The sequence below is a fragment of the Magnolia sinica genome, chromosome 2, assembly GCF_029962835.1.
Source record: "Magnolia sinica isolate HGM2019 chromosome 2, MsV1, whole genome shotgun sequence".
Lineage (NCBI taxonomy): Eukaryota > Viridiplantae > Streptophyta > Magnoliopsida > Magnoliales > Magnoliaceae > Magnolia > Magnolia sinica.
The window spans coordinates 5,656,336-5,728,424 of NC_080574.1; the positions used below are offsets into that span (position 1 = coordinate 5,656,336).

General features: G+C 38.8%; 4 protein-coding genes across 6 annotated transcripts in view; 2 read left to right on the forward strand and 2 right to left on the reverse strand.

Moving 5' to 3' along the window:
• Nucleotides 1-10,709: 10,709 nt before the first annotated feature.
• On the forward strand, nucleotides 10,710-60,098 carry LOC131232728 (ribonucleases P/MRP protein subunit POP1-like). Of its 3 annotated transcripts, XM_058229178.1 has the most exons (8): nucleotides 10,710-10,860; nucleotides 10,960-11,041; nucleotides 11,601-11,662; nucleotides 12,416-12,508; nucleotides 12,745-12,806; nucleotides 58,249-58,290; nucleotides 58,422-58,613; nucleotides 59,710-60,098. In XM_058229178.1, exons 2-8 carry the CDS (start codon nucleotides 10,966-10,968, stop codon nucleotides 59,750-59,752), a joined length of 570 nt encoding a protein of 189 aa, XP_058085161.1. In that variant the 5' UTR covers nucleotides 10,710-10,860; nucleotides 10,960-10,965; the 3' UTR covers nucleotides 59,753-60,098. The 3 variants fall into 3 exon arrangements, with proteins under 3 accessions (XP_058085161.1, XP_058085170.1, XP_058085178.1); XM_058229187.1 differs by lacking the exon at nucleotides 12,745-12,806 and having other exon boundaries at nucleotides 58,187-58,290; XM_058229195.1 differs by lacking the exon at nucleotides 12,416-12,508 and having other exon boundaries at nucleotides 10,728-10,860.
• On the forward strand, nucleotides 12,854-14,523 carry LOC131232741 (ribonucleases P/MRP protein subunit POP1-like). The gene is made up of 2 exons (XM_058229208.1): nucleotides 12,854-13,170; nucleotides 14,215-14,523. Exons 1-2 carry the CDS (start codon nucleotides 12,905-12,907, stop codon nucleotides 14,291-14,293), a joined length of 345 nt encoding a protein of 114 aa, XP_058085191.1. The 5' UTR covers nucleotides 12,854-12,904; the 3' UTR covers nucleotides 14,294-14,523.
• Nucleotides 35,127-39,890, reverse strand: LOC131232715 (L-ascorbate oxidase-like). The gene is made up of 5 exons (XM_058229153.1): nucleotides 39,509-39,890; nucleotides 39,312-39,404; nucleotides 36,975-37,187; nucleotides 36,400-36,591; nucleotides 35,127-36,208 (listed from the first exon to the last, which is right to left on the reverse strand). Exons 1-5 carry the CDS (start codon nucleotides 39,782-39,784, stop codon nucleotides 35,252-35,254), a joined length of 1,731 nt encoding a protein of 576 aa, XP_058085136.1. The 5' UTR covers nucleotides 39,785-39,890; the 3' UTR covers nucleotides 35,127-35,251.
• An 8,379-nt stretch (nucleotides 60,099-68,477) lies between the features above and the next one.
• LOC131232754 (L-ascorbate oxidase-like) overlaps nucleotides 68,478-72,089 on the reverse strand; it is a 4,803-nt gene continuing 1,191 nt past the window's right edge. The window contains exons 3-5 of the mRNA XM_058229231.1: nucleotides 70,327-70,539; nucleotides 69,752-69,943; nucleotides 68,478-69,560 (exon numbers count right to left, since the gene is read on the reverse strand). Of these exons, the coding sequence (XP_058085214.1) occupies nucleotides 68,604-69,560; nucleotides 69,752-69,943; nucleotides 70,327-70,539 (1,362 nt within the window). The 3' untranslated portion in view covers nucleotides 68,478-68,603. The remainder of the gene's footprint in view (nucleotides 69,561-69,751; nucleotides 69,944-70,326; nucleotides 70,540-72,089) is intronic.

Genomic DNA, 72,089 nt, shown 5'->3' on the forward strand with positions numbered 1-72,089 from the left:
ATTTTGGGGCTGAACCTCATTCATGGGCATGTGAATTTCATCCCGTGGAGATCATGAGGGTAGGAATTCACCGTTGTAAGTACCGTCTTTTTGTTTTTCTGTTTTTTCTGATCACGATAGGCTTGCCTTGGTCTTTTTTTCGGGCATGCCCGAATGTAACCCGGTTTCTTTTGTGAATGAATAGAATCATCCTTTTTGTGTAAAATAAAATTTAAAAAAAAAAAAAGAAGAAAAAAAAGGGGGCATGTGAATTTCGTCCCCTGGAGGGGCTATGCTAATAGATATAATTTATATCATTGACTGACGGGACGGGTTGGCTGCAGGTGCAGCTGTGCTCGCACGAACATGTGTGTATAAGTACTCGTATGACTTTATTTGTACAAGAGTATATTGGCGCTTGCGCCTTTTTATTTTAAACGAGAGAGATGTGACCGGTTGGTTGGTCGCACTTGTTGGGTTTAAATCCAACAGACCTTACCCTTTCGAAAGGATGCTAAATGCACCACTTCAAAGTTTATATAAGGACTTCCATTCTGTTTTCAAGACAATGAAATTTTTTTTTTTGCTATTTCTGTTCATTTTATGTTTTACGAGTATGAGTTTTAGTTGTTGAATTTATCGCTAAGTTAACTCAACACTTTCAGGTTAAATTGTAAGTGGCTCGAGCCCGCATACAATGAGTGCACCACTGGGACTGGGTTGTAGTCGTTGTATCATGAAGGTCGATTTATCTGAAAACCAATTGCACTTGGGATGCTCTCTAAATGGAGCAAATTTGATTTCAAGCCAAGTGAATCACGTCACACCTTGACTCAACTCTACAAGTCTTTTATCTCAATTTTATTTTATTTTTTTGTTTTTGAGTTTAAGTAGCCTATCTTATTCGACCAAATATTCCAACACTCATTCCCTAAAATATTATGGAAAATGAATGGTTGGCATTGATAAAACACATACATTATAGTAGAGCTCTTCTTTTATTATTATTATTTTGTTACACATGCGTACACAACCCCACGCACTCACACCGTAGTGGAATTTCACCACCTATGGGTACTTGAACACTTGACCAGGTGTTGAAACTCTTGAGAGTCTACCACCGTAGGGTCACTACTAAATCCAAATCCTAATAGAAGTTTCTGACAACCTCTCTTATGAGTGTACTCCATATGCATGACCCAAAGCTTTTTGAGGCCCACCACAATGGCCCTGTGTATACTCCCCTTCACCTTGCTAGCTCATATTAGGTTAAAACCTAAAAATGAGACAGATATGATCCAATACTCAAGTGGGTCACACTACAAGAAGCAATGAGATTAAATGCCTGTCATTGATACTTTTTTTGTTCGTCAAATGTTTATATTTAGGTTGGTATTTTGCTTTCCTTTCATGCTTAAAAATCAAGGTGAGTTCAAGAAAGGTTTAATGGTTGGCCTTCCTATCCCATTGTTTTATATGAGGTGACTTGTTTGAGTTTTGATTCTACCTTAATTTTTATTCTAATCTTAACGTGAGTTGGCAAAAATAATAAACATAATAGATTTCACACAAACATAATAGTGGGCCTTACAGAGCTTTTGGGAGTAGGAATTCCATCCAACATGTATTATAAGAACACATGGATTGGGACCGCAAACCATCGTAAGATGATAAAGCTGCTGTTGTAAAATATTGTCTATATTGTCTCTCTCTCTCTATATATATATATATATAAAGTTGTTTTTAGCAAAAACTTACTTTTTAAGTATTTTGTGAATAATCCCACACAGAAACCGTTGCATATGACTAGCCCAACAGCTAGAAATGGTTGGCCAATAAGTATAAATGGTCAGAAACTATTGCATGTAGCAGCTGTTACACCACATACACAATAGTAAGAAACTGTCAATAACTGCTAGTTTCTCACCAACAGCTAGAAACGGTCACGTAGATTAAAGGCCCTAGACCAAAACTGTTAGCCATCATAGCCTATATAAACAGTGTCTGGATGGGTTTACAATCCATCACAAACACACTCCAAGCATACTCATATGAATCAAAATAATTCTTACAAATAGTGTACTCCAGCAAGACAACAAGGTTCATCCGAACCATTGCTTGAAAAACAGGCCAGCGTTATGGTCTAAAACAGCTCATCCGAACCATTAGCTGAAGAACAAACTAGTAGAGTGGTTTAACACATCTTTCTTCTTCTCTAATTTTGGGCTTTTTCTTTTAATTATTTCTGCCAGAAATTTGTGTACAAGAGTTCCATTGGTGGATGCTCGTATTTTCTGAATGCATATCCACACCAGACTCGTCGTTTCATAGAAGCAAATTGCTTGAAATGTTTCAGCATACTCAATCTATTTTAATAGGGGCAAATAATACTTTAAGGACAACATTCTCATACGTGCTTTAGCTTGTCCTGATTTTTTATTATTTTCGATTTACCTATTTTAGAGAAAACATTTTTTCTGTATTATTTTTGCATTATTTTGAAATTTTTTCTATATTATTTTTGTTACAAAACATGTGGCATGAGTGATACGGTGGATTGGGACCGTAAATTAAACAATCGTAATAAAACTATCCTAGCTATCACTATCATCCCCTTCACAGCAAATTTCAATCATTAAATTTTTATTTTTTTCACGGTCCATTCGAAGGCGACCAATCAGATGCTTATATCATCTGTTTCTAGTCCATAGTCAGGCCTAGCACGTGTACGGAAGAAGGATGACTCTTACATATTACATGCGAGAGACAGCTCTATCAAACCATCCCCCACCCCCTCAAAAAATAAAACAAAATAAAAATTGAAGAAGAAACTATTGTTTTATGTTGTGGACGTTTAAATCTGTATACTACAAAAATAAGGGGTATTTTATTTGTTGTCGTGGTTGTTCTTTCCCCCAGTCAATTCTCTTCAGTAAGCTTGAATCCTAAGCGTCCCTCTGTCATCTCATTGCTTCCCTGAAATTACGTTGCAAGTGGGACTTTGCAAAGCCATAATAACGTCTTATGCGTAAAATGACATCTGACCGCGCTTGACTTTTGGAGTCATGCCGTTCACAATCCAAGGCAACGTGTAAGTAATTATGGCTGGATTGGGCTAGGCCCGAAGCGTGAGCCAGGCATGGTCCTAGCACAGCAAGCTCCAGCGTGAAAAAAATGCTTGGGCCGGGCCTTACTTGTCTCAGTTCAGCCCAAAAATTAACAAGATACCTATCTCGCACTTGAATATTTCCAATCTATCCATTGATCAAGTGAGCCATACATGCACAAAGAAATAGACATTTATAGAAGTGAAACCAACGGTCTACATTCAAGATGGATGGATTGCCCAACGGATGATTGGAATGACGATATAAAGTTATTTGTGGTGGGCCGTAAGGATAAAATGACCGAGTCCAAGCTGGACCAAACATCGACTGAGCCATGCATTAGAGACCCAAACCCATCCGATGGGCCAACCGAAGTAGGTCCAAGCCCAGCCCAAAGCCCGGTCAGGCCATTGCAGTAGAAATTTCTGCTTTTTTGGGATGGCTTGATAGGCTGCAAATCTAGATTAGATTTTTAATTTTTTTTTAATTGAAAGCGACTGGAGAAAATATTAGTTGATTCAGTTCAATTCGGGCCTGGGCATATCTGGTAGAGAGGGGATGAATGTTGTTGAATTAATTGAAAGCATGGAAAGACGCATTTCTCATGCTTTTTCTCTTTTATTTCAAAGGAAATTCGGTGGTGGCAGGTGCTTTGGCTAGTTTTGAACGTGGTTGAGTCAGAAGCATGTCCTGACGTCATTATCATCTTCTTTGGAAAGTTCGGATGGTATTGTTTTTTAATGGGTGAGAAAAATAATAACAATAATCGTTTTTGTTAATTTGGAAACAAAGGCCTACTTTCTCTTTATATTTATTTAATTATTATTCAAACATTGTTCTGAATTTGTAAGGGGTATTTTCAAGAAATGCCAACTCTTATTTTTTGTTCTTTTTTTCACTATTTTGTTAGAATCACCCAAAAAATATATTTATCTTTAAATGTAACCACACACATTTTGAGGGGTCTTAAGCAACGTCATTAGAAATGTGTATGAGAAGGAATAGAGAAGGAATAACATTGTACACATTTGAACTGGAAGCGGATTGCGTGGTGTGCCACCTCGAGTGGTGTGTTGACATAACCGAGGTATGTAGATCCTACCATGACGTATGTATTATATCCACACCGTTCTTCCACTTTACAAGATCATTTTATCGTAAAGGCCCAGAAAGGAAGCTGATTCAAAGCTCAATTGGACCACAGCAAGGAAATTGGTGGAGATTGAATGTTTACCATTCAAAACTTCTTGGAGGCCATAGAAGTTTTGGATCAAGCTGATATTTGTGTTTTTCCTTCATCCAAGTCTGCGTGACCTTATAAACAGGTTGGATGGAAAATAAACATCATGGTGGGCCCTAGAAAGTTTCAACATGGTACATCAATCTCAAAACCACTTTATGTGGTGTGGTCCGCTTGAGCTTTAGATCTGGTTCTTTTTTGGGATTATCCCTTAAAATGATCTTGTAAAATGTATCGACAATGTAGATACAAGTTTATAACACATACATCACGGTGGGTACACGTGACTTGGTGACATCAACACACCGCTCAGGTCCGTGGTGTGCCACCGCTTCCATTTGGGAGAGGATTAGGTGAAGTGGGTGGGACCCCGACTGTAGGGCTTACTGTGATGTATGTGACTATATCTATGCCATCCATCCATATTGAAATATCATTTGAGGGGATGATGGAGCAGGGAATAGGAAATAGGGGTGCTTGACTATTAAAAACTTCTTGGGGCTGACAAAAGCTTTGGATCAATATGATATTTGTGTAGTCTCTTCATCTAAGTGTTTGTAACCTTATCAACAGGTTGGATGACAAATTATGATGGAATCATGAAGTTTTTAATGGTGGGGATTCAATCATGATTGTTTCCACAAAATGATTGGATGGTTTGGATGTAAGGCACATACATAAATGTGATCCCCACAGTCAGGGTCCCACCCACCTGGGTGGAACCAGGGTCTCACCTACACCTAATCAGCTCCCCTTCAATTTTTATTTTTAATTTTATAAACATGCACACAATCTCCTACAGATTTCACCACCAGTACCTACACCAAAATAGCGAATCTGCAACAGGGTTTTGCGATCGCTTGCTTAACGAAGGATTTAATCCGTCGCCAATGGAAAAGTCCGTCGCTAAGACCATCTTTCTCGAAAATCTGGTCCAAAGGTCGCGGAATTTCGCGACGGAGCAAAATCCGTCGCTAAAATCTGATTTACGACGTATTTACGACGGCTTTTGGTCTGTCGTACGTTAGTGACGGACTAAATTCGTCGCAAATTTTGATTTTGTGACGGATTTCGGCCAGTTGCAAATTCCCGCCCAAAATAACAAATGGTGACGCTTTTCAGTTGCTTTTACGACGGATCATAGTCCGTCATAAAAGGACTTTTGCCTCTAAAAACATTAAATTTTTTTTTTTTTTTCATTTTTTAAGTATATGGTAGAAATTTTAGTTTTTTTGTAGTCTAATAATTGTTTTTTAATAGAATTTCAATAGTTTAATTGTACATATCTATCTAAGATTATTTTTTAATAATTGATTGAATGCAAAAAGAAATTTTATTTTATTTTTATATTAAATGAGCGGAATTTTTATTTTTATTTTTAAATTTAAAACTAATATTTAAATGATTTGTAACATCACATGAAAAAGAATATTAAGAAGTTTAAAAAATTCAACAATGTTTGAGAAAAAATTAGATTTTGAAAAAATAAAAATCTTGATTTAATAAAAATCTATTTTTTGGTAACAAAAAAGAATGTTGAATAAAGTTGATAATTTTGGAAAAAAAAAAAATTGATTTCGAGAAAAAAAATATCCTTAAAAAGAAAATTAAAAAGATTTCTAAAAATGTGAAAATTTTCCCAATGTTTAAAAAATGAAAATATTTTGAAAAAGAAAATGAGAGTTTGTATTTTGAAAATTAAAATAAAATTGACAAGTTCAAGAAAAATTGACTAGTTCAAAATAAATGCTTTCAAAAAAATTGGAGAAGTTAGAAAAAATTGAAAATTTTAAAATAAAACGATATTGAAAAATCTATACTTTAACAAAAAACAAACATTTTGAAACGAAAAATAAAGAACTTGAAAAAAATTGAGATTTTAAAAAATAATTGAAAGTATTCAAAATTTGAAATTAAAAGAAAAAAGTTATTTATAAAAACATAGAGATTTTGAAAAAAAAATATATCATTTTAAAAAAGAAAATTGAAAAGTTGAAAACAAAATGATGCTTTTGAAGAAAAAAAAATCGGCATTTTGGAATTTTTGGGAAAAAAATTTAAAATTTGAGATAATTTTTGAAAATTTAAAAATAAAATTCAGAATTTATATTTTATTTTTATTTTTTTGAAATATTTTATAATAAAAATGATATTTTGTTAAAAGTTTTCAAAGAAAAATTAAGAGTAAAAATATATATATTTTGAAAAAAAAAATGTTATTTTTAAATGGAAATTGAAATTTATCTGTGAAAAATAATAATAATAATAAATTATTAGGCACATCCACTAATTGAACTTTTAACCGTTTTTGGACAATCTAATTAGTCCCAATTAAAAAGTAAATAACTTCAGATGTTTAAATCAAATTTCACTCAAATTATTGATCAATCTTGTATGCCCAATATCTTTCTCATATGTAGCTTGATCGAGGTGAGTAATTAGTCAAATTGAGGATATTGATCAGTAAAATAGAGTGAATGGACCATACATAAAACGGGCCAAATATTCTAATCGAAATTGTGACCCAACTTATTGACCTCGTGAGAACTTAAGAATTTATGTTAGTAAGTTATGTGGGCCCCATCATGATGTGTGTTGAACATCAACACCGTGCATTTGATGTGTCCCCTTTAGGTTATGAGATATCTCAAAAATCATTCGTATATGAAGCTCAGGTAGGCCATATCATATAAAACCATAAAAAGACATCCTAAAAAATATAAAAGCACTTGGTGGGGCCCACATTAGTTTTGGATGCGGCTGAAACTTGGTTTGACCCCTCATCCAAGTGGGACACACATAATGAGTAGGTTGGATGTGTGAATCACATTTAGGCAGGCCCAATATATGATTATGAATATTTTAAGGAAATCCCTCTCCACTACATTTAGGTGAGTTACTCAGTATCCTTAGCATACTAGCATACTGAGTAAACTTTGTGGGGTTCACAATTATTTATTTAATTTATCCACTCATTTCATCCATGTTAACATATGATTTTAAGTCTAGAGAACAAAAAGGAAGCATATCCAAAGCTCAAGTGGACCACACCACAGGAAATAGTGTGATTGAACCTCCACCATTGAAAAATTCTTAGAGGCCAAAGAAGTTTTGGATCAAGTTGATGTTTGTATTTTCTTTTCATCCATATATTTTCATATTATGAACAGCTTGGATGGCAAAAAAACATTACTGTGAGCCCAAGGAAGGTATTAATGATGGAAATCATTATTCCACACTGTTTGGTGTGGCATGGTCCACTTGGGCTTTGGATTTATCGAAAATTTGGGATCAACCCACACCATTCATCCATTTTTCAAGATCATTTAAGAAAATTATCCAAAAAAATGAATCATATCCAAAGATTAAATGGACCACACCACAAATACCAACAAGGGCAATGATCTTCACTGTTAGAAAATTTGTACAGCCCACCATAACGTTTATTTTCCATTATTTTCCATCCAATCTGTTCATAAGGTCGCAAAGACCTGGACGAAAAGGAAAAAGAAAAATTTCTCATTGATCCAAAACTTCTGTGACCCCAAAAGGGTTTCAATGGTAGAAGTTCAATCCCCCACTGCTTTTGATTGTGTGGTCCACTTGATAGGTAGATTTGTCTTATTTTTCATCTCAAGCCTTATGACAAGCTCGCCATGTGGATGGACAGTTTGGATATAACACATACCTCATGATGGGACCCAAAGAACTTGCTGACGTCACCCAGCCCAATCCCATCCACGATATGAACGGACGCGGAGTAGCTACTCACAGGAGACTTGCTACTGAAGTGTCGTCACTAAGTTCTGTGGGCCTAACCATGATGTATGTCTTGTATCCACACCGTCCATCCACTTGGAGAGATCATATTACCGGATTATCCAAAGAATGAGTCAGATCAAAATCTCGAGTGTACCCCACCGAAGAAAACAGTGGAGAGAGTGACGCCCACCATTAAAAAGTTCTAAGGTCCACAAAAGCTTCAGATCAAGCTGATATTAGTGTTTTCCCTTGTTCCATGTCTTTTCTAACACATGAACAGGTTGGATCTCAAAAAAACCTCATGATGGACCTTTGTAAGGTTTCAACGGTATAAATCACTCTCCCCACTGTTTTCTGTGGTGGGGTCCACTCCAGCCTTGGACCTGTATCATTCTTTGGTCCATACTCTAAAATGATCTCTAAAAATGTATGAACGGTGTGGATACAAAACATACATCATGGTGGGGCCCACGTAACTTGGTGACGTCACTTCCGTAGCGAGTCGCGCTACTCAACCTGTCAGTAGCTAATCCGCGTCTGATATCAAACGACTGGTTAGGGCGCCTTTTTAATCCTTAGGGCGTGTTTGGGCACTGGGATTAGAAGAGATTAGGTGGGATGGAATTGCATCTGGTCCCGTGCCAATTCCACTCCATGTTCGGGGAGGATGGAAAAGCTGTCGATGGAATTGCATTGGGTCCCGTGCCAATTTTACTCCATGTTGGCAAGTTGTGTAGGTTAGATCCACACCGTCCACCCATATTTTGAGATTATTTTAGAGCATGGGCCAAAAAATCAGGTTAATCTAAAGCTCAAGGGGACCCCACCATAGAAAGCAACGGGGATTGAATACTTACCATTGAAAACTTCAATGGGGCTATATAAGTTTTGGATCTACCTCATTTTTAGGCCCATGCCATAAAATGAGGTCACAAAACAAATGAATGGTCTAGATATAACACGTGTGTTATTCTCAATAACTTCGAATGATGGTTGGTATATCCATTCAATGTACCACCGGATTACCAACAAAGCATGGAATTATTCTTATCCCATGGCAACAGGGTAATTACGTTTTTTGAATCCCATCCCACCGAATCCCTTCCAATCCCAACGCCCAAACACGCCCTTAAAGTAACATTGTGCAATGATTTGTGTATTGGAAAATTTTGAGTTTCGAATCCCTAATTAGGGATTTGTAGTGTCGATTCCCTAATTGTGGATTATAGATTAAAAAACTGAAAATCCCTAATTAGGGATTCAAAATTCAAAGTGTTTGATGAAAATCTGCAATGGTCTCTTACCATGTTAGCTGAGCATGAGTATTGTGGGTTTCCACTTTGTTGGAAATGATCTCCTTCCAAGTGTTCGATGAAAGTCCTTAATGGTTTAATACCATGTTGATTGAGCATGCAATGTAGCATTTGTGTCTCGCTAGAAACTTGGCTGTTTATGGAAATTGATTGTTGAACCTAATGTGGTTGTTTATGCAAAGAAGTCTATTAATTTCTGTTAAAAACTTCTATTTGGACCATGAACTAACATGCAGAATCCCTATTGACTGGTTGATGCAAGCTGTAAGCATTCAATCAGCTACCTTCTTTGTTAAAACCATCAGTTTCGTAAGAAATGAATTATATGGTTAGGACCTTCTAGTCAAAATGATTATCTAAGAAGGACAAGGGCAATCTTAGGTGTGGCCCACTGAGTTGATTGCTGTTCTAATTGATGATTGGACCCTTTTGTTGAAAATGTTTGATACCGTCCATTTTATGGGCACTTTTGGTTTTGTTAGGATAGACTAATCGATGACATTTTGGCACAATGGCCCCAGAGTATGCTAAACTCCATGGAATAGATCGATGTTCAAGTCCAGCTCAGTGGGGCTGAACCATGTGGTCTTTTCCATGGCTAGTGAACAAATAATGGAAAGAAAAGAAAGTTCATCATCTAGTCAAAATGATTCTCTAAAGACATGGGCAATCTTAAGGTGGGACCCAAAGAGTGTACCGTTTTGATTGATGGTTGCCCCCCCTTTTGGTTTAAAAGAAATCGATACCATCCTTTTTACAGGCACTTTTAGCTTTGAACTTGCATGCATTTGCACATAAATGTCTGTGGATGAGTGAGTATTCTGATGCTCATTTTGCTGGTATGAAATTTAATCTGGCAGTGAAGCGGGTGCATCTGACAAGGAATTCGGAGGAGGGGGGCCGAAGCTGTTTGTGTTGGATACAATGATCTCACCTGAAGTGCAACCATCAGCAGTACTTTCTGATACGGCCTGTTTGTATCGGAATGTAGTACTTGCATGCAAACAATACCTTTCGAAATGTAGCATATCGCGATATGGTAGCTTGTATTCTATATATTTCATTCAAGTGCAAGCATCTCACTTTTGCTATCAACTTTTCTAATTTGGCATCTATCTTAACTGTTGAGTAACTCCTATAAGGAAGAGGAAATACGATAATGACTTTGATCCGAGAGGTTTCCCTAATGTGTGGTATAAATCTGGAAAAATGCTAGAAATATCCTACTTTTTATTATGTGCTATCGAATGTCTTGGAAATATCTGGGGTCTTATTTTTTATTTTTATTTTTTGTGTTCACTACTTCTGACCAATAAATGCATGCTAAATCCAAAAACCAAGTACACATTACCTTGATTCTGCTCACGGTCTCTAGTAAGAAATTTGCACGTATCGTTTTCATTTATATGCATGGATTCATTGATGGAGGCTAGGTGCAGGTCAGTGGCAGCTTGACAAGGTCTTGTTTCTGCTCCCCTTTTTTACTACAATTGGATGAAGTTAGAGGAAGCATTTTTCTTTGGCATTCCTGTATCGAAGGTTGTATTTCCTTGTTTAGGAATGCATGCAAATGGAAAAAGGTGGCAGTTATTATGAGTTCTGGTACAACACGAATGGTGAAGCCCACGATTCTTCACTTTCAGTTAGTGGACTTTCTGAATATCAGGTAGGTCATAGGTGGTTCACTTATCGAGTATTCAGATGACGATCATGCATGTCAATGTATAAAGTGCACGCTGCACTTAATTTTTTTTAAACTTCATTTGTCAAAAATTTTTTCTTGCATAACCTTTAAAAAACTTTTTTATTCTTGCATCTTCTGCCCCTATTGGTCTTGTATGTGGTGTTGTATGCTATGCGTGTTTGTTTCTCCGTCTTAGTTAGGAATGTCAATTGTGAAAATTCTGTTTCAATTATTCATTTATTTGTGGAATATTTTTTTTTTTTGAATTATATTATTAGTTTTTCTGAAAAATGTTTGCCAATGGTATTTATTTTAAGTTTACTCAATTGCTCAACTATCTTCTGTGAAAGTATCTTTGATAGCTAATGAGGATGGTGATCCTTGCTTCTAGTTTTCTTCTCTATTCTGGATAACAAACACAACATTCAAGAAATATAAACTACTTGTTACCGCTCAAGTATGCAAATAATATAGGATAAGCCCTCATTGGGATCTCATTGTTGTTTGTATGTGTACAGGAAGAATTTCAGCTAGCTCTTTTAAGAATAGAAAGAAAGAGAACCTCGTCACTAATCAGGTATTCTGTTGTTACTGATTTTGTATCCTTGTTATATAATAATGTCTTCTTCTGTTTATTTAATTTAAGGAACCATGTGGATGTACCAACTTCAACTTTGTTCATGATAGTTAATATGAATGGTCCAGATCAATGAATATGCATGTATGTATGTATGCCATCTATGGGTCACCATTACTACAATTCTAAATAGATGTGTCGCCACCACTTCCACTTACAAATTTGCTAATTTTCTACCTTTGAGCTGCCCTTACCATGACTCCAAGGCTCTAAATACAATGTTATCCAACCCAGCCTCTCTCTATATAGCCTATGTAACTGTTAGGTAAGTACACAGGTGAATGGAATTTGAATAAGGAAAGCAGCTTCTAGGAACGTTATGATCAGGAAACCCACAAGTGTCTAACATCGATCTTCACTTGTGTTAGTTGGTCACCCCGAATTTGATTTTTTATTTATTTTATTTTATTTTGTGTTCCACATTACACAAATCAAAATATGAAAGCTCTCAAAATCTGATTGTTTATGAAATGGGTTTTTTTTTTTTTTCCACATTACAGAAATCAGAACATGAAAACTCTCAAAATCTGATTGTTTATAAATTGGGGTTTTTTTTTTTGCACATTACAGAAATCAGAATATGAAAACTCTCAAATCTGCTTGTTTATGAATTGGGTTTTTTTTCGCATTATAGAAATCAGAATATAAAAACTCTTGACTAGATTTGGCTTGTTGTTTTGTTGTTGTGGTTAGCAATATCAATGCCATTTTGATGTTGGGAGAATCCATATTCTGCTCCCACTTCATGGAAACAATGTGCTGAGTGCCGAAATGGTGGAACTTCAGGTAAGCTGGAATTGCATTCACCTGGTATTGTCCTCACCAATTTGCAAAGGTTTACAAGTAGCTTTATTTTGCTGTATGTATATATAGAGAGTTTTTATGCCCTTGTTTGCTAGACTTGGTGAACATGTCAAGGTTTTGGGTTTAATGCATTTTGATTATTTTCAGCCAGTTAAGACATTTCATGGTTTTACTTGGTTAAAATTCCTCAATCCTCTATAAAATCATATTTCATACAGCAACAGTCTGGCAAGTGGGAGCTGCAGATACCAGAAGACCCTGTGGCCAGGCAATCTCACAGGTGGCCTATTGGTTTGTCAAGACAGGATTTGTTCGTGGTAGGTTTGCATTTCCTTCTGCTGCCATTCCTTCCGAATTCCTTATTCTGAACTTGAGTTAATGGAAATGATTTTTGTATTCTTATTTAAACATCTTAATATTGTGCCATGTGCATCTGTTGTATGTGGCTGCAGCACCAAGCCAGTGGCAGAAGCCTTCTGTGAGGCGGCATTGCTTGCTCGGCTGAGAGGAGAGCAGTGGAGTGAGATGCAAGAGAAGGGGAGGCCAGAGATTTTTGTGCTGGTAAGGAATCTGAGGTCTGCCGTCTATCGGCTTGCCCTTGCAACCATTGTAGTGGAACAGCAGGTGGAAGACATGGAGTTCATGTAAGCTGCTGCATCTCTATTTATCCAAGTCCCTATTTCATCTCCTAATTTAGAGAACATTCTTATACCCATTTAGATGGGAAAAATAGCTTAAAATCACATGATGGGTTCGCATGATTGAGTAGTTTAAGCAGTTGAAGCATGTTACTATTGTGAGTTCTAAACATGCAACATTTGTTCTGAAAAGACAAGTCAGCATATTTTCTCCATGAAGAAGAAAATGAAGGAACAGTTGACTGCATTAAAGAAAACAATGCACAAGAAATAGTTGTAAACTTCTAGTTCTTTACAAGATAAAAAAATTAAGTCATTCATACATTGTTACAAAAAAAAAAAAGAAAAAAGAACACTATAAGCAGCTTATAAAAGAGTACTGACAGTCACACCTTACTGAAGAGAAGCCTTCCCATGCTTGCAATGAAAAGACTGATGGAAGAACACAGATAAATCTCACTCAGAATGATTTAATCTTTACAATTCATGCTATCCTGATTTGTAGATGTTGGAAACACTGAGAACCCAACAGAATTCCAGCATATATTAGAGCCTTTCAACTAGAAAAGAAAAAGAAAAAAAAAAAAAAAAAACTGCTTTTTGTGATTTATAGCTTAGCTACGAATGGGACCATGCCATGTGCTTATATAGACCATGAAACTTAAGCAACTTCTTTCATGTCAACTACGAATGGGACCATGCCATGTCCTGCCAAAATATTTTGAGCCAAACCATGTATGGTAGTGTCTGCAAGAGTGCACTTCTTTTGTTGATATGGTGAATAGTTGGATGCTTCTATGTCATGTTTTACATGTTTGAATTTTCTTGTGACTTCAAAAAGTTTTCATTCTTTCATTGAAGTAGCACATCATACATGTATAGTTTAGAAGGGATATATGCATCTATCTAGCAACCAAAAGGCACATGCCTAATATCAATTGTCTTGCCTTCCAAACAAACAAACACCGTGCATTCAAATTTAGCAACAGATGTTCTTGCTACAAAGGCCATTCGAAAACATTAATCCATGGTTGAATATTTGTTACGTAGATCCCATTTGTTATTACTTGAGAGGTCATATGCAATTCACAAAGGTTATTCTACTCTTCTATCAGGCAGAAGCTCTTGATTTGGAGAAAATTGTGCTTCAAACAGTAGCGGAAGTTGTAGAGGGCTGGAGAATAGATGATATAAGCGGTCTCTTAGGTCATTATAATTTTAAAGCCAACATGCTTGACAGAAAAGTCTCACTTTTGAGTGGTGATGAGGTATATGAAATGTCTAACATGCTATTTTTGATTTTGCCTGTTTGGCTATATTAGGCTATGTGGCTGCATGGAAAGTTGTATTTCTATAACCAATTGTAGCATGGAAAATGGACATTCATGTGCATTTGTAGAATGAAAACATTAAATAGACCATAAACTGTTTTGTTGGTATTGTGCTGATTATTGTCTTGATGAATGTTAAATGGGTGAAACAGGCATGCACATGTTTAATCATTGATTGATTATCGTGTGAATTATTTTTTGAATGACTATCAGGTGTAAGATTCAAAAAAAAAAATATAAACAAATCTCACAATTATTTCTAAAATTCGCAGATATTTTAGTGACGGACCAAATCCGTCGCTAATGTCCAAACGACAGCTTTGAGGTCCGTCACTCTCCTGATGTTAGCGACGGACCTTATTCGTCGCTAATATTTTAAATGTGGTTTTTCCTAATTTCAGTGACGGATTTTTAATTTTTTGCGACTATCTTGTCCGTCAGTAATATGTGACAGACCTTATCCGTCAGAGATTCAACAACGGATTATCTATTGGATAACAAAAACTACCCAATAAACAACGACGGACCAAGCGACGGACGAAATCTATCTTTTTTGTTTGACGACGGATTTGGTCCGTCGCAAATCTGCAATTTTGGTGTAGATAATCCCTTGACCTCGTGTTGAAATTCTTAAGAGTCTACAACCAGAGCAAGAGTAACAATCCAGTTAGTCCATCCATTTTGAGAGATCATTATAAGACATTACTAAAATTTAGTTGCATCTCACAATCAAGTGACCCACACGGGAGGAAAAATCAAGGAAAGAAATTCCTACCATTAAAACCTATCTAAGCTACACCTTGATGTTTATATAACATTGAAACCATTTATTTAGTCATTCCCACTGGGATGAACTCAAAACACAAAAATCTTAGCCCGATACAAAACTTGTTTGGCCATATGAATGTTTCAACGCTGGTTGCTCATTCTCCACTTTTTCCTATTGTATGGCTTGAATCTTGGATCTAGATCAGATTTGGTCTCATGTCCTAAAATGAGCTCAAAAGACGGATGAACAAAGGATGTGGATTGCGTCCTACCCCGCCTCGACGGTAATCCATCCGCGTAGGGCTCTGTAGGACCTACTATGATGTACATGTATTATCCATGCTGTTCATCGTTTTTCTCAGATCATTTTAAGATATGAACCAAAAAATGAGGCAGGTAGAGGTCTTAAGTGGACCACAAAGTGGGGATTGAATGTCCACCATTAAAAACTTCTTGGGAGTTGGAGAAGTTTTGGATCAAGCTGATATTTGTGTTTTCACTTCATCCACATGTACATGACCTTATTAATAGGTTGGATGGTAAAAAATCATCACAGTGGCCCTTAGAAAGGTTTCAACGGTGGGTGTCATCACCAATGCAGCTTCCTTTGGTGTGGTCCACTGGAGTTGTGGACCTTCTTCATTTTAAGGATTACACCTTAAGATGATCTGAGAAAAGGGATGAACTGCGTGGATAAACCACTTACATCACGGTGGGCCCCACAGAGCCTTGCCCGGACGGATTACCATCCAAGCGGGGGTAGGACGCAACCGGGTCCATGAACGAAGTAGATTTATCACAAACATCACCGTTAGCCCCACTTAGGTTCCCAGTGTGCAGGAACATCATACCAAAGGCTTTTTAGGAAAATCCCGTTGCATTTGGACAATTGAAAAGCAGGTGGACAGTGATTTGGACCGTTGGGAGATAGTAGGCAACAACCCAGAATGGTAAACACGAGGATGCTAGCAATTTAGGCTACTTAAAAGTAGGTGGATAAATAGATAATTCAAAAGCGTGTGGTCAGTGTTCACTCCCCAAGTATAGGGTTGTGATGTAGTAATAAACTCGGTAAGACCGAGGTCGAATCCACAGGGACTGAAACTTGTACGTTTCCTGAAACTAAATAGAACTAGAACTAGCCTAAGATGCAATCTAAATCAAATATAAATTGATGAATAATGGTGAGAGATTAATGTAAAAACTTAAGGAATTCAGAGGAAAGAAACTAGGGATTCAGAGGATCCACTTGTAAGGATCAGGGAGATCTTTTGCCTGCATCAAGAATCACGGAAATCAAACTGAACCTACTTGATCTAGTCTTCACAAGATGAAAGGTATATGAATTAGAATGGATTCCATCATCTAACCATGCTCAGGAGACAAAGCAAACAACAGGATTAAACTAATTACCAACCAATCAACAATGTATGAAGATCAGGAAGGGTACTGTCATCCTACTCTGCCCATGGAATAATGATGAACAACAGGGCTTCCTGACTTCATAAACATAAAAAGGGAAAAGAAATATTCAAAGCCATTGCAAACCCATTGTAATTTCAGTCACAACAGACCATTAAAGACTAAGAAAAATATTCCTTTAATAATCAACTAAATTAAATTCAGTTTATGAATTTTAAAGGCACAAAGTAGAATCTCCCATCTCACTACAGGCTTCACTTCTTAGCCCTAGCTAAGAGGTTTAGCCACACATGAATGGGCTAAACAAGGCAAATAAAAATAAAAGGAGACAGAAAAGAACAAGAAGGAAAGAAGAAAGAACCAGCTCTCAATCTTCTTCCAGCCTTATGTTCTAGCAGCCAAACCAGCCAAGCGAAGCTCCACCACCTTTTTTTCCTCAAAAACTCCTCCAAACCAAGCCAAGCCGATCACTGCTCTCCTCCCACGGCTGCCCTCTGTCTTCCCGTCTCTCCTTCAATGCTCTCTTCAAAACCAAAACCAACGATGCACAGCCCTCCTCCGCATTCTCTTTTTATTCTCCAGGTTGTGAAGAGAGTCCCATTCGTGGCTGGAATCCCTAGAAAGTTTACGCAGCCAGCTACTCAAACCGCGTTCGTAGAAACGCAAACCGACTTGCGTTTGGATGAATGATCGGGACGCTGACCGCCCCAGATTTTGCAAATATCTTCATGGCTAGGGTCAATCCTGACCTGGGCATCATCTGGACGGTTTGGATCACCAATCCGATCACAGGCAGTGGCCCACAATCGACCGGAAGTTCCGAATTTCTCGGACGCGAAAACAGGGTGCGTAATGTACTTACGCTGTACTGATGGTGGGGCCCACGTCGCTTTTGTTTTGAGAAATTCACGCCGTCCACTGGTTTCCCCTCGAAATTTCAGTCAGGAAGGTGCATTTTTTCCTTTCTGTTGATGAGGCCCACTGAATCTTTGTTTCTGCCATCCATCCTACGTTTAACGGCTGGAAACACGCATACGCTCACATGGGGGAAGAAGGTCACCTAGACGTGGGTTACACCCACCCTCTGGATGCAATGGATGGTTCCGATCTTCGAAATCGCTGATGAGTGGGGCCCGCAACGAAAAACGGACGAACGCTGTCCGTCTGCTGTTTGTCCGTGCTCGAGAAGGAGAGGGAGACGGGTCTCCGTCGCTGACTGGGAGACTCCGGTCCAGTGCACAGCGGGGGTACGCCTGCTGTGTGCACAGGCCATGTAAAGTGGGCCCCACCTTGATGTTTTATGCAAAATCCAATCCATCCATCCGTTTTGCCATCTCATTTTAATCGCGGGGACCAAATTTAAAGCGTATCCTGATAGCAGGTGGGCCCCATATCACTGTTTTGGTGGCTGATCTGTTCGTTGAGCCACCTTTATTGGGATCTGAGGGTTGAAATTTGATATGTACGGTTAATTCATGGTCCTCAGGCCACGTATGAAGTTTCGAACTGATCAGATGGTGGAAACCCTATGATCTTGTATTCTGGACGTCTTTTAGGCCTGTTTAAGATGAGTGGCTGGACTTTCTCTGATCTCTGATGTGTAAATTCTCGATCGTGGTCCCATGGGGTGATGCCTGAGCTTTAAATCCATGCTTTTAGCATCCTTTCCAGTCCGTGCTCGTGAATACGCCCTGCATCACAAACATGATTAAATCAGGCTGTTAAACAATACTATGTTTGTAAATCCTGGCAATAACTGGGGTCTGATATGCAATATTCGACCCTCAACACAACCCCCAACCAGCATCTTGCTAGTCCCGAGCAAGGTATGCGAAAAATAAATTGAGAATTACAGGACAATTTCTACAAACTCAAGAGATTTATGAAAAACAATTCAGATACTCGAATTCTAAGATTGATGAATGTTGGCATTACTTTCTCCTGGAATCAAGCTCATGGTACTTCATAATCAAGCTCAAATATTAATCCATTAATTTGAACGATTCTAAATATTGAGTTCTATGAGTGTATAGTGTAATCTCGGCTTAACATTATTAAAATTCACTTCTCTAATTCAAGATATCATTGGTAACCACAAGAGAATTCATGATAACCAACACCTAAACCAAAGCTTGATTCATTCTTCCAGCTTTTGATGATTTTCACACTATGTCAACTTGTTTAAAAGTATAGCCAAGGAGGAGAATCGAATCTACACCTATAGGGAGCAAACCTATGGTAAAGACTGGTCGTCAAAAAGTTTATGAATGTCAACCTTGGGGAATCAAACCTTCACCTGTAGGGAGCAAACCTATGGTGAAAACCATTCGCCCAATCTTTTCAATTTCTCAAGTTGGTTCCTTTCAAGCTCAGTGATCACCAAATTAATCCTTCAATATCGAATGAAACTTTAATGTGTAAGCGAGATGTGACATGTAAAATTATGATTCACTCAATGTTTAAAACTTCTAATAATGGATTAATAGTTCTAACTTAACTGTGAAATCTAACAAATAGTTGAATCCAAGAGTCATCAATTCCAACATCACTTATCTTATAATTCCAAATCCAAGATGGCCGTCAAAATCACTTCAAATTCAACAAAATGTCAGAAATTTTTTTAAAATTTTCACAATTTTTGCTCAAGACCAAGAAAATGCTGATTAGGAAACCTAATCTCCCACCCCCAACCGAAAATCTACATTGTCCTTAATGTAAAAGAAATAAGCATGCAATGCACATGGGACAACAGAAATATAAGAGGAGTGATGAAAAGATAGTACCTGGACGAAGGAATCAAGAGGCTTTCCAAAGATATCTACGTAAGAGCAGGTCAACACAAGAGAGGAACCAACAGAAGAAAAACAAAAATAAAATCCTACCTACACCACTTTTGCAGGTACTCTCGATTGCATTTAGCGTATGCAACAAGCCTTTAAACCCCTAGGTTGCTCCTAGTGGACGAGTTGTAGTCTCGTGAAGGTTTGCTGTAATGTTACCCACAAACATTGAACTAACTAATGATAAAAACGAAATGAAGTGAAGAGTTGGGTTGCCTCCCAGGAGCGCTAAGTTTACCGTCTTCAGTCAGACAAATAAAGTAACTACCCTAGTCCTATGAAAGTGATAAACCTACCTATACCTCCATCAGACTAGGAGATCAATCCTGGTAAACAGGAGCAGTCAGGGGCATGGACATGTCCTCTGAATCAAATTTCTCGACAAATGGTTTCAATCAATGTCCATTGACTTTAAACTCCTTGCCATTGTCGGGATCTCTTATTTCAACGGCCCCATGGGAAAAAACGGTAACAACAATGTAAGGGCCGGTCCAACGAGATCGAAGCTTACTCAGAAAGAGATGTAATCGAGAATTGTACAAAAGGACCTTTTGACCAGGCATGAATAATTTTCACAAAATGTGTTGGTCATGAAATGCTTTCATCTTGTCCTTGTAAATTCTCGAATTATCATACGCATCATTCCGGAATTCCTCAAGTTCATTCAATTGAAGTTTGCATAGCGAGCCAGTGTTGTCCAGATTGAAATTAAGATTTTTGATCGTCCAGTACGCTTTATATTCCAGTTCCACAGGCAAGTGACAAGCTTTCCCATAGATAAGTCTAAAGGGAGACATTCCAATAGGGGTTTTAAAGGCAGTACGGTATGCCCATAAGGCATCGGTCAATCAGATTGACCAATCCTTACGATCAGGGTTAACCGTTTTCTCCAAAATGTGTTTAATTTTTCTATTAGAAATCTTAGCTTGCCGACTTGTCTGTGGGTGGTACGGGGTGCTCACCCTATGAGAGATACCATATTTCTTCATTAAGCTCTCCAATGGTTTATTACAAAAGTGTGAGCCACCATCACTAATGATGGCTCGAGGCGCTCCGAATCGAGAAAGGATGTTTTCTTTTAGGAATTTAATGACCGTGCGATGGTCATTAGTTCGACACGGAATCGCTTCGACCCATTTAGTGACATAATCTACGGCGAGCAAAATATACAGATTTCCAAACGATTGGGGGAATGGTCCCATGAAATCGATGCCCCAGCAATCAAATGCTTCAATGATAAGAATAGGATTCAAAGGCATCATATTTCGACGGGACAATGCTCCCAATTTCTGACAACGCTCACAAGCTTTGCAAAACTCATGAGTATCCCTAAACATAGTGGGCCAGTAAAAGTCACACTGCAGAATCTTGGCCGTGGTCTTTTTAGCAGAAAAGTGACCACCACAGGCCTGTGAATGACAGAAGGAGATGACGCTCTGATGCTCATCGTCTGGTACACATCTCCTTAGGATTTAGTCTGGGCAATATTTAAATAAATAAGGATCATCCCAGAAAAAGTTGCGCACCTTAGTGAAGAATTTCTTCTTATCTTGCGCAGTCCACTGTGTTGGTATGGCACCTGTAGCAAGATAATTAGCAATATCAGCGAACCAAGGTGAATGGGAGACTCTGAACAGTTGTTCATCAGGGAACATATTGTTGATATGAGTCATCTCAAGGAAATCAGAGGTATGAAGGCGAGAAAGGTGATCGGCCACAACGTTTTCTACTCCCTTTTTATCTTTAATTTCCAAATCAAATTCTTAGAGTAGAAGGATCCATCGTATCAGGCGGGGCTTAGAATCATTCTTAGAAAGAAGATACTTAAGTGCCGCATGATATATATAGTTAATGATCTTGGATCCGATCAAGTAGGACCTAAATTTGTCCAAGCCAAACACTATAGCTAAGAGTTCCTTTTCCGTAGTCGAGTAGTTACGCGAATTTAAAGTTCTACTTCGTAAGAATACTTATTTCAATCAATTCTTGACTAGAACCGCCCAAGAGCATAATCGGCTGCAACATAGCTCAAAAGAAATAAGTGCCGATGTATTATAGTATGACTTGGATCAACAGTGGACTAAGCTTGGTAAAGCCAAACACTATTGCGAGAAAGTCATCTCGATCCATCATTGAAAAGTATAAGTGTGATGAGAATAAACTGGTAAGCCAGCAATCCGTAAGAACCTGCGTGTCCTAAGAGGATACTAAATCGATTAAGGGAATTAAATTAAGAGATTATTCTTACTACTGATTTTGGAGAATTATAGCCTTGGAGGAAAAACTAACGTAAATGACCACTTGTCCAAAGACCAAGTTTTTTCTTCAAGATTTTCAAATAAACGAACTTCTTGATTATCTTCAAAGAAAGATGGTATGTAATGAGAAGATTCCATAACACCTCCCATGCCCACACAAACAAAGATAATAACTACAACCAATCAACAAGTGGAAGATTCATAGGTAATGGCATCCTTCATAGCCCAATGGTCGAGGGACATGAAGTGCTTTTCATACTTAAAGGTAAAACTAACTTCGAAGCATTACCCCAACATGAATTGAAACAATATAACAACATTGGTCTATGTCACAAAATCATGCGCACATAAAATAGTTTCTGCATTTTTACTAAAAAGATATCATCATCATTAAAAACAAACAATCATCATAATCTTAGGGACCACAAGTGGACTACCATTGACTTCAATTGTATAAATCCATTCCAATAGTTTAAGAACCTCGGCCTAACCACTTCCATCATGTTTGCATTAAAAATCCACAGCCAAGCGTTTTGCATTATCCTAAATATATGCGGCAGTAAATCGGTTCTTCAATGCCTGTCCAATCATCCACATGGGCCCTTTTCTCCATCGATAATGCATCTTTGTCAATCCCATTGTGCAGAATCACCGAAAGGTATGTCTCACTTACTAAATAGGCATTTCAAAACGCAGGAAGTTTTGGATGAATATCGGACGCCATAGCCGGTGGCATACATTGTTTGTGGCAATTCTTCAATTGGCTCCCGGTACGGTTTGATCACCAGTCCGATCAAAGCAGTGGCCATCGCTTAATTTCAATTAAAATCATAGGAGTAACCAGGCAGTTCTTAGATGGTCGGAGGATAGGTTGGGTGCCCATCTTCTTGAGAATCCACTTTAATGTTGAATCGTAATATCTCTAGAGTCATTATTGAAAAACATGTTTGAGGCCCATGTAATCTTCTAAGCATAGTCGACACTTGAATTGAAATGCTTAGGGAAGGAAGTGCCAAGAATGAGGGTACCCCCTCGATGCTATTGATGGGTTCGGTCAGGATAAAATCACGGGGTCCAAAATCTATCAACTTACAACGTGTCCATCCTCATTCCTCTTGTCAGAGAGAGCGATCGGGTTCGTGTCGTGGGGGTTTGTACTTCCCAAAGCTACGCTTGTAGACCGAGAGGAATCAGGGCCCACTTTGAATATGAATGTGATCAATTCATGGTTCCCATTACAATGTATGGTTGGGCCAACGATTTAATTTATGGGCCTATTGCTTTAGGATGGCATCACTTTCTACCAAAATTTTCTTTGAATTTACGTCTTGTATTTGATAGTTTGTTAATTTGGCTATGAAGATATGTTTCAGAATCTAGTAGATGGAAGTTGACTTTACTTTTTCAACACTCTAGGTTCCTGAGATAGAGAGGTTTTGGTAACCAACTTGGGAATAGAGCATCGCTTGTCAGAAGTTCCAATTCTAATTTTGGGGCATCTATAGCATCTTTTCTAGTCCTGCTCTGAATACGCCCGCACAATAATAGAAAGGAATTCCAATCTTTCCACCACTTCAAAACCAATCCTTCAATTTGTCCACCACCTTTTTTCTCAAAAATCGCTACAAGCCAACCAAATTCGGTCAAATCGGCGTCGATTCCTTGCCGCTTCCTCCATGCTCCTTAAAACAACAAAGATGAATGAGAACAAGCATTCTCTTTTTATTCTCCAGGTTGTGAAGAGAGTCCCATTCGTGGCTAGAATCCTGGATAGAGTTGTATTGGGGCTACTTAAACCGCGTTCACAGAAACGCAAATCGACTTGCATTTGGATGAATGATCGGGACGCTGATCGTCCCAGATTTTACATCTGTCTTCATGGCACTAACGGCACAGGCATCACACGGTTGGATCACCAATCCGATCATAGCTCAATCAAGACGGAAGTTCAATTTTGGCGAGGAAAGGTGCGTAATGTATACTTCCACGAAAGAGGGGGCCCACATGCTTTATTGTGAAATCCACCATCCCCGGTTTCCCTAAAATTGTTGCAATGTCATTTTTTCCTTAAAATATAGGCCCACCAATTTCGTTTGCGTCATCCTTTAAGTGGAAGGCACCCAATAGGGGATGAAGGTCACCTAGATGGGTTACCCACCTCGGAATAATGGAGGTGTGATATAAATCTCATATGGGGCCATCAACAAAAACCGAGAACGTTGTCCATCACCGTTGCCGTCTGAGAAGGGAGGGTGCGGTTCCGCCCACGGGAACTCGGACCGGTGCATAGCATGCGTACGCCGCTCCTATCAAAAGTCTAAATGGGCCCACCTGATTATATGCATAATCCAATCCTCCATCCGTTTTGCATTCATTGTAATCTTGGCCAAATTGAAGCTTCCAATACGGTGGGCCCCATTTCATACTTTGGTGGCTGTTTGCTAAGCCCTTTAATTGGGCTCGAGGTTAAAATTTATTGTAGGTTAATTCATGGTCCTTCCACGTTTAATTTCGAATCCGGAGGTGGAACCCTATGACTTATATTGGACTTTTGGCGATTAAATGAGTGCTAGATGTTCCGATTCTATTAATCCTCATCAGGTCCCATGGGGTGTCTTCGGCTTTAAATCCAGCTTTTAGACCTTTCTAGGTTGTGAATACCCCATCCAAAATGTTAATTAGCCGTAAACAATACTATGTTTGAAAATCCACAATAATTGGGTCCGATATGCAATATTGACCCTAGGGAAGGTGTCGATACGTCCCTTTTCATGACGAAAAGGATTAACCATCAAAGTAAGGATCCATTCATAGCCTTTCAAAACGGAATGATTTTGACCATCCTCATAATTCCAAGATACGCAACTCTTGTATAAATTATAGGATGGTCCTTGAAGTCCACTTATTTGGAATTTATTGAAGAATCGGGGGTACCGTTTTCATTCCTAACATCAATTCGTATTAACCTAAAAAACTGAATTTTTTAGTCCCAGAAGGTCTTTGACAGATATTAGCTTGGCTTTCTTGAACCATCTCGGAAGGCAGGTTTGTAGGACATAGGATGATTCTTATTACGTATGCGCAAACCATTAACTACCCACCCAATAAAAAAATGACACAAATTTTTTATGACGTGTATTTTAATCAACATCCTTTTATGATACTACCAACTAACCCTTAATTATTCCAGGTTTTTCGACTGCCAATAATCCCAAGACTTGATCTTAGTCCGTTAGTCGGATTCATACCCTCGAATTTAATTATGGACCACCTTAACTTTCTTATCGTTAAATGCATCGATGGTTAATTTGGAGAACCTTAATTGCCTTTCAAATCGTTGGGGACTTCAATAAAGATTCTTGAAAGTCCCAACATGGAAAAGTTTGTCCTTTAGGCAAATTCAAATCATTCAAATCAAATGTTTTCGACTGAAATATTTTTATAGAAATCTTTGTCCATGCCAATGATCTTGGCCTAGGTGAAAGTACCACTTCACTTTATTTAAGGAAACAATTTTATTTCCATTTCTAATTAATCTAAGTTAATTTGAAATAATTTGATCTCTATAATATCTATCAAGAAATAGGCTTTGATTCAAGGAAAAGAATGGTTAGCAATTGGACACTACTGGTTATGTCAAATTGAAGTCTAGTGAATCAGAAACTCTATATACAACTTACTATTTGCAGTATTTTTCTATAGTTGAGTCAAATTCCTGTTGATTCACTATTTAAAGGATCTAATCACTATGTGGAAGCAAAAGTTGTTCTAATTATTATAATTTTTTATATTTTTTCCATGGGTTCAAGGTAACTCGATAGATCAAACCTCAATCTCCTAGTGTATAGAAGAAGAGTGATGACCCATCAGCTTCCTACGTCAATTGGTCCTCAATTAGATTTGAAACCTAATAATGGAACAAGAAAATCTAAAAAAAGATGGGATGGAAGAGTTACTAAATTGGAGCCCTAGAAGAATGAAACTTATAAAATGAATAATTGATCTAAAAGCGAGACAACCCTTGATCTATCAATGGCTTATTTCCAAAAGAACTCAGTATCCCTTAAAGAAAGTGGATTCAAAACTGAATTTCTAATAAAAATAATTATAATAGGGATAATAATGAGTGTTAGAACTTACCGGAATTAAAATTTTACCAAGTGCCTACAAAATAGGAAGGTTAGTTTATAAAGAATTCTCATAAAAAAGAAAATAGAAAGTTAATTTCTAAAAAGGGGAATAACTAACCAAGTTTCTAAAAACAAAAGAGGAAGATTTCTAAAAATAAACTATTTCCTACAAATAGGAAAATACTAGAATTAGAAAAATTTAAACCCTAACTTTAAAAGTGGAAAAAGTAGAGAAATTAGGAAGGAATTACCAATTTAGGAACTTATGTCAGGATCCTACAAAACATGGAAACAAGTTAGTTCTAGAAATCAATTAAAAACCTAAAACTAAAGTTATTAAACTAATCCTAAACCTAATTAATTTCAGAGAATCGCAACCGTTAGTCCCCGGCAACGGCACCAAAAACTTGTTCACTCCCCAAGTATAGGGTTGTGATGTAGTAATAAACTCGGTAAGACCGAGGTCGAATCCACAGGAACTGAAACTTGTACGTTTCCTGAAACTAAATAGAACTAAAACTAGCCTAAGATACAATTTAAATTAAATATAAATTGATGAATAATGGTGAGAGATTAATGTAAAAACTTAAGGAATTTAGAGGAAAGAAACTAGGGATTTAGAGGATCCACTTGTAGGGATCAGGGAGATCTTTTGCCTGCATCAAGAATCACGGAAATCAAATTGAACTTACTTGATCTAGTCTTCACAAGATGAAAGGTATATGAATTAGAATGGATTCCATCATCTAACCATGCCCAGGAGACAAAGCAAACAACAGGATTAAACTAATTACCAACCAATCAACAATGTATGAAGATCAGGAAGGGTACTGTCATCCTACTCTGCCCATGGAATAATGATGAACAACAGGGCTTCCTGACTTCATAAACATAAAAAGGAAAAAGAAATATTCAAAGCCATTACAAACCCATTGTAATTTCAGTCACAACAGACCATTAAAGACTAAGAAAAATATTCCTTTAATAATCAACTAAATCAAATTCATTTTATGAATTTTAAAGGCACAAAGTAGAATCTCCCATCTCGCTACAGGCTTCACCTCTTAGCCCTAGCTAAGAGGTTTAGCCACACATGAATGGGCTAAACAAGGCAAATAAAAATAAAAGGAGACAGAAAAGAACAAGAAGGAAAGAAGAAAGAATCAGCTCTCAATCTTCTTCCAGCCTCATGTTCCAGCAGCCAAACCAGCCAAGCCAAGCTCCACCACCTTTTTTTCCTCAAAAACTCCTCCAAACCAAGCCAAGCCGATCACTGCTCTCCTCCCACGGCTGCCCTCTGTCTTCCCGTCTCTCCTTCAATGCTCTCTTCAAAACCAAAACCAATGATGCACAGCCCTCCTCCGCATTCTCTTTTTATTCTCCAGGTTGTGAAGAGAGTCCCATTCGTGGCTAGAATCCCTGGAAAGTTTACGCAGCCAGCTACTTAAACCGCGTTCACAGAAACGCAAATCGACTTGCATTTGGATGAATGATCGGGACGCTGACTGCCCCAGATTTTGCAAATATCTTCATGGCTAGGGTCAATCCTGGCCTGGGCATCATCTGGACGGTTTGGATCACCAATCCGATCATAGGCAGTGGCCCACAATCGACCGGAAGTTTCGAATTTCTCGGACGCGAAAACAGGGTGCGTAATGTACTTACGCTGTACTGATGGTGGGGCCCACATCGCTTTTGTTTTGAGAAATCCACGCCATCCACTGGTTTCCCCTCGAAATTTCAGTCAGGAAGGTGCATTTTTTCCTTCTGTTGATGAGGCCCACTGAATCTTTGTTTCTGCCGTCCATCCTGCGTTTAACGGCTGGAAACGCGCATACGCTCGCATGGGGGAAGAAGGTCACCTAGACGTGGGTTACACCCACCCTCTGGATGCAATGGATGGTTCTGATCTTCGAAATCGCTGATGAGTGGGGCCCACAACGAAAAACGGACGAACGTTGTCCATCCGCTGTTTGTCCGTGCTCGAGAAGGAGAGGGAGACGGGTCTCCGTCGCTGACTGGGAGACTCCGGTCCAGTGCATAGCGGGCGTACGCCTGTTGTGTGCACAGGCCATGTAAAGTGGGCCCCACCTTGATGTTTTATGCAAAATCCAATCCATCCATCCGTTTTGCCATCTCATTTTAATCGCGGGGACCAAATTTAAAGCGTATCCTAATAGCAGGTGGGCCCCATATCACTGTTTTGGTGGCTGATCTGTCTGTTGAGCCACTTTTATTGGGATCTGAGGGTTAAAATTTGATGTGTATGGTTAATTCATGGTCCTCAGGCCACGTATGAAGTTTCGAACTGATCAGATGGTGGGAACCCTATGATCTTATATTCTGGATGTCTTTTAGGCCTGTTTAAGATGAGTGGCTAGACTTTCTCTGATCTCTGACGTATAAATCCTCGATCGTGGTCCCATGGGGTGATGCCTGAGCTTTAAATCCATGCTTTTAGCATCTTTTCTAGTCCGTGCTCGTGAATACGCCCTGCATCACAAACATGATTAAATCAGGCCGTTAAACAATACTATGTTTGTAAATCCTGGCAATAACTGGGGTCTGATATGCAATATTCGACCCTCAACAGTCAGTGATACGGTCCTTTTCAGGATGGAGAACAAGGATGTAGACCGATCAAGAGTAAGTGGATGACAACATGCAGCATTTCAAAACGGTGGATAACTTCGACCGATCCTTCCATCAATTCATGCAAAGATACGCTAATTTCTTTATATATATATATATGGGAAATGGTACTATGAAGTCCACTTCATGTGAACTTTCCATGAAGTCGAGCTGCGTGGGTCCCACCATGATATCTGACTAACATCAACAACGTATTAAACCATCGTAATAAAACCATCAACTTTTTTATTTCCCACTGGATCAATGCTACCAATCATATGCTTATATCGTCTGTTTTGAGCCCATAGTCGGACCTAGCACGTGTACGGATGAAGGATGATTCTTACATATTACGTGCGGGACAGCTCCATCAAACCATTCCCCCACCCAAATAAAGAAAGGAAGAAGAAACAATTGTTTTATATTGTGAACGTTTAAATCTACAACATGCCATTTTTGTGTATACTACAAAAGTAAGGGTTATTTTATTTGGTCAAGTGGTTTTTCTTTCGCCCAATCAATCTCTTCGGTAAGCTTGAATCCTTAGTGTCCGTTAGTCGTCTCATTGCTTCCCTGAAATTGGGTTGCAAGTGGGCCTTTGCAGGCCATAATAACATCCTGTATCGTGAAATGACATCCGACTGCGCTTTAATTTGGAGTCATGCCCTTCACAATTGATTTAGAGCAGGTCGCGGGCACTTTTACAATAAAGATTGACATGAGAGGGCCTGACCAGAGGCAAAAGTGACGTGGGTCGTTAGAACTTTTCAACAATCATATCTCACAAATCAAAATGAGTTTTTCCACTTGTTATATATGATTTTAGGGTAGGAGAATCTACTTTGTCCAACCATGATATGCTGGGTAGCCTAGGCCGAAATTGTGAGATTTCATCATATTGATAGTCAAAAGCCCATTTTATTTCCATTTTTACTATAAATAGTAAGTTTTAATTTAATCATAACTCTTGATCCTTTGAGTTAAATGAGTCATCCCCAACATGAAAAGGGCCTAGAAAAATTGGAAAATAACATGGTTAGGCCAAATTGGACACTTATTATTTTTAGCTGAAAACCATGAAGTCTAGTAGGAATCATGACCGTCTATACATACTAAGCTTACTATTTATAGCAAGTCATGTTTTTTGAGAGTTTGAGTCTAAAACTTCTACCTAGGTTTGAGTTCACTATTTAAAGGATTGTAATTCACTTTTTTACCACCAATCAATTTATTTTCTAATTTATTATAATTTATTTATATTTTTATACCTCATGGATTCAAGGAAACTCTGTGAGGAATCCAGAGAACTTTATGGATTCGTAGTAGTTATACTTAAGGAAGACGGTGATTGACCTCATCACATCCTTCCTTGCGTCAATTGGTATTAGAGTGAGGACTCCCTTCGAACTAATGGTAACTAACGACAGAATGGACCAAAATATTGTGGATGGTGATTTAATGATTTATTATATATTAGGAAGAATGAAAGCTTTCTATCGAGTGAGTCAGTTGACCATGCAAGAGCTGTAAGCAACCCTTGATCGTATTCAGATGCGCTTATTCCTCCATGAACCCAATGCGATGCTTAGCCCCTTGTGGTCGCTGTATGACACAACCTCGATTTCTATAAAGCACTTCCAGAGTTGAATCATAGGGCTACCCAAGATGAGTTGAGTGCTTTTGCAACGATGACATCGGTGGTAGCTTTACCCGATGACCAGTCCATGAAAACGATCGACTAAATCGTGTTGAAAGAGACTATCGAGGTAAGACTGAACTTCTTAGTTTTAATGGCTTATTACATATAGAAGATTTTCTCGATTAGTTAGTCGACGTATTAAAATATTTTGATTACATGGACATGTTAAAACATAAAAAGATGAAATTATTAGTATTCAAATTAAAATCCGGTGCTTCTGTATGGTGGGAGCAATTACAACTCTCACGTGCCCTACAAAACAAGGCACCCTTCCAATTATAGCCACGGATGAGATGCTTTCTTCAATCATGATTCCTCTCCAATGATTATGAGCATATATTGTTATAGCAATATCATAATTGTCGATATGGGAATCGAACAGAATGTAGTATGGTTCATAGGCGGTTTAGAATTGAGAATTCAAGATCAAGTTCAGATACACCCAGTCGGGACCAGGGATGAAGCGGTTCAGTTGGCCAAAGGAACGAAACCAGTAGGAGAACGCCCTCAACCTCCTACAACCACACACCGTGTTACATAAAGTGGTCCATTTGGGCCTCAACATGTGGCACCCACAACAAGAGATCTAAATAGGATTCCAAATTCTTATGGTTGGTAAAGGCCGAACAATTGTTACCATTGTGACCAATTAGACTACTTATCAAACACCTGCCTTCAACGCCACCCACTTGGCCATTAAAGAATGGGGCACTGAAGGTGATGCAACAAAAGAAAGCCTTGAATTTAATGCATATGAACAAGCCACCGAGGAAGGAGCTGGTGACGAATAATGGTTGGCCGATGATCATGGTGAATATTTGGTCATGAAGCGACACTCCAAGGACGGGGTGCACTTGTAGCGGCATAATATATTTCATACGTGATATGCCATCAATGGCATGCTTTGCAATGTAATTATAGATATTAGCAATTACGAGAACATCGTCGCTAAAGTGATGGTGGATAAGTTGTAGCTACCTACGCTAATGCATTCTTTCCCTTACTTGATTGGTTGGATTAACAAAAAAAGGTGAACGAGACCAATATAACCGAATAGTGCATTGTCCCATTTTCAATTGGCAGAAATTATTAGGATTAAGTACTTTGTGATGTGGTTAACATGAAATAATATCATATGTTACTCAGTCGACCATGGCAATTGGATCGTGGTGCAACCTATCGAGGATGAGACAATTTTTACGTCTTCATCAAGGATGGCCGAAAGATAATTCTTAACTTTATGACACTAGAGAACCACCTCGAAGCTTCGAAAAGAAGAGGGCAGCTCCCTCTTGACCATTCGAGATTTCATGAAGAAATCCAAGGTGTACGTCATAATTGTAAAGGGTGAGGAATCGAAGTAGAGCTATACACGAACCAAGTCAGCTCGATTAACTCACGGACGCGCCTCGAAAAAGCTCGATTCAACTCCGTTCGAAACTGAGTTTGAGCCGAGATGAGCTGATTTTTTGAGCTCGAAAAAATTTCGAGCTGAGTTCGAGCTTGCCCGAGCTCAGCTCGACTCGACTTGAATCGAACCTCAACTTGAATCAACTTGGATCAAATCGGCTCGATGACTCAATTATGTTAATATTGACGTTGCTCGCTGAGTGTTTGATAAAATGACTCAATGAAGTGTTGTTTCGGGTGCATACATTCTACGCGAGATTGGCTAGTGGCGATGAAGGAATAGATACAAAACAAATCACTACAAAAAAAAAAAATTTACATTATAAAACTACACTCAAATTATGATTTTGATGTTGCCCGCCCAATGTTTGATGAAATACCTATGAGCTGATGTTATTGTTTTGCATTCTGTGAAAATTTGAAGATTCCCTCTACGTGTTTGAGAAAATGCCGCATAGGATCAAACTCGGCTCGAACTGGCCCGAGCTGCTGACCAAATCGAGCCGAGCCGAGCTGAGTTCGAGATAGGGTTAGCTATTGGCCAAGTCGAGCCAAGCTCGACTCAGTTCGACTCGTGTATAGTTCTAAATTGGAGCCTTTAAACATTCCTCTAAGTTTAAGACCATTGTTGAATGAATTCAAAGAAATCTGGCCCGAAGAGTTACTCGATGGATTGCCTCCCATGTGGGACATCCAACATCACATATACCTCGTCCTTAAGGATAGCTTGCCCAACCGCCCTCACTATCGAATAAGTCGGAAAGAGTGTGAGATATTTCAGAGGCAGGTGGAGGAATTGATCCGCAAGGGTATTTTGAGAGAGAGAGAGAGAGAGAGAGAGAGAGAGAGAGAGAGAGAGTATGAGCCCATGCGCCATGCTAGTATTGTTAATGCTTAAGAAAGGTGGGAACTAGCGCATGTGTGTTGATAACCAGGCAATTAATAAGATTACCGTTAAATATCGATTCTTGATACCCTGGTTGGACGATATGCTTAATATGCTAGAAGGTGACAGTGTTCTTTAAACTTGATTTGAGAAGCGAGTACCATCAGATTCGTATAAGGCCCTGTGATAAGTGAAAAATAACATTCAAGACTAAGGAAGGGTCGTATGAGCGGCTAGTTATAGCATTCAGTCTATTGAACGCACTGAGCACTTTTTTGCGTCTAATAAATCAAGTGTTGAAGTTGTTCATTGGCGATTTGTGATAGTATATTTTGATGACATTTTGATATATAACTAGGGTGAGATGGAGCATATGTAACATCTTAGATAGGTGTTACAGGTCTTGTCAGTTAACAACTTGTACCTCAACTTGAAGAAGTTCCATTTTTTTAACGAACAATCGGTTGTTCTTAGGGTTTGTTGTGATGTCAATGGGCATTTGTGTGGATGATGAAAAAGTGCGAGCCATTAAGGAATGACATACCCTGATGAAAGTTCATAAAGTGATGAGTTTTTATACGTTAGCGATAGAAGATAGATTTTTAAAAATCCATTTGTTGCTCGATCGGAACTGGTCTTCGTGACGAGATAGTCGGTAAGGTAACAATATGTTCATGATCATGGTTGGAACCAACCACGTAATAAGATGGTCATGATTTGACTATCCATTCGTCATCTGGTATGGACCAAACTTTATGGTGCGATGGCCAGCAAAATCACTTAGTACATAACAGGAAAGCCTTGTAACCTTTTGTTTGAAACTTGGCAATCTTCCTTACAATCCATCAGGATTCCGCTGATGAATAAACTAAGAAATTAAACTAACTGTGGGCCCCATATTATGAGCGGCGATGGGGCTAAATAAATAGATGTATAAAAAGATAAATGTACATAGTGGATGGAAAAATAAAGTTGTGACTGATTGTAATGGCATAAGTCTATGTTTGGCATAGGCTCCTGGGAGGCGGTGGCTTTGTGTCGTCTTCAACATCGTAAAAGATCTAGACATTTAGTTGTGTAAATCTCTTTGATTCCTCCACATCAGCATGACCTATTTCATGTGGCCATAGGTATCAAAGAAATGTACCAATGCGTGTGTCACATGGAGTCTTCGGGTCTCTAAACTCTCATATTGAAAAGTTGTAGTAGCCCTTATCTCACTTGTATTTGGCATTTGTATGAAGTTGATTTCGGTGAGGCTCTAATATTTAATGGTAGATAAATATTGCTTTGATGATATTCTGACATTTAATGCCGAGAGAAAGTTTTGCTTTACCATGACTTTTAATTTATTGTTATTTTTATTTTTCATAGATTGCTTTATATATATATATATATATATATATATATATATAGAGCATTTAATGCTCTCTCACGTGTGCACACCTTTTAATTATCATGTGTGTTCCCAACATAAATTAATGACCACGGAAGGTGGCAATTACAACCCACGTACACAAGGCTGGAGAAACAGAAGATTTGGAGAAATAATAAGGGAAAAGATACAGGCTGATGCTGAGGGTAGAAGGGCGCTCATGATATTTGACCCATTTCCTCTTCTTCTTCTTTTTTGTTTTCCTGTGCAGTGGTGTTTTTCAGTTTCATGTGCTCCATAAGCACCACATTGATGTATGTCTCTAATTAATTATCATGTTTTGCTTATGGTTCAGATATTTCTTGGTTATTTCATTTGTTTCGGTACTCATCTCAGTTGAGTAGACTCATGCCAGTTTCAAGTCAAGTCACCCAGTTTTAGAACTATGCGCGTTATTACAATAATGGACGATTTATGTGAACTTGGCAATGGTCAATTGTCAAATCATGTGTTGCTCATCTGAATGTTTGGTGCATGGTATTAATTGGGATTAGATAGTATGGGATTGCATTTTGTCCATGCAAATTCTATCTGTATTTGGAAACGGCAGAAAGGATTCCAACAATCACAATATCATGTTATCTAATGCCAGTACTAGATCCAGGGGATTTCTGGTGGATTTTAATTGAAATCCATTACATCCGTGAGCCCTATGTCAATGCATGTGTTTTATCTATGTCGTCCACCCATATACACCCTTTACACATTACATTTGAGTTTCATGTGCGTACAGGTGACCAACATCAATTGAAATCTAGTCCATTGATTGCAATTCTAGGGTCCACCAAATGCAGGCTTCACTTAATACCATATTAATTGTGAAATCTAGTCCATTGATTGTAATTCTGAGGTCCACCAAATGCAGGCTTCACTTAATACCATATTTTCTCGAAGAAAGAATTTGATCAAATATGAGACTATTGGAGGATCAAAATACCATGGTATTATCAGACATTCAATCATTGTGTAATAATGGTGTTAATTCCATCTAATGCAATTCACGCCATTTGACTGGACAGGCCTTATTTACGGGCATTTTCACCGCGAGGACCAGTTTTTCTCTGATGGAAGCTTAGAAAACAAATAGATGGCCAGAACAAAGAATGGTTTTAGTCATCCGATTGTTGCATGTACAATATGGTCCACTCGAAGGGGGATGAAATGCCACTTTTTTTATTTCAGAATCCAAAAGAATATATTACAGATCATCCATTCAAAGAATGTGAGCCACCTAAACTCTAAAACTACACACAAAATCATCACTAGTCTATCAAAAGCTAAGGCCTTTTCAACCCTTTCGTTTCACCACAGCCCATGATAGATGAAGGCAGCTTCCCAACCTTCTCCACCCCTTCTTCAAACACTACACCCATGCCCAAGAAGAAATGGGCCTCTATATGGCAATGGAATGCCCACACACCAGGGTTATCTGCCCGAAACCTCAGCGCGGTCCACCCGTATGGATGGACTGGCACCGTGTTCTTCATTATCGGGTCCACCAAGTTGTACTTCTTTGGGTCATTAACCGGATCAAACACTCCATTCCCATAGCCCAGCACCCAGAAGTCATGCCCGTGAAGGTGCCACGGATGCGTCTCACTGTTGTTTGGGTTCATCGTGTTTGCATTCTGTAGGATAATGTCCACCGTCGAATTGAACTTTAACCGGTATATCGAGTTGCTAGAAGTGGCATTGGTATTCGGCGCAATGCTGTATATGTCATAATTTGCATAGTCGTACGTTTCTGGTGGTGGGGTCTGATCAAAGGCATTGGTTAAGTTCTCCTTAAGAGCAACTAGATATGGTGTGTGAGGGAGGGTGAATGATACATTGTTAATCGACCATCGAACGAAGCCGTTGATTCTGTTTTGTGTGTTGAGGAGTATCATCACCCTATCAGAGGTGAGGGGAGGTTGGTGGATGTAGCCCTTGTGGGACTTGATCTTGAGACTCTGGGCCACTCGGACATTTGTATCATTCCAGAGTGGTCCAGTTGGTGGGGTCGTGGTGGGCAACTTTCTTGGGTGGTTCGGATAGTAGTTGAAGATTGCTAGGCCAGTCGGAGTATTGGGTCTCCTGCTGACCACATTAGTGGTGGCCCAGTAGTTCCTTGAAGGGTTCTGATCGGCTTTCACCAGGACGGAGTATGTCTCACCCGAGTAGATATTCAGATATTTGACAACGAAGGGCTCAACATAGTGACCGTCGGCTTCGACTACAGTCATGTTATGTCCCTGATAGAAATGAGTAACAAAATCAAATTAGTAAGTATTACTTCATATAGATTACATCTTTTAAAATTTTAATAAGGTGAATAAGTATACATTGTCATATGTTTGATCATCCACCAGCAATCCCATGCCAATCGTGTTGTTTGGAAATACTCTTAAATTGAATGGTTTGATCAAAGGACCTTAGAAATTACCTCAATTCCAAAATTAAGAGCGGATAGAGAAGTCAGGCTGCCAATTCGCAGGCGGTATGTCTTCCCTGGCACCACCGTTAACACATAAGGACCGCACTCTGGATTAGATGTGTTGCAGATCGCAGCATTGTTGGAGCTGGAAGGAGTGACTAGAGAGCAATTGAATCTTCCCTTTCCTTGTATCAGAAGAGACTGCAAGACAATGAAATGAGAAACCCTAAGATACCTTAAAGAGTGCAGAAATTTTATTTGTCTAGCTAATGAGGATTGATCATTTGGATAGTTTATACACCAAAACCCAGTGTATAAACCATCTCATTCTGCACATCCACATCACTGCTTGGATGGGCCAACACCCAAATATCGCATATCAGTCGAACGATCACCACCGTTCAGTCTGCAGACTTTGTGTTGACCATCACTTATAACTTCTGTCGATGGTCCAAAACTAAGCTATTGATCATGTGGTTACAATCATTCGACAGGTGGGATTTTTTCTGCTATGGCCCATCGAGCATTGATCTGGTTGTAATGCAGAGATTTGGTGAAACTAAAATGATTCATTGAAGAATTACCTCAGGCTCATTCACCCATTGAAAGGGTATGGATGATAGGCCGGTCACTTGCTCGTAGGTGCTTTTGTGCCACCAGTCAGTAAGGATGATGCTTCTATCATAGTCGTACGTGAACGGTTCCGTCTCCCCATCAGGGACGGACACTCGAATCGAACCATAGAGTCCAGCTTCTCTTTGCATTCCATAATGTGCATGGTAAAGGTAAGTTCCTGGCTGCAATATTTTCAAAGAAGTAAAGTTGAGTTAGAGATCTTACTAATTCTCAATTACAGAGACAAGATGTTGTATGATATCCATGGCATAGTTGTATGCAATCGAGACCGTTCAAATCACTGACCCAATTCTAGATGGAGCAGAACCAAAGTTAAAAGTTATATAGATGTATCTGTTCACTTGGAATTTGGACCAGTTGTCACTATTTTACTTTTAACCATTCATTTAGATAGCAATCAATAAGAAGGCTGGTTGATATATGTAAACAAGATGAATCCATACCATTTTTAAAAAAGGGTTGAACCCTCTTTGGGAATCTAAACACCGGAGTAGCGGTTCAAACAAACGTGTTGAAAAAGTGCAACTGTGGTTGTTGAATAGACTGATGGTACACGTATTCGGAAAATTGGGAACTAATCTTGCATCTCTGGACAATCAAGATTGGACGGTGATAAAGAGTGGGCTCCACTTGGCCCACCACCTTCTTTAAGTCTAAAGTAAGGGGTCCACGTGCTAAAATAAAAGCATGCAAAGGCATTTCTTTACAACCCTTCCTGTCAATTCCATGCATGCTTTTTAGCTCTGGCCTTTTTCTACTTTTTTTCTACTTTTGCTGGTTAAAGTAGAAAAGTGGCCCCACGCGGTTGTGCAATGGAATATGAAATAGTAAATAGATAGTAACGTCAGGAGTAATAGACCAATGACGTAGGTAGATTCCTTAAGAAAAAAGTAAGAAAAATAAGAATAATTTCTCTAAAATTTATAATTTGATTAATGAATGAAATAAATAAGTTTACAACCCTTTAAATAGTGATACTAAGGAAGGGAAGAAATTTTAGAATAAAAATATAACTAAATTAAACTCCTAAAATTCACAACATACTATAAATAGTAAACTTACTATTAATGTATCGTTGTGATGTCTGCTGGTGTGCAAGGTTTTCGGCAAAAAAATAGTAAGTGTCCCATTTGGCTTCACCACACTTTTCTTGTAATTATTCTAAGCACTTTTCATGTTGGGCACAACTCCTAGAGCCCAATGAATATAGAGTTATAATCAAACTAAAACTTATTATTTATATTAAAAACGGAATTAAAATGGGATTTCGACCATTGATTTGGTGGTATTATGCAAATTCAGCGTGGGCAACCCAGCCTAATGGAGTTGGGTGGCTAAAGTAGCTCGTCCAACTCCAAAATCATATATGATACGTCGAATAACTCATTTTAGATTGCATGATACGTAAGATTTAAGGTCTAATGCCAACCCCCATGTTGACCAGGTTTGGACTAATTTATTAGGCCTGCCGGCAAGGCTTTTGAGCTTGGCACCTATGGCTCGTTCTTGCACTGGGATTGGAATCGAGTCAGCCAACTCAGCTCAACCAGACAGACTCCATACATGTGTATCTTCTGTTTTACAAATACGCTGTTCCAATACATGGTCGGCCAACACATGCATATTGTCTATTCCTTTTTCCACGTGTGACACACTTATCATCGCGTGTATTAGGAACATTCATCAAGAAAATAGGGATTTGATCAATTTTGAGTTGGTAGTGGTTGGTTGGGCCAGGTTAACCCAGGGCCAATCATTTCTGGACTTGGGCTCGGCCCTTAGGCCTTTCATTGCCGACCCTCAAAAGAAAGTAAAATGGGTGTTGCATTGAAAACATTGGGTGCAGATATCAGTTTACGAAAATGGTGCTGGCTTGATTTTTGTGTTCCTGTTTTAAAGTAACTTTCTTTCCTTATTCTTCCACGTGCTTTCAAGCTGGCAAGAAAGAGACATTATCACATCCAGTCTTTCCCAGCGCGTGTAGAATATCCCATCTGCGGGATCAAAAGGTGGGCCACACCATGATGATCAGCTGTACAAACTATACACCGTTATTCAGTATATAGTCAATCTTCATCCACAAAACCTGGATGGATATCCCTCTCCATGATAGAATACAGTCTCCAGATCCCTTTGAGATGGATGGTGGATGATTGATTATTACTTAATGACATGCACCGTTTGATCAGAACCCAGTGGCCCCAAGAGATTTGATTCGTTTTGATATGATGGCATGATGCAACCAGAAAGCAGAAGTAAATGCAATTTGGGTTATTGAAACTTACCCTATCAACTACAAACTTGTACACGAATGTGTCCCCGGGCGTGATTGGACACTGCGACACACCTTCGGTTCCATCGCTCCACGGCGTTCCGATCTGCGCAAATAACCGATATTCTTTTTAAATCACAAAAAACATCATGATCTTGAACAATTTCGATATTGGGATGACCGATAGTACACATGGATCGATAACGGTACCTGTCGAATCCCATGCCAATGGATGGCGACGTTCTCCGTCAGCAAGCTGTTTTTAAGCTCGACGATGATGGTGTCACCTTGTTGGGCTAAGATGGTAGGCCCAGGAGTCTTGCCATTGATGGCAATGGCCAGCTTCCTATAGCAATCAGGAGCTTTAAATTGGTACTGGACCTCCCATTTGTAGCGGCGTATTTTAGCATCAACCGTCGGGGTCGTTAGAGAGATGAAGAAACCCAAGAGAAGGAATGCAAAGAACTTGAAAAGAGAACTGCTCATTTTTCCAAATAATCAAAACCAAAGATGGGTTTTGTAGAAAATGGGCCACCAAATGCTAGAAAGGAGATTGCAAACCCAAGAACAGATATATGGTTGTGATGAATGCAATCCATATATATATATAGAACGATGGGTATTGTTTGATGTTCACGAATGGAAAATGCAAGGCAGCTTCAGCTTCTATTCAACCGAGAAATGGTAAAAGTCCAAAGGAAGATTTATTCACATCTTCAACAAATGTTAGTACGGTCTACAACGGCGGCCTAAATGACACCGATACGTAGATGATACCGAGTAGCTTCGTAGATGGTAGAGTCAAATTTTAATAGTACACGTGGTATGGTCATTTAGGGCGTGTTTGGGCAGTGGGATTAGAAGGGATTAGGTGGGATGGGATTCATATGGTTCCGTGCGAATTCTACTCCATATTTGGGAAGAGTGAAAAAGTTTGGAATTAGATATGATGGAATTGCACCGGGTCCTATGCCAATTTCACTCAATTTTAGCAAGTTGTGTAGGTCACACCATGATTTGTGAGCTATATCCACACCGTCTACCCATTTTTTGAGATTATTTTAAAGCATGGGTCAAAAAATTAGGTAAATCTAAAGCTCAAGTGGACCCCACCATAGAAAGTAATAGGGATTGAATACTTACCATTGAAAACTTCTTTGGGACTACATAAGTTTTGGATCTACCTCATTTTTAGGCCCATGCCATAAATGAGGTTACAAAACAAATGAACGGTTTAGATATAATACGTGTGTTATTCTCAGTAATTTCAGATGATGGTGGGTATATCCGTTCAATGTACCACCGTATTACCAACAAAGCATGGCATTAATCTTATCCCGTGACAACAGGGACCATCCCTGCCTGCCTGGTAATAATTATGTTTTTTGAATCCCATCCCACCTAATCCCTTCTAATCCCACCGCCCAAACACGCCCTTATCATTGTACACCGTCCATGTGTTTTACCCTGCTGTGGATGGAGAATGATTAAATTAAATAGATGTTAAATGATCCTAAATAACTGATCCATGATTAAATTAAATATATGTTTAATGATCCTGAATAACTGATCAGTGGCCTCTGAATTGACGGTTGAAAATGGGGGAAATTAATGTGAGAGCGAAGAGAAGTGATGAACAGGACTGTATAATAAGTATGGTTTTTAAGATATCTACCATCAATGGCAAGCCTCGGTAGACGGATGGTCTAGATTCATACAGCACCCAGCCATTTGCAATTTGGATAGGATGGCTCTAACATATTCCGGTTCTACAGGCACTACGGTATCATGTCTGACGGGAACGGACACGTTAGTGGGTGTTGCCCTTACCATGGCGCCCACCTTAATGATTGTTGTATATCCACGCCGTTCATCCGTTTCTCAAGACTAGTTTAGGACGTTTTACTAAAAATTAAGTATATGGAACTCTAAGGTGTACCACACCGTGGGAAACAGTGGTTATTAAATGTCCACCGTTAAAAACTTCCTAAGGCCCAAAGTAATGCACAAAATAACGTTTCCTTTCCATACAACTCATTTACAAGGTCATCCAAAACTTTAATGGCCCACAGAAAGCTCTAAATGTTCATTCACCGCTATTTTAAGGTGTGTGGTAAACCTAATATTTGAATATGCTAAATTTTCGTATCACATCATAAAATTATATAAAAATCGGATGGACGGCACGGATATATATAAAAAAATCCTTATCAAATTGGGCCCCCGGCGGTAAGAATAACAGCTACTAAGGTGTTAATCCGCTCCAATGTGGCCATGTCTGACAACCTCTGCCCATAGAAAAATAACAAAGGAAAGCGGATTGGCTCCTGCCTCAGCCTGGACGGACTCAGTCCAGACAGGAGCGCTGTGGGCCCCACCTTGATGTATTGGTTTTATCCATTCGGTTCATCCATTTTTCTATATCATTTTATTGTATGACTTTTAAATAGAGGCAGATTTAAATATCAAGTAGTGGACCATAACACAGGAAGCACCGTTGAAACCTTCCTAAGCCAAACCACGCGGTTTGTTTTCCATCCAACGTTTTAACAAGGTCCGTAAACTTTGACAAAGGAAGAAGAAATAAATAAAATAACAAAAAAATCAACTTGATCAGAGCTGCCAAGTTCACTCATCAGTAACGCATGTTTTTCTAGAATTTGGACTGTTGGACTTCTTTTCCCAACCGTTCATTTTTATCATGAAAGTTTGATGTACTTGATCAGCCACCTGATGAATAACTAAAAATACGTATGGACGGAGAGGATTTCTCACAAACATCACTGTGGCCCCACCTAAGTTCCCAGCGCAGGCACTTCCTGCAAAAGGTTTGGCAGGGAATCCGCGTCCATCCATCATGTGGGTGACGTCACTTGAGTAGCGATTTGACTACTGACCTTGTCAGCATCCAATCCGCGCCCAGCTTGTACGGTACATGTGGCAGGAGTGATCCAGTGGATTGGGACAGTCAACCATCGTAATAAAACCATCCTGGCCATCACTATAATCCCTTTTACCGCAAATTTCAACCATCGACTCTTTTTGGGCCACCAATCAGATGCTTTTTGTTTATGGGTTAGCTTGTTAGTACACACCCATGTCAGTACACACACCATGTTAGCCACCCGCACTAGGGATCGGATGCTTATATCATCTGTTTCGAGTCCATAGTCGTACCTAGCACGTGTACGGAAGAAGAATGACTCTTACGTATTACGTGCGATGCAGCTCTATCAAACCATTCCCCACCCAAATATAAAAAGAAAGAAGAAGAAACTATTGTTTTACGTGGACGTTTAAATCTATAACACGTCATTTTTGTGTATACTACAAAAATAAGGGTTATTTTATTTGGTCAATTGGTTGTTGCCCCCCCCCCCCCCGCGTCAATCTCTTCAGTTAACTTGAATCCGTCCGCCTGTCATCTCATTGCTTCCCTGAAATTGCGTTGCAAGTGGGCCTTTGCAAGGCATGATAACGTCCTGTAGCGTGAAATGACAAATGACCGCGCTTGACTTTGGAGTCATGCCTAGGGGTGTAGGCCGAACTGAGTCGAGCTAGCCTCAGCTCGGTCACCAGGCACACCGAGCTCGAAGTCAACTTGGCTCGGTGACTGAACCAGCATCTCCATCTCGGCTCGGCTCTGTCAGCAATCGGACTAGTTTGAGCCAGTTTTGAGTTGAGTTCGAGTTGAGCTTACTCTACTGTATCATTTTTCTAAGGAGTTGCAGCTTACTAGCGAGCTGAGTGTGTCGGATAGGGAATGGGCGATCTAAGTGTGCCAGACAGCGAGGTGAGAGCGTACTGGACAGGGAACGGGCGATCTAAGCGTGCCGGACAGCGAGGTGAGAGCATGTTAAACAGGGAACGGGCGATCTGAGCATCCGGGCAGGGCGAGGTGAGACTTGAGAGCATGTCGAACAGGGCGAGCCAGAGAGGAAGAAGAGACTAGAGAGAGAGAGAGAGAGAGGGAGGGAGGAAAAGGATGAGTAGTAGATATTAGGGGCACCGGGCACCAAGGGAAAGGGTTAGGGTTTAGGGGTGTCGGTCGTGCGGGCAAGAAAAATCGGTTAAAGTTAGGAGGATTTTATATATATATATATATATATATATATATATATATATATAAAAAGGGTATATATACCTCTGCACCAAGTCGAGTTGAGCTACGGCAAGCTCAAACTCGTTTTCGAGCTCTAAAAATCAGCTCGACTCAGTTTGAACTCAAGTACAAGTCTGAGTCGAGTCGATTCGAGCTTTTTCGAGTTGAGTCAAGCGAGCCAACCGAGCTAGCTCAGTTCATGTACACCCCTAGTCATGCCGTTCACAATCCAAGGCCGTCAACGGGTATGGAACGGATAGGGCTAGGCCCGAAGCCTGAGCCAGACATGGCCCTAGCATAGTAAACTCCAGCCTTAAAAAATTAGTTGGGCCGGGCCTTACTGGACTCAGCCCAGCCCAAAAGTTAATAAGACACCTATCTCTCACATGAATGTTCCCAATTAATCTATATCCATTGATCACGTAAGCCACACATGCACAAAGAAAGAGACATTTATAGAAGTGAAACCAACGGTCTACATTCAAGATGGATGAATTGCCAAATGGATTATTGGAGTGATTGTCTGTGGTATATAACACATGCATCTAAAGTTGTTTGTGGTGGGCTGTAATGATAAAATGACTAAGTCCAAGCTGGACCAAACATCCACTAAGCCATGCATTAGAGACCCAAACCCATCCGATAGGCCAACCTAAGTAGGTCCAAGCCCAGCCCAAAGCCCAGTCAGGCCATTGCATTAGAAATTTCTGCTTTTGGGGATGGCTTGATAGGCTGCAAATCTAGATTATTATTTTTTTAATTGAAAGCTACTGGAGAAAATATTAGTTGATTCAGTTCAATTCGGGCACTACAACAAAAACGGGTATACACGGCATTTGCACTTCTCTTTCATCGGCGCTATGTAAGACCTACCCGACGGAAATCTTAACATATATGGAAAAAAAAAACCCTACCGGCCCCAGCGCGACTCTATCCTATTTCCTACCTCTCTCTCTCTCTCTCTCTCTCTCTCTCTCTCTCTCTCTCTCTCTGCAAAACTAGCTCGAATCATTTAGCTCCTGGACCCCGCGCCTCTCTCTCCCTCTCCCGATCTCTCTCCCCCTCTCTCGATCTGCAAAACTAGCTTGAATCATTTAGCTCCTGGACCCCGCGCCTCTCTCTCCCTCTCCCGATCTCTCTCCCCCTCTCTTGATCCGATCTCTCTCCCTCACTTGCATCATCTCCAGATCTCGCGCCTCTCTCTCTCTCTCTCTCTCTCTCTCTCTCTCTCTCTCTCTCTCTCTCTCACTAGCTGCAGCAACCTGATAACCCATTAAGTATCTAGATCTATTACTCTCTTGTTTCCTAGGGTTTTGGATCTATTTTCTGCACTTTGCAAGGTATTTTGACTGGTTATGGTGGGGATTTACTAGATCTAGAACTAGGGTTTGGATTTCAGAAAATTATTTTTTTAATTCTTCATTTGATTGAGATTTCCCTAAATTCTGTTAATTGAATTTATGTGATTGTTTCTTACATTTGTTGGGACCAAACGATCAATCTCTCCTCTTGATTTTCTTTCCTATGTTGCCGATGGCAATTGACTGACTTTGATTTGAATTTTGCGTGTTCCGCCCATTCATGCTAACAGAGTCGAGGGTTTATTAATGGATTCTTTAGGTGGCTTTTTATGATGATATGATTTTGCAATTTTTCCTGTTTGTAGGAAATTGCAAATGTGAACACCTGTTGCTTTTGTCATGTGTTTGTCGTGTTTTACTATCAGTTTTGCTTCATAGCTCCATGCCAGTGTATTTCCAAGAGTAGGGGTTTCATACTTTCCTTATGCTTGCCCTGTTCTTTTGTTGGAGACCCTGGTTTTTTTTGTTGTGTCCTTAAATTACATTGTATAGAGCATGTTCTACTATAGGTTCCTGTGCTCCCTAGCTTAATTGTTTATTTCAGTTTTATAGATACAATGACAGGTGGTGTGTGCTCCCACTTTCTTTGAAAAAGCAAAAACATGAAGGAATTGTTAATGTGAAGCTCTCATCAGGTATCTGGGTTTAAGCCTAGCTAATCCTTCTGGAGTGCCATCGTTCTAACACAGAATCCAAGTTCACCTCCATTTGTACAACTTTTCCCATCTTTTCTTTTTACCTTTTTTATTTTCTTTTTCTTTGGTAATTTACCTTGACTGTTTTTTTTGATAATCTTGTAATTTGAGAATTTAAAAGAGCTAGGAGCCTTTCAAAAGTTAAAGTCAGAAAAGGCTTTGGAGGGAAAGGAAGTGTAAGTAATAGGAGCAGTAAAACAAAAGCTACATTAGCCATATTTGAAGTGATTACCAATCAGGCACTCTTCCTCATGATTTGGGAGTGGCTTTTGATATGGCTGGCATGGTCAGCCTTGGAGTGGTTCTAGGTGGTTGCATTAGAAAGATCACCTGGCAAGAAAACCAGAACGATCCATTCACTAGTTATGCTACACCATCATAATCAATGTACAGTGGATGGTCTGGTTCAATGCATGTGTGCGCCCCACCTGATTATTCAGATTTTTGTTCCAAGTGATCTTCATTGTATGTTCCGCCCTATTCATGGAAGTGACACATCAGCAGAAAATGAAATCACTGTATGTTATACCCTACATGAATCCTGTCTACACATAAATCATACGTGAAATCAGCTAATTTTAATACCGATTCAAGTGACTCACCTAGCTTTTAAATGATGCTTCTGACATCAGTATGTATGTTCTTCCTTACTTCAAATGATGCTTCTGACATCAGCTGATTTTATTTTTTATTTGGCGATTTTCACTGTTGTATCTTCTTCTTTGAATTCTTTTATAACAGTTAGCATGTTGGCAAATAGTTCTTTGTGGCATTGACAAAAGTCACGTCTCTGTATGTTTTGTGCTTACTCTATGTTATTTGACTATTCAGGTATTATCTCAATTGTATTTTGAAAGTTTTGAGTTTATTGTTTATTTTATGCAGGAACCTGCATCAGAGATACATGACAAGATTTTATTTATTATTAATAATATTTCAGCTTCAAATATGGAAGTGAAAGCAAAAGAATTTACTGATGTCCTGAAAGAGTAGTACTATCCATGGTTTGCTCAATATATGGTGATGAAAAGGTGAGAAAAATCTTATGAATAACGTTTAGTTCCATCAGGTGATTTTTACTTTACTAGGACATTATATTTGACAGAGCAAGCATTGAGCCAAATTTTCATGATCTGTACTTGGGAAGTTCTTGGAGAAAGTTAATTCAAGATTGCTGAATAAGGAGATTGTCAAAGCTACTTATGAGAATTGCAAGGTGCCTTAGCAAAACTTTTTTGTTACCCCTGGTTGTCATTGTCATCACACACATTTTCCAATCTCCCTTAGACACGGACGAATGAGGTCCAGCTAGAGCTTCTACAAGGGACCTTCAAGTGCCTGGAATGCAGTTTTGTCATCAGGAATGTCGAATAACAATTCAAATACACTGAGGTGCGTTTGACTCCATTCCTCGAAAATTGCATTTTACTGATTTCTACCCTTCAATATGTTAGGATGAGATGTTTTATTGTGATTTGCACTTTGTACATTGGGACTGTTGTTCTTGCAACTGCCATGTACATTGTCCACAGTTTTAAAGGTTTGATTTGAATTGCCAGTAATATATTAATGTTCAAATGTTTGCCAAGCCCAAAAACATGCATCAGCGGATCCCACTATGTAGGTACCCTGTGTGCACATGTATCAGTGGCCGGGTGTGATACTCGATCTGTTCATCAGGTGGATCCCACTATGTAGGTACCCTGGCCTAAAATAGGCTACTCCACTCATCATGTGGGCTGCAATTTTAGAAACAAATGGAAAACTTTGAAAAGCTTATATAAGTTATTTCTATTATATCCATTTCTGCCTAACATTGTGTCCCTAATCAGGGAATCTATGATGTGCTGTCTTCTGCTTGGATCTCCTTTTTGGTCCAGTCCATTTGAAAACACGAATATCTTTCAAACTTCTAATAAAGGATGTGTATTTCTGATAATTAAAATTAAGAAAACCCAAACTAATTGGAATGTTTTATAAACTACTTTGCAGGGAATTGATTATTTGAAGTATGATAACTGCTGGAATGGTGGTACTAGGCCAACAATTCGGTAAGCTTACCATGCTTGCTAAATAAACTACTTTTGGATCTGTAAGAAGCCTGCTTGTTTTAGACTGTTACCTAGATACTTTGAATGGGTATTGTAGTGATGTCTGACACTAACACCAACACATTTACTCTTGCTATGGATGCGGTAGGGAGATGCCGCGATATTTAGACGGCTGGTGGATCCTATGAGAATTTGATTTTCTTATTCTCAACCTTATATCTTCTAGTTGTGCATAGAGATAAGAACTGTTTGTTGTAATTGCTCCTATAGATAATAATTATTTGTTGTAACTGCTCCTAGAGATAGGGATTAATCTCTCTATAAGTTGTACACATGATATAGAGAAATACTATCACTATATTTTCTTTCTTTTTTAGATGATATCATATCACACTTTGCTGTGTTCTTCATATATTTTCCTTTGTCATGGAACCATCTGTCAAATTTCTATAAGCATTCTTAGAAAATCAGGTCATCCTCTATTAGCTGAGGCATATCTAGAGTTGGAATCAGCAATGAAGTAGCTTTTCAGATACTAAGAATAGAAAGCTTATGCTGTCAAGCTACCGTTATTTTGTGCTCCTGCATGTGTACCACTGAACCGAAATCCATCCATCTCATTGAGATGTTTAACTTCCAAGGACTGATCATTTGGAAGCAATGAATCAACAGTGGTACACATGCCTCATTTTTTAACTCCATGTACTAAAATGAGCTGGAAAAAATGAATCAACAGCGTGGATAAAACACGTGTCATGATGGGCCGACAAAGCTTTTCCACCGGCTACTGGGTGGTGTTGGGGTTACCACATTCCAAGTCCATAAACATCATGTCTGGGCTAGGAAAGTTTTTAAATGCTGGCATCTTTTATCCTCACTATTCCTTGGTTGGTGTGGTCTACTTAAGCTTTAAAACCAATACAAGCAATCTCTTCCTCTATAGCTCTATAAAGTAAGTCAACGGGTTTCTCTCCATTGGTTTGCCAGGTATTATTCATCAATCTCTTCCATAAATAATTGATCTTGCTTAATTTATATTTTTGTCGCTTCATTTATGTGTTTTGCTAAAGAGTAGAGGCCCAATTTGTAACTCCTCAGAACCCGCTCTGCCGTAAGATATTGCGGTGTATGACGGTTTCCAGCAGGTTAAGTTGCAAGTTATTATATAGAGTTGGTTGGATGTCTTTTATTTTTGTAAATATTGTTAATAGTTAGTTGGATGATGAATGATACTTGTGATTGTGAATGACAATAAACAACTTATTATATATGGAGCCCCAATGTTGCTTGGAGTCTTAGTACATGATAGAGGCCAAAATTGAATGTTCTTTTCTGGCCTCTATTTTTTGGTGATGCTTTGGAAGCATTGTTGAAGTTTTCAGCTTCCAACTACTTCTGTATTTCCATTGGAATTTCAAACTTTGATCATCAATGTGGGAATTCAAATGTGTCAACTTAGTGAGTTCTAGATTTATGCTCATGACAATCATGTTTATAGTAGATTTTAGTCATTTTCACTTTCATGTTTGTGAAGATTCTCAATTTGAATCAGTCACATGCTGTTATAAATTCTTCAATCATTTAGGAACTACTATAGGATGAGGGTGGCAAAAGACCAGTGCTCTCATTAACCTTGGAGCTTTCTACATTGTGGGAATTCCAACTGTTGTTCTCTTTGCTCGTCTTCCATTTTGGAGGAAAGGTGAGCTTTCATCTTTCATGGCTACACCCTTCTTGTAAAGGTTTGCTAATTCAATAGACAACAGGCATTCCAACACATGAGAATGTGGCATACATGTGCTACATCTAGGCTGTGCATCAGGTAGACCACCCCAATATGATCTTTTGTGGACCTACTATAGTTTGTATCCGTTTTCTCTTCACTAAGTCATTTTATTACAAAAAAATTTTTTTCGTTGCAGGGAGTGTTTAGCAAAGTAAAGTCAGCAGCTATGGTGGATACTCACAATCTCATGTTCAGGTGAGATATGGTTGCCTTGCATGTTTGTGTGCGTATGGAGAAATGCATAAAAGTTCATATGGAGAAATATGTTACACCCAAATCTCAACCAGATTACACGCATAATCATACAAATTCAAATGCCAAGGGCCTGTTTAAGTGCCACTATAAAATGAGTGCATACCAGTTTAAAAGATAATTTAAACACTGGTAAGAAAAGACTTGAATCTACTGAACATGTCATTATATTGCTTTCTTATGCCTAAGATTGAAAATTTTTGAGACTGAAAGTGATTTCAAATTTCAATGCTTACGTAACATTCAGAAATTATTTTTTTAATTGAATAGGTGAAAACATTACCTCAATTGGTTGCTGTTACAAATGTGTCATTAGTTGGTGAACTCAAAGAGGCTTTGGCTGATGCTGAGCACAGGCCTGAGATCATTCCTGGAGAGGAAGTTGTCATAGAGGTCTGCCACATTGTCTAGTTTCTTTTCTATTTATGGTTAGTGGCAATTTCATTCTTTAATGTAGCTTTAAAAATTTTCAGGTTGCTCGCCACCTAGATGTTGTCATATGAATAGTAGGCTGTGCAGGTTTGAAGGTAAAAGCAGAAGTCCTTTTGATTGATCATCATAAAATTCCCTTACAGATAATTTATTTTTGCACCATAGATTATGCATCTTGGTATATGTCCTGATTTGAAAAGTCATCTTATACACCAAAATTAATACCAAGCTGGCTGAGTATTCACCTCTTTCTTTTCTCAAAGCCTACCATAGCTGCAATAGAGGCAGGAAAAGACAGAGAATTGGCTAATAAAGAGACCCTGATTGCTGGAGGTCCTTTTGTACTTCTTCTGGCGCACAAGTAAAAAGTAAAAATACTTCCTGCATATTCAGAACATTTTGCTATATTTCAGGTATATAAGCTTATTGTTAGGAAGTCACCATATGCCATTCAAAACATTCTGCAAATTCACCATCTGCTTAGAGTTAGAAGCTTATGTCTTTTGTAACCAATAGGTTCTCTGTCCAATATCAGGAAGTGTTAGTTACAGCGATTCACAATATCAAAGCAACTATAACCCCATAATCCATGATGAATTATTTAACTAAATAATAGGGTGTTGTTGGATGCAACCAATTATGGCAATATGCTCCAGCAAAACAAGCATCCAATAAGAATGTTCCTTCAGAAAAAGGAAATTCATATTTCAATATAAAATTCAGCGCGTGTTAATTTAGAAAAGAAAAAGAAAAGGAGTTGAGCTGTATCACATGACCCTCACAAGTGTTTACTCAATTCCCAATTGAGGCGTTATTTTCTAGTAATAGATAATCCACTTGTACTTTTTTTTCCCAGAAAGGTGGGAGCACACAAAAATATGGGTCCTCATCTATCATATAAGCGCAAGTAAAAACAGAACGGAAATAAAGCCACGGCTTGAGAGGCAAACATGACAGCAGATTCTCTTGTGAAAGATGGCACATGCAGGAACAGTTTATTGGTGTTAGATCAGAGATGATCTTCATCCCGATTTTTCTTTTTTATTTGTGTTGCAGCCCCTCACTGCTTTCACTGTTATTGTTGTCAATTTTGCCTGTTCCATTGTCAATTATGCCATTGATGGGAAGCCACGTAAAGCGCTGAAAAACCAACTTCCATGGAGCAGCTAAGGACTAGCTTGGTTCTGGCTATCATAGGAGCAATTTTCAAAGGGCTAATGGTGGGTGATCCACTCTTCTCGTTGCATACAAGTGGGGCAATCCAGAGTTCAAATCACTTCAGCCTTTTGACGCCACTCGTGCTAGGAGTAAGACTATATAGAGGATTTGTTTTTATTTATTTATTTACATTCAAGACCATTTATTGTAATTTTTTTTATATTGTGTGGTAATATAAATTTTGTTTAATATTCAGTTTTATATGTATTGCATCATTTTTATGTTTCAAATATTAAAAAAAAATTACTGGCATGCTAGGGCCCCACAAATCCATACAAAGGCCTCTACCGGCGCTTGCGTAGAAATCTTACGGCGCTTTTTCACAAGAAAAAGTGTCCACAAACCATTTTTACCGGCGCTCTAAGTGATTTTTACCGGCGCTTTTTCGCGTGGGAAAATCAGATAGCTATCGGCGCTTAGAAAGGCGCCGTTAGAAGTTACCTAGCGTCGCCAATACTTTCAGTGACATACTCATTTATCGGCGCTTGACTAGCGCCAATAATAGAATCGCCAGCGCTTTTAGGGACTTAAAAGCGCCGCTAAAAGTCTCATTTGTTGCAGTGGGGCTTGGGCATATCTGGTAGAGAGGGGATGGATGTTATTGAAATAATTGAAAGCATGGAAAGACGCATTTCTCATGCTTTTTCTCTTTTATTTTAAAGGAAATTCGGTGGTAAATGCTTTGGCTTTTTGAAGCTGGTTGAGTCAGAAGCATGTCCTGACGTCATTATGATCTGCTTTGGAAAGTTCGGATGGTATTGCTTTTTAATGGGTGAGAAGACTAATAGCAATAATCGTTTTTGTTAATTTTGAAGCTAAGGCCTACTCTCTCTTTATATTTATTTAACTATTATTCAAACATTGTTCTGAATTTGTAAGGGGTATTTTCAAGAAATGCCCACTCTTATTTTTTGTTCTTTTCTTGACTAATTTGTTAGAATCACCCAATATATATATATATATATATATATATATATATGGAAAAGGTGGGTCCCATGAGGTTGAGCTGTGTGGGTCCCATCGTGATGCGTTTCGAACATCTACCCCATCAGTCAGATGCACCATTCCATCGTGGGCCTAGGTCTCAAAAATCAAGTCAATCCGTGACTTGTGTGGGCCACACCACATACAGAAGTGGGGAGGGGCCGTGTACCATTAAAACATTCATAATCATTTTTTGGGCCCACCGAGATGTGGTTTGCAAATCCAGCCCATCCATTATGTGTGTCCCACTTGGATGAGGGTTCAGAACAAGTTTCAGCAACATTCAAAACTCAGGTGGGCCCCACCAAGCGCTTATATATGTTTTAACGGTGTCTTCACATGATTTTAAATGGTATGGCCCACCCGAGTTCTTTATACGGTTGATTTTTGGGATATTCTATAATTTAGAGGGCACCCATCAAATTCACGGTGTTGATGGTCGACACACATCACGGTGGGGCCCACACAATTCGACCTCACAGGAGCTTATCGGGAGATATATATATATATATATATATAGATATATATATATATATATACATATATATATATATATATATATATATATATATACATATATATATATATATACATATATATATATATATATATATATATATATATATATATATATATATATATATATACATATATATATATATATATACATATATATATATATGGATGGGGAAAAGGTACTATGCGCTCCACCTCCCGAGTCCGTCCCATGAGGTCGAGCTGTGCGGGCCCCACCGTGATGCGTGTCGAACATCTAACCCATCAGTCAGATGCACCATTCCATCGTGGCCTAGGTCTCAAAAATCAAGTCAATCCATGACTTGTGTGGGCCACACCACATACAGAAGTGGGGAGGGGCCATACACCATTAAAACATTCATAATCAATTTTTTGGGCCCACCGAGATGTGGTTTGCAAATCCAGCCCATCCATTATGTGTGTCCCACTTGCATGAGGGTTCAGACCAAGTTTCAGCAGCATTCAAAACTCAGGTGGGCCCCACCAAGTGCTTTTATATGTTTTAACGGTGTTTCACATGATTTTAGATGGTATGGCCGACCTGAGTTTCGTATACGACTGATTTTCGGGATGAAAAATTCTTAGAGGCCACGGAAGTTTTGGATCAAGTTGATGTTTGTGTTTTCTTTTCATCCATATCTTTTTCATATTATGAACAGTTTGGATGGCAAATAAACATTATTGTGGGCCAAGGAAGGTATCAACAATGGAAATCATTATTCCACACCGTTTGGTGTGGCATGGTCCACTTGGGCTTTGGTTTTATCAAAAATTTGGGATCAACCCACACCATTCGTCTATTTTTCAAGATCATTTTAGAAAATTATCCTAAAAATGAATCATATCCAAAGATTAAATCGACCACACCACAAATACCAGCAAGGGCAATGATTTTCACCAGCCCACCATAACGTTTATTTTCCATTTTTTTCCATCCAATCTGTTCATAAGGTTGCAAAGACCTGGATGAAGAGGAAAAAAAAAAAATTCTTATTGATCCATAACTTCTATGACCCCGAAAGGGTTTCAATGGTAGAAGTTCAATCCCCCACTGCTTTTGATTTTGTGGTCCACTTGATAGTTAGATTTGTCTTATTTTTCATCTCAAGCCTTATGACAAGCTCGCCATATGGATGGACGGTTTGGATATAACACATACCTCATGATGGGACCCAAAGAACTTGCTGACGTCACCCAGCCCATTCCCATCCGCGATATGAACGGACGCGGAGTAGCTACTGACAGGAGACTTGCTACTGAAGTGTCGTCACTAAGTTCTGTGGGCCTAACCATGATGTATGTCTTGTATCCACACCGTCCATCCACTTGGAGAGATCATATTAGTGGATGATCCAAAGAATGAGTCAGATCAAAATCTCGAGTGGACCCCACCGAAGAAAACAGTGGAGAGAGTGACGCCCACCATTAAAAAGTTCTAAGGTCCACAAAAGTCTCAGATCAAGCTGATATTAGTGTTTTCCCTTGTTCCATGTCTTTGCTAACACATGAACAGGTTGGATCTCACAAAAACCTCATGATGGACCTTTGTAAGGTTTCAACGGTAGAAATCACTCTCCCCACTGTTTTCTGTGGTGGGGTCCACTACAGCCTTGGATCTGCATCATTATTTGGTCCATACTCTAAAATGATCTCTAAAAATGTATGAACGGTGTGGATACAAAACATACATCATGGTGGGACCCACATAACTTGGTGACGTCACTTCAGTAGCGAGTCGCGCTACTCAACCTGTCAGTAGCTAATCCGCGTCTGATATCAAACGACTGGTTAGGGCGCCGGCCCTAACCACTCCCACTCCCTCTCTCTGTCTCTCTCTCTCCCTCTCTCTCTCTCTCTCTCTCTATCGATTCATATCAATTTGGGCATTTTTTTTATAGCATTTTGAATCCTTAAAGTAACATTGTGCAATGATTTGTGTATTGGAAAATTTTGAGTTTCGAATCCCTATTTAGGGATTTGTAGTGTCGATTCCCTAATTGTGGATTATAGATTAAAAAACTGAAAATCCCTAATTAGGGATTCAAAATTCAAAGTGTTTGATGAAAATCTGCAATGGTCTCTTACCATGTTAATTGAGCATGAATATTGTGGGTTTCTACTTTGTTGGAAATGGTCTCCTTCCAAGTGTTCGATGAAAATCCTTAATGGTTTAATACCGTGTTGATTGAGCATGCAATGTAGCATTTGTGTCTCGGTAGAAACTTGGCTGTTTATGGAAATTGATTGTTGAACCTAATGTGGTTGTTTATGCAAAGAAGTCTATTAATTTCTGTTAAAAACATCTATTTGGACCATGAACTACCGTGCAGAATCCCTATTGATTGGTTGATGCAAGCTGTAAGCATTTAATCAGCTACCTTCTTTGTCAAAACCATCAGTTTCGTAAGAAATGAATCATATGGTTAGGACCTTCTGGTCAAAATGATTATCTAAGAAGGACAAGGACAATCTTAGGTGTGGCCCACTGAGTTGATTGCTGTTTTAATTGATGATTGGACCCTTTTGTTGAAAATGTTTGATACCATCCATTTTATGGGCACTTTTGGTTTTGTTAGGATAGACTAATCGATGACGTTTTGGCACAATGGCCCAAGAGTATGCTAAACTCTATGGTATAGATTGATGTTCAAGTCCAGCTCAGTGGGGCTGAACCATGTGGTCTTTTCCATGGCTAGTGAACAAATAATGGAAAGAAAAGAAAGTTCATCATCTAGTCAAAATGATTCTCTAAAGACATGGGCAATCTTAAGGTGGGACCCAAAGAGTGTACTGTTTTGATTGATGGTTGCCCCCCTTTTTGTTAAAAAAAAAATCGATACCATCCTTTTTACAGGCACTTTTAGCTTTGAACTTGCATGCATTTGCACATAAATGTCTGTGGATGAGTGAGTATTCTGATGCTCATTTTGCTGGTATGAAATTTAATCTGGCAGTGAAGCGGGTGCATCTGACGAGGAATTCGAAGGAGGGGGGCCGAAGCTGTTTGTGTTGGATACAATGATCTCACCTGAAGTGCAACCATCAGCAGCACTTTCTGATACGTCCTGTTTGTATCGGAATGTAGTACTTGCATGCAAACAATACCTTTCGAAATGTAGCATATCGCGATATGGTAGCTTGTATTCTATATATTTCATTCAAGTGCAAGCATCTCACTTTTGCTATCACCTTTTCTAATTTGGCATCTATCTTAACTGTTCAGTAACTCCTATAAGGAAGAGGAAATACGATAATGACTTTGATCTGATATGTTTCCCTAATGTGTGGTATAAATCTGGAAAAATGCTAGAAATATCCTAGTTTATTATGTGCTATCGAATGTCTTGGAAATATCTGGGGTCTTATTTTTTATTTTTATTTTTTGTGTTCACTACTTCTAACCAATAAATGCATGCTAAATCCAAAAACCAAGCTACACATTACCTTGATTCTGCTCACGGTGTCTAGTAAGAAATTTGCACGTATCGTTTTCATTTATATACATGGATTCATTGATGGAGGCTAGGTGCAGGTCAGTGGCAGCTTGACAAGGTCTTGTTTCTGCTCCCCTTTTTTACTACAATTGGATGAAGTTAGAGGAAGCATTTTTCTTTGGCATTCCTGTATCGAAGGTTGTATTTCCTTGTTTAGGAATGCATGCAAATGGAAAAAGGTGGCAGTTATTATGAGTTCCGGTACAACACGAATGGTGAAGCCCATGATTCTTCACTTTCAGTTAGTGGACTTTCTGAATATCAGGTAGGTCATAGGAGGTTCACTTATCGAGTATTCAGATGACGATCATGCATGTCAATGTAAAGTGCACGCTAGTGCTTGGGCACTTGTGCACTTAATTTTTTTTAAACTTCATTTGTTGAAAATTTTTTCTTGCATAACCTTTAAAAAACTTTTTTTTTCTTGCGTCTTCTGCCCCTATTGGTCTTGTATGTGGTGTTGTTTGCTATGCATGTTTGTTTCTCCATCTTAGTTAGGAATGTCAATTGTGAAAATTCTGTTTCAATTATTCATTTATTTGTGGAACATTTTTATTTTTTTTTTGAATTATATTATTAGTTGTTCTGAAAAATGTTTGCCAATGGTATTTATTTTAAGTTTACTCAAGTGCTCAACTATCTTCTGTGAAGTATCTTTGATAGCTAATGAGGATGGTGATCCATGCTTCTAGTTTTCTTCTCTATTCTGGATAACAAACACAACATTCAAGAAATATAAACTACTTGTTACCGATCAAGAATGCAAATAATATAGGATAAGCCCTCATTGGGATCTCATTGTTGTTTGTATGTGTACAGGAAGAATTTCAGTAGCTCTGTTAAGAATAGAAAGAAAGAGAACCTCTTCACTAATCGGGTATTCTGTTGTTACTGACTTTGTATCCTTGTTATATAATAATGTCTTCTTCTGTTTATTTAATTTAAGGAACCATGTGGATGTACCAACTTCAACTTTGTTCATGATACTTAATATGAATGGTCCAGATCAATGAATATGCATGTATGTATGTATGCCATCTATGGGTCACCATTACTACAATTCTAAATAGATGTGTCACCACCACTTCCACTTACAAATTTGCTAATTTTCTACCTTTGAGCTGCCCTTACCATGACTCCAAGGCTCTAAATACAATGCTATCCAACCCAGCCTCTCTCTATATAGCCTATGTAACTGTTAGGTAAGTACACAGGTGAATGGAATTTGAATAAGGAAAGCAGCTTCTAGGCATGTTATGATCAGGAAACCCAGAAGTGTCTAACATCGATCTTCACTTGTGTTAGTTGGTCACCCCAAATTTGATTTTTTATTTATTTTATTTATTTATTTATTTATTTTTTTTGTGTTCCACATTACAGAAATCAAAATATGAAAGCTCTCAAAATCTGATTGTTTATGAAATGGGTTTTTTTTTTTTTTTTTCACATTACAGAAATCAGTACATGAAAACTCTCAAAATCTGATTGTTTATAAATTGGGGGTTTTTGTTTCCACATTACAGAAATCAGAATATGAAAACTCTCAAAATCTGCTTGTTTATGAATTGGGTTTTTTTTTTCGCATTATAGAAATCAGAATGTAAAAACTCTAGAGTAGATTTGGCTTGTTGTTTTGTTGTTGTGGTTAGCAATATCAATGCCATTTTGTTGTTGGGAGAATCCATATTCTGCTCCCACTTCATGGAAACCATGTGCTGAGTGCCGAAATGGTGGAACTTCAGGGAAGCTGGAATTGCATTCACCTGGTATTGTCCTCACCAATTTGCAAAGGTTTACAAGTAGCTTTATTTTGTTGTATGTATATATAGAGTTTTTATGCCCTTGTTTGCTAGACTTAGTGAACATTTCAAGGTTTTGGGTTAAATGCATTTTGATTATTTTCAGCCAGTTAAGACATTTCATGTTTTTACTTGGTTAAAATCCCTCAATCCTCTATAAAATCATATTTCATACAGCAACAGTCTGGCAAGTGGGAGCTGCAAATACCAGAAGACCCTGTGGCCAGGCAATCTCACAGGTGGCCTATTGGGTTTGTCAAGACAGGATTTGTACGTGGAAGGTTTGCATTTCCTTCTGCTGCCATTCCTTCTGAATTCCTTATTCTGAACTTGAGTTAATGGAAATGATTTTTGTATTCTTATTTAAACATCTTAATATTGTGCCATGTGCATCTGTTGTATGTGGCTGCAGCACCAAGCCAGTGGCAGAAGCCTTCTGTGAGGCGGCATTGCTTGCTCGGCTGAGAGGAGAGCAGTGGAGTGAGATGCAAGAGAAGGGGAGGCCAGAGATTTTTGTGCTGGTAAGGAATCTGAGGTCTGCTGCCTATCGGCTTGCCCTTGCAACCATTGTAGTGGAACAGCAGGTGGAAGACATGGAGTTCATGTAAGCTGCTGCATCTCTATTTATCCAAGTCCCTATTTCATCTCCTAATTTAGAGAACATTCTTATACCCATTTAGATGGGAAATATGGCTTAAAATCACATGATGGGTTCGCATGATTGAGTAGTTTATGCAGTTGAAGCGTGTTACTATTGTGAGTTCTAAACATGCAACATTTGTTCTGAAAAGATAAGTCAGCATATTTTCTCCATGAAGAAGAAAATGAAGGAACAGTTGACAGCATTAAAGAAAACAATGCACAAGAAATAGTTGTATACTTCTAGTTCTTTACAAGATAAAAAAATTAAGTCATTCATACATTGTTACAAAAAAAGAAAAAGAAAAAAGAACACTATAAGCAGCTTATAAAAGAGTACTGACAGTCGCACCTTACTGAAGAGAAGCCTTCCCATGCTTGCAATGAAAAGACTGATGGAAGAACACAGATAAATCTCACTCAGAATGATTTAATCTTTACAATTCATGCTATCCTGATTTGTAGATGTTGGAAACACTGACAACCCAACAGAATTCCAGCATATATTAGAGCCTTTCAACTAGAAAAGAAAAAAGAAAAAAAAAAAAAAAAAACTGCTTTTTGTGATTTATAGCTTAGCTACGAATGGGACCATGCCATGTGCTTATATAGACCATGAAACTTAAGCAACTTCTTTCATGTCAACTACGAATGGGACCATGCCATGTCCTGCCAAAATATTTTGAGCCAAACCATGTATGGTAATGTCTGCAAGAGTGCACTTCTTTTATTGATATGGTGAATAGTTGGATGCTTCTATGTCATGTTTTACATGTTTGAATTTTCTTGTGACTTAAAAAGTTTTCATTCTTTCATTGAAGTAGCACATCATACATGTATAGTTTAGAAGGGATATATGCATCTATCTAGCAAGCAAAAGGCACACGCCTAATATCAATTGTCTTGCCTTCCAAACAAACAAACACCGTGCATTCAAATTTTTGCTACAAAGGCCATTCGAAAACATTAATCCATGGTTGAATATTTGTTACGTAGATCCCATTTGTTATTACTTGAGAGGTCATATGCAATTCACAAAGGTTATTCTACTCTTCTATCAGGCGGAAGCTCTTGATTTGGAGAAAATTGTGCTTCAAACAGTAGTGGAAGTTGTAGAGGACTGGAGAATAGATGATATAAGCGGTCTCTTGGGTCATTATAATTTTAAAGCCAGCATGCTTGACAGAAAGTCTCACTTTTGAGTGGTGACGAGGTATATGAAATGTCTTCTACCATGCTATTTTTGATTTTGCCTGTTTGGCTATATTAGGCTATGTGGCTGCATGGAAAGTTGTATTTCTATAAACAATTGTAGCATGGAAAATGGACATTCATGTGCATTTGTAGTCTGAAAACATTAAATAGACCGTTAACTGTTTTATTGGTATAGTGCTGATTATTGTCTTGATGAATGTTAAATGGGTGAAACAGGCACGCACATGTTTAATCATTGATTGATTATTGTGTGAATTATTTTTTGAATGACTGTCAGGTGTAAGATTCAAAAAAAATATAAACAAATCTCACAATTATTTTTAAAATTCGCAGATATTTTAGTGACGGACCAAATCCGTCACTAATGTCTAAACAACACGACAGATTTGAGGTCCGTCACTCTCCTCACGTTAGCGACGGACCTTATCCGTCGCTAATATTTTAAATGTGGTTTTTTCTAATTTCAGTGTTGGGTTTTTAATTTTTTGCGACTGATCTTATCCGTCAATAATATGCGACAGACCTTATCCGTCGCAGATTCAATAACGGATTTTATCTGTCAGAAAACAAAAACGACCCAATAAACAACGACGGACCGAGCGACGGACGAAATCCATCTTTTTTTGTTTGACGATGGATTTGGTCCATCGCAAATCCGCAATTTTGGTGTAGATACTCGATTCCCTTGACCTCGTGTTGAAATTCTTAAGACTACCGACAGATTTTATCCGTACGAATCACGTCCATCATTAGAGATCTTATAGAATACAAAAAGTGACCTAAATAAGTGACCACCGAGGATCAAAATTCCTACATTTTTTCTAACCTGACGGATTTGGTACATTGCAAATCCGCAATGTATGGTTAGATTACTCGATTCCGGATTGACCTCGGGAAATCAAAAACTACCCGATGATGTTTGTTAGAAATCCAACCCATTTATCCGTTTTGCAAGCTTATGTTAGGACATGCTACAAAAAATGAGGTGGATTCAAAACTCAAGCAGACCACATGAGAGAGAAAACTGGGGAAGGAAATGGCTACTGGTGAAACCTTCTGGGCTCCACTTGATGTATTTATGCCATCCAAACCGTTTATAAGGTCATTATTACTGTGATGAAGTGAAAACACAAAAAATTTAGTCGGGTACCAAACTTTTTGCCCATATGAATGTTTCAACGGTAGTCATTGAATCCTCACTGTTTTGGCTCACTTGAATCTTGGATCTAGATCAGATTTGGTCTCATGTCCTAAAATGAGCTCAAAAGACGGATGAACAAAGGATATGGATTGCGTCCTACCCCGCCCCGACAGTAATCCATCCGCGTAGAGCTCTGTAGGACCTACTATGATGTACATGTATTATCCATGCCGTTCATCGTTTTTCTCAAATCATTTTAAGATATGAACCAAAAAATGAGGCAGGTAGAGGTCTTAAGTGGACCACAAAGTGGGGATTGAATGTCCACCATTAAAAACTTCTTGGGAGCTGGAGAAGTTTTGGATCAAGATGATATTTGTGTTTTCACTTCATCCACATGTACATGACCTTATTAATAGGTTGGATGGTAAAAAATCATCACGGTGGCCCTTAGAAAGGTTTCAACGGTCGGTGTCATCACCAATGCAGCTTCCTTTGGTGTGGTCCACTGGAGGTGTGGACCTTCATTTTAAGGATTACACCTTAAGATGATCTGAGAAAAGGGATGAACTACGTGGATAAACCACTTACATCATGGTGGAACCCACAGAGCCCTGCCCGGACCGATTACCATCCAGCGGAGGTAGGACGCAATCCGGGTCCATGAACGAAGTAGATTTATCACAAACATCACCGTTAGCCCCACTTAGGTTCCCAGCGTGCAGGAACATCATACCAAAGGCTTTTTAGGAAAATCCCGTTGCATTTGGACAATTGAAAAGCAGGTGGATAGTGATTTGGACCATTGGGAGATAGTAGGCAACAACCCAGAACGGTAAACACGAGGATGCTAGCAATTTAGGCTACTCAAAAGTAGGTGGATAAATAGATAATTCAAAAGCGTGTGGTCAGTGATACGGACCTTTTCAGGATGGAGAACAAGGATGTAGACCGATCAAGAGTAAGTGGATGACAACATGCAGCATTTCAAAACGGTGGATAACTTCGACCGATCCTTCCATCAATTCATGCAAAGATAAGATAATTTCTTTATATATATATATATATATATATATATGGGAAATGGTACTATGAGGTCCACTTCATATGAACTTTCCATGAAGTCGAGCTGCGTGAGTCCCACCATGATGTCTGACTAACATTAACAACGTATTAAACCATCATAAGAAAACCATCAACTTTTTTATTTCCCACTGGAATGCTACCAATCATATGCTTATATCATCTGTTTTGGGCCCATAGTCGGACCTAGCACGTGTACGAATGAAGGATGATTCTTACATATTACGTGCGGGACAGCTCCATCAAACCATTCCCCCACCCAAATAAAGAAAGGAAGAAGAAACAATTGTTTTATATTGTGGACGTTTAAATCTACAACATGCCATTTTTGTGTATACTACAAAAGTAAGGGTTATTTTAGAGCAGGTCAAGTGGCTTTTCTTTCGCCCAATCAATCTCTTCGGTAAGCTTGAATCCTAAGCGTACGTCAGCGTCTCATTGCTTCCCTGAAATTGGGTTGCAAGTGGGCCTTTGCAGGCCATAATAACGTCCTGTATCGTGAAATGACATCCGACTGCCCTTTAATTTGGAGTCATGCCCTTCACAATTGATTTAGAGCAGGTCGCGGGCACTTTTACAATAAAGATTGACATGAGAGGGCCTGACCAGAGGCAAAAGTGATGTGGGTCGTTAGAACTTTTCAACAATCATATCTCACAAATCAAAATGAGTTTTTCCACTTATTATATATGATTTTAGGGTAGGAGAAGCTACTTTGTTCAACCAACCATGATATGCTGGGTGGCTTAGGCCGAAATTGTGAGATTTCATCATATTTATAGTCAAAAACCCATTTTATTTCCATTTTTACTATAAATAGTAAGTTTTAATTTGATCATAACTCTTGATCCTTTGAGTTAAATGAGTCGTCCCCAACATGAAAAGGGCCTAGAAAAATTCGAAAATAACATGGTTAGGCCAAATTGGACACTTATTATTTTTAGCTGAAAACCATGAAGTCTAGTAGGAATCATGATCGTCTATACATACTAAGCTTACTATTTATAGCAAGGCACATTTTTTGAGAGTTTGAGTGTAAAACTTCTTCCTAGGTTTGAGTTCACTATTTAAAGGATTGTAATTCAATTTTTTACCACCAATCAATTTATTTTCAAATTTATTATAATTTATTTATATTTTTATACCTCATGGATTCGAGGAAATTCTGTGAGGAATCTAGAGAACTTTATAGATTCGTAGTAGTTATACTTAAGGAAGACGGTGATTGACCTCATCACATCCTTCCTTGCGTCAATTAGTATTAGAGTGAGGACTCCTTTCGAACTAATGGTAACTAACGACGGAATGGACCAAAATATTGTGGATGGTAATTTAATGATTCATTATATATTAGGAAGAATGAAAGCTTTCTATCGGGACAGTCAGTTGACCATGCAAGATCTATAAGCAACCCTCGATCGTATTCAGATGCGCTTATTCCTCCATGAACCCAATGCGATGCTTAGCCCCTTGTGGTCGCTGTATGACACAACCTCGATTTCTATAAAGCACTTCCAGAGTTGAATCATAGGGCTACCCAAGATGAGTCGAGCGCTTTAGCAACGATGACATCGGTGGTGGCTTTACCCAATGACCGGTCCATGAAAACGATTGGCTAAATCGTATTGAAAGAGACTATCGAGGTAAGACTGAACTTCTTAGTTTTAATGGCTTATTACATATAGAAGATTTTCTCGATTAGTTAGTCGACGTATAAAAATATTTTGATTATATGGACATGCTAAAACATAAAAAGATGAAATTATTAGTATTCAAATTAAAATCTGGTGCTTCTGTATGGTGGGAGCAATTACAACTCTCACGTGCCCTACAAAACAAGGCACCCTTCCAATTATAGCCACGAATGAGATGCTTTCTTCGATCATGATTCCTCTCCAATGATTATGAGCATGTATTGTTATAGCAATACCATAATTGTCAATATGGGAATCGAACAGAATGTAGTATGGTTCATAAGCGGTTTAGAATTGAGAATTCAAGATCGAGTTCAGATACACCCAGTCGGGACCAGGGATGAAGCAGTTCAGTTGGCCAAAGGAACGAAACCAGTAGGAGAACGCCCTCAACCTCCTATAACCACATACCGTGTTATATAAAGTGGTCCATTTAGGCCTCAACATGTAGCACCCACAACAATAGATCTAAATAGGATTCCAAATTCTTATGGTCGGCAAAGGCCGAACAATTGTTACCATTGTGACCAATTAGACCACTTACTAAACACCTGCCTTCAACGCTGCCTACTTGGCTATTAAAGAATGGGGCACTGAAGGTGATGCAACAAAAGAAGGCCTTGAATTTAATGCATATGAACAAGCCACCGAGGAAGGAACTGGTGACGAATAATGGTTGGCCGATGATCATGGTAAATATTTGGTCATGAAGTGACACTCCAAGGACAGGGTGCACTTGTAGCAGCATAATATATTTCATACGTGGTATACCGTCAATGGCATGCTTTGCAATGTAATTATAGATATTAGCAATAGCGAGAACATCGTCTCTAAAGTGATGGTGGATAAGTTGTAGCTACCTACGATAAAGAATTCTTTCCCTTACTTGATTGGTTAGATTTAAAAAAAAAAGGTGAACGAGACCAATGTAACCGAATAGTGCATTGTCCCATTTTCAATTGGTAGAAATTATTAGGATTAAGTACTTTGTGATGTGGTTAACATGAAATAATATCATATGTTACTCAGTCGACCATGGCAATCGGATCGTGGTGTAACCTACCAAGGATGAGACAATTTTTACGTCTTCATCAAGGATGACTGAAGGATAATTCTTAACTTTATGACACCAGAGAACCACCCCAAAGCTTCTAAAAGTAGAGGGCAGCTCCCTCTTGACCATTCGAGATTTCATGAAGAAATCCAAGGTGTACGTCATAATTGTAAAGGGTGAGGAATCGAAGTAGAGCTGTACACGAACCAAGTTAGCTCAATTAACTCACTCGATGCGCCTTGAAAAAGCTCGATTCAACTCGATTCAAAACTGAGTTTGAGCCGAGTCGAGCTGATTTTTTTATCTTGAAAAAATTTCGAGCTGAGTTCGAGCTTGCCCGAGCTCAGCTCGACTCGACTCAAATCGAACCTCAACTTGAATCAACTTGGATCAAATTAGCTGGATGACTTAATTATGTTAATATTGACTTTGCTCGCTGAGTGTTTGATAAAATGACTCAATAAAGTGTTGTTTCGGGTGCAAACATTCTACGCAAGATCGGCTAGTGGCGATGAAGGAATAGATACAAAACAAATCACTACCAAAAAAAAAAAAAAAAGAATTTCACATTATAAAACTACACTCAAATCATGATTTTGATGTTGCCCGCCTAATGTTTGATGAAATACCTATGAGCTAATGTTATTGTTTTGCATTCTGTGAAAATTTGAAGATTCCCTCTACGTGTTTGAGAAAATGCTGCATAGGATCAAACTCGGCTCGAACTGGCCCAAGCTGCTGACCAAATCGAGCCGAGCCGAGCTGAGTTCGAGATGGGGTTAGCTACTGGCCAAGTCGAGCCAAGCTCGACTCAGTTCTACTCGTGTATAGTTCTAAATCCGAGCCTTTAAACATTCCTCTAAGTTTAAGACCATTGTTGAATGAATTCAAAGAAATCTGGCCCAAAGAGTTACTCGATGGATTGCCTCCCATGTGGGACATCCAACATCACATATACCTCATCCCTAGGGCTAGCTTGCCCAACCGCCCTCACTATTGGATAAGTCGGAAAGAGTGTGAGATACTTCAGAGGCAGGTGAAGGAATTGATCCGCCATGCTAGTATTGTTAATGCCTAAGAAAGGTGGGAACTAGCTCATGTGTATTGATAGCCAGGCAATTAACAAGATTACCATTAAATATCGATTCTCGATACCGTGGTTGGACGATATGCTTAATATGCTAGAAGGTGACAGTGTTCTCTAAACTTGATTTGAGAAGCGGGTACCATCAGATTCGTATAAGGCCCTGTGATAAGTGAAAAATAACATTTAAGACTAAGGAAGGGTCGTATGAGCGGCTAGTTATAGCATTCGGTCTATCGAACGCACCGAGCACTTTTTTGCGTCTAATGAATCAAGTGTTGAAGTTGTTCATTGGCGATTTGTGATAGTATATTTTGATGACATTTTGATATATAACTAGGGTGAGACGGAGCATATGTAACATCTTAGATAGGTGTTACAGGTCTTGTCAGTTAACAACTTGTACCTCAACTTGAAGAAGTTTCATTTTTTTAACGAACAATCTGTTGTTCTTAGGGTTTGTTATGATGTCAATGGGCATTCGTGTGGACGATGAAAAAGTGCGAGCCATTAAGGAATGACATACCCTTACGAAAGTTCATAAAGTGATGAGTTTTTATATGTTAGCGATAGAAGATTGATTTTTAAAAATCCATTTGTTGCTCGATCGGAACTGGTCTTCGTGACGAGATAGTCGGTGAGGTAACAATATGTTCATGATCTTGGTTGGAACCAACCACGTAATAAGATGGTCATGATTCGACTATCCATTCGTCATCTGGTATGGACCAAACTTTATGGCGTGATGGCCAACAAAATCACATAGTACATAACAGGAAAGCCTCGTAACCTTTTGTTTGAAACTTGGCAATCTTCCTTACAATCCATCAGGATTCTGTGGATGAATAAACTAAGAAATTAAACTAACTATGGGCCCCATATTATGAGCGGTGATGGGGCTAAATAAATAGATGTATAAAAAGATAAACGTCCATAGTGGATGGAAAAATAAAGTTGTGCTTAATTGTAATGGCATAAGGTCTATGTTTGGCATAGGCTCTTGGGAGGCGGTGGCTTTGCGTTGTCTTCGACATCGTAAAAGATCTAGACATTTAGTTGTATAAATCTCTTTGATTCCTCCACATCAGCATGGCCTATTTCATGTGGCCATAGGTACCAAAGAAATGAAACAATGCGTGTATCAATGGAGTCTTCGGGTCTCTAAAGTACTCCCATATTGAAAAGTTGTAGTGGCTCTTATCTCACTTGTATTTGGCATTTGTATGAAGTTGATTTCGGTGAGGCTCTAATATTTAATGGTAGATAAATATTGTGTTGATATTCTGACATTTAATGCCGAGAGAAAGTTTTACTTTACCATGACTTTTAATTTATTTTTATTTTTATTTTTCATAGATTGCTTTATATATATATATATATATATATAGCATTTAATGCTCTTTCACGTGTGCACACCTTTTAATTATCATGTGTGTTCCCAACATAAATTAATGACCACGGAAAGTGGCAATTACAACCCACGTACAAAATGCTGGAGAAACAGAAGATTTGGAGAAATAATAAGGGAAAAGATACAGGCTGATGCTGAGGGGAGAAGGGCGCTCATGATATTTGACCCATTTCCTCTTCTTCTTCTCTTTTTTGTTTTCCTGTGCAGTGGTGTTTTTCAGTTTCATGTGCTCCATAAGCACCACATTGATGTATGTCTCTAATTAATTATCATGTTTTGCTTATGGTTCAGATATTTCTTGGTTATTTCATTTGTTTCGGTACTCACCTCAGTTGAGTAGACTCATGCCAGTTTCAAGTCAAGTCACCCAGTTTTAAAACTATGCACGCTATTACAATAATGGACGATTTATGTGAACTTGGCAATGGTCAATTGTCAAATCATGTGTTGCTCATCTGAATGTTTGGTGCATGGTATTAATTGGGATTAGATAGTATGGGATTGCATTTTGTCCATGCAAATTCTATCTGTATTTGGAAAAAGGCAGAAAGGATTGCAACAATCCCAATATCATGTTATCTAATGCCAGTACTAGATCCAGGGGATTTCTGGTAGATTTTAATTGAAATCCATTACATCCATGAGCCCTATGTCAATGCATGTGTTTTATCTATGTCGTCCACCCATATACACCCTTTACACATTACATTTGAGTTTCATATGCGTATAGGTGACCAACATCAACTGAAATCTAGTCCATTGATTGCAATTCTAGGGTCCACCAAATGCAGGCTTCACTTAATACCATATTAATTGTGAAATCTAGTCCATTGATTGCAATTCTGAGGTCCACCAAATGCAGGCTTCACTTAATACCATATTTTCTCGAAGAAAGAATTTGATCAAATATGAGACTATTGGAGGATCAAAATACCATGGAATTATCAGACATTCAATCATTGTGTAATAATGGTGTCAGTTCCATCTAATGCAATTCACACCATTTGACTGGACAGGCCTTATTTACGGCATTTTCACCGTGAGGACCAGTTTTTCTCTGATGGAAGCTTAGAAAACAAATAGATGGCCAGAACAAAGAATGGTTTTAGTCATCCAATTGTTGCATGTACAATATGGTCCACTAGAAGGGGGATGAAATGCCACTTTTTTTATTTCAGAATCCAAAAGAATATATTACAGATCATCCATTCAAAGAATGTGAGCCACCTAAACTCTAAAACTACACACAAAATCATCACTAGTCTATCAAAAGCTAAGGCCTTTTCAACCCTTTCGTTTCACCACAGCCCATGATAGATGAAGGCAGCTTCCCAACCTTCTCCACCCCTTCTTCAAACACTACACCCATGCCCAAGAAGAAATGGGCCTCTATATGGCAATGGAATGCCCACACACCAGGGTTATCTGCCCGAAACCTCAGCGCGGTCCACCCGTATGGATGGACTGGCACCGTGTTCTTCATTATCGGGTCCACCAAGTTGTACTTCTTTGGGTCATTAACTGGATCAAACACTCCATTCCCATAGCCCAGCACCCAGAAGTCATGCCCGTGAAGGTGCCACGGATGCGTCTCACTGTTGTTTGGGTTCATCGTGTTTGCATTCTGTAGGATAATGTCCACCGTTGAATTGAACTTTAACCGGTAAATCGAGTTGCTAGAAGTGGCATTTGTATTAGGCGCAACGCTGTATATGTCATAATTTGCATAGTCGTAGGTTTCTGGTGGTGGGGTCTGATCAAAGGCATTGGTTAAGTTCTCCTTAAGAGCAACTAGATATGGTGTGTGAGGGAGGGTGAATGATACATTGTTAATCGACCATCGAACGAAGCCGTTGATTCTGTTTTGTGTGTTGAGGAGTATCATCACCCTATCAGAGGTGAGGGGAGGTTGGTGGATGTAGCCCTTGTGGGACTTGATCATGAGACTCTGGGCCACTCGGACATTTGTATCATTCCAGAGTGGTCCAGTTGGTGGGGTCGTGGTAGGTAACTTTCTTGGGTGGTTCGGATAGTAGTTGAAGATTGCTAGGCCAGTCGGAGTATCGGGTCTCCTGCTGACCACATTAGTGGCGGCCCAGTAGTTCCTTGAAGGGTTCTGATCGGCTTTCACCAGGACGGAGTATGTCTCACCCGAGTAGATATTCAGATATTTGACAACGAAGGGCTCTACGTAGTGACCGTCGGCTTCCACTACAGTCATGTTATGTCCCTGATAGAAATGAGTAATAAAATCAAATTAGTAAGTATTACTTAATATAGATTACATCTTTTAAAATTTTAATAAGGTGAATAAGTATACATTGTCATATGTTTGATCATCCACCAGCAATCCCATGCCAATCGTGTTGTTTGGAAATACTCTTAAATTGAATGGTTTGATCAAAGGGCCATAGAAATTACCTCAATTCCAAAATTAAGAGCGGATAGAGAAGTCAGGCTGCCAATTCGCAGGCGGTATGTCTTCCCGGGCACCACCGTTAACACATAAGGACCGCACTCTGGATTAGATGTGTTGCAGATCGCAGCACTGTTGGAGCTGGAAGGAGTGACTAGAGAGCAATTGAATCTTCCCTTTCCTTGTATCAGAAGAGACTGCAAGACAATGAAATGAGAAACCCTTACATACCTCAAAGAGTGCAGAAATTTTATTTGTCTAGCTAATGAGGATTGGTCATTTGGATAGTTTATACACCAAAACCCAGTGTATAAACCATCTCATTCTACACATCCACATCACTGCTTGGATGGGCCAACACCCAAATATCGCATATCAGTCGAACGATCACCATCGTTCAGTCTGCAGACTTTGTGTTGACCATCACTTATAACTTCTGTCGATGGTCCAAAACTAAGCTATTCATCATGTGGTTACAATCATTCGACTGGTGGGATTTTTTCTGCTATGGCCCATCGAGCATTGATCTGGTTGTAATGCAGAGATTTGGTGAAACTAAAATGATTCATTGAAGAATTACCTCAGGCTCATTCACCCATTGAAAGGGTATGGATGATAGGCCGGTCACTTGCTCGTAGGTGCTTTTGTGCCACCAGTCAGTAAGGATGATGCTTCTATCATAGTCGTACGTGAACGGTTCCGTCTCCCCATCAGGGACGGACACTCGAATCGAACCATAGAGTCCAGCTTCTCTTTGCATTCCATAATGTGCATGGTAAAGGTAAGTTCCTGGCTGCAATATTTTCGAAGGAGTAAAGTTGATTTAGAGATCTTACTAATTCTCAATTACAGAGATAAGATGTTGTATGATATCCATGGCATAGTTGTATGCAATCGAGACCGTTCAAATCACTGATCCAATTCTAGATGGAGCAGAACCAAAGTTAAAAGTTATATAGATGGATCTGTTCACTTGGAATTTGGACCAGTTGTCACTATTTTGCTTTTACCATTCATTTAGATAGCAATCAATAAGAAGGCTCGTTGATATATGTAAACAAGATGAATCCACACCATTTTTATAAAAGAGTTGAACCCTCTTTGGGAATCTAAACACCGGAGTAGCAGTTCAAACAAACGTGTTGAAAAAGTGAAACTGTGGTTGTTGAATAGACTGATGGTACACGTATTCGGAAAATTGGGAACTAATCTTGCATCTCTGGACAATCAAGATTGGACGGTGATAAAGAGTGGGCTCCACTTGGCCCACCACCTTCTTAAAGTCTAAAGTAAGGGGTCCACGTTCTAAAATAAAAGCATGGAAAGGCTTTTCTTTACAACCCTTCCTGTCAATTCCATGCATGCTTTTTCGCTCTTGCCTTTTTGTACTCTTTTTCTACTTTTGCTGATTAAAGTAGAAAAGTGGCCCCACGCGGTTGTGCAATGGAATATGAAATAGTAAATAAATAGTAACGTCCAGAGTAATAGACCAATGACGTAGGTATGAACGTGAATCCTTAAGAAAAAAGTAAGAAAAAATAGAAATAATTTCTCTAAAATTGGTAATTTGATTGATGAATGAAATAAATAAGTTTACAACCCTTTAAATAGAGATACTAAATAGGGAAGAAATTTAAGAATAAAAATATAACTAAATTAAACTCCTAAAATTTGCAACTTACTATAAATAGTAAACTTACTATTAATGTATCGTTGTGATGTCTACTAGTGTGCAAGGTTTTCGGCAAAAAAATAGTAAGTGTCCCATTTGGCTTCACCACACGTTTCTTGTAATTATTCTAAGCACTTTTCATGTTGGGCACAACTCCTAAAGCCCAATGAATGTAGAGTTATAATCAAATTAAAACTTATTATTTATAGTAAAAAACAAAATTAAAATGGGATTTCGACCATTGATTTGGTGGCATTATGCAAATTCGGCGTGGGCAACCCAGCCTAGTGGGTTTGGGTGGCTAAAGTAGCTCGTCCAACTCCAAAATCATATGTGATACGTCGAATAACTCATTCCAGATTGCGAGATACGCAAGATTTAAGGTCTGACACTCCGGATCACTTTTATTGTCGACCGGGCCTTTTTTTTATCCATATTGGCCATGAAACTGTCCGCAACCTGCTCTACATCAACCAACCCCCATGTTGACCAGGTTAGGACTAATTTAATTAGGCCTGCCGGCAAGGCTTTTGAGCTTGGCACCTATGGCCCAATCTTGCTGTGGGATTGGAATCGAGTCAGCCCAACTCAGCTCAACCGGACGGACTCCATACATGTGTATCTTCTGTTTTACAAATACGCTGTTGCAATACTTGGTCGGCCAACACATG

Coding starts and splice junctions, on each gene's coding strand:
- LOC131232728 (XM_058229178.1), top strand. CDS start 10,966: ATGCAAATGGAAAAAGGTGGCAGTTATTATGAGTTCTGGTACAACACG. Junction 12,807..58,248: donor GTGGCCAGGCAATCTCACAG/GTGGCCTATTGG, acceptor GCAATCTCACAG/GTGGCCTATTGGGTTTGTCA. Junction 58,614..59,709: donor GTGGAAGACATGGAGTTCAT/GTAAGCTGCTGC, acceptor CTCTTCTATCAG/GCGGAAGCTCTTGATTTGGA.
- LOC131232741 (XM_058229208.1), top strand. CDS start 12,905: ATGGAAATGATTTTTGTATTCTTATTTAAACATCTTAATATTGTGCCA. Junction 13,171..14,214: donor GTGGAAGACATGGAGTTCAT/GTAAGCTGCTGC, acceptor TTTGTTACGTAG/ATCCCATTTGTTATTACTTG.
- LOC131232715 (XM_058229153.1), bottom strand. CDS start 39,784: ATGAGCAGTTCTCTTTTCAAGTTCTTTGCATTCCTTCTCTTGGGTTTC. Junction 39,405..39,508: donor ATTGGCATGGGATTCGACAG/GTACCGTTATCG, acceptor TTATTTGCGCAG/ATCGGAACGCCGTGGAGCGA. Junction 37,188..39,311: donor ACAAGTTTGTAGTTGATAGG/GTAAGTTTCAAT, acceptor AAAATATTGCAG/CCAGGAACTTACCTTTACCA.